Source organism: Castanea sativa, chromosome 1, assembly GCF_040712315.1.
Source record: "Castanea sativa cultivar Marrone di Chiusa Pesio chromosome 1, ASM4071231v1".
In the NCBI taxonomy this organism is placed as follows: Eukaryota; Viridiplantae; Streptophyta; class Magnoliopsida; order Fagales; family Fagaceae; genus Castanea; species Castanea sativa.
The window spans coordinates 1,771,496-1,838,936 of NC_134013.1; the positions used below are offsets into that span (position 1 = coordinate 1,771,496).

Genomic DNA, 67,441 nt, shown 5'->3' on the forward strand with positions numbered 1-67,441 from the left:
TAATAAATAAATATATATATATATATATATTTAATGTGGAATATGATAATTATTAATAGATATTTATTATGATAGTGTTTATAGAAAAAGTAACATAATATGGTTTTTTCTCTTCTTTAATTTTCATCTAAATGTGAATTTGATAATAATAATAATAATAGTTATTAATAGGTATTTATTATGATTATGTTTATACGGAAATTAAAGTAACATAATATGTTCTTTGACATTTCATAATTATCATTTATGTCAAAGAAGCCTGTCATAATCCTGAAGCATTAAATAACTTTCCCATCTCAGTACGCATTTACTTCTTCAAAATTGCAACTTTTTATTAAGAATTAATGAAGCGGTGGTCGAAGCAGGCAAGGAAGAGGTAAGAGGAAAGAGGAGGATGAGGATGAGGATGAGGATGAGGAGTTTCAAAAAAAAAATCAGAAAGCAATAAATTAGAAAAAGCGGTGATAAAATAGATGGAGGAGTGATGGGCAGAGAAAGAGCAATAAATCAGAAAAAAAAAATGGGTAGAGAGAGAGATAGCGCTGGTAGGTTAAGGGGTAGTTGAGAGAAATAATAAAAAACTGTGAGAAAATTGATTATTTAATTAAAGGAGGTGATAAAATAGATGAACTGATGTAGGTGTTTTGTAAAAGTGAATGTGTAAAATATAAAAAGTAAGTTTTTAGTGTAAAAATCGATGTGTAAAATGAATGAGCTGATGTGGTTGCTCTTACATGAGTACTTGCATAAAAAAAAATGTGTAACATGAGTACTGAGACCATTTTCATCAACAATTTTAAAATTTTAACACCTCATTTTACAATATACCAAACATTAAATATTTTATTATTTTTACAACTTCATTTAAATATTCTTTCTTTAATATTCTTATTCATTTTTTTATTATTTCTCACTCTCTCTTTAAAGAAAGCGGCTCCACCTGAATAAAAAAAATAATAGAAGTTTTACAATTTGTGAACAGTGCAGTTTCAAATTTAAGATTGCACTGTTCATTAATGTCAAATATTATGGCATTTAAAACACTTGACGAAAGTGATTTTTTAGAATTTGGTGTGTTAAATGCCAAATATTTGACATTTGACACACTTGATGGAAATATTCTAATTGTTAGTTCGTGTATATGTATGGATATGCTTAAAACATATACATTAAGATGCATAGTATAATTCTTACATATATCATTTAAATATTATTGATAGTTATTTTTATATTTTTTTAACTATTTAAAAAATATTGTAAGAATATTATTAGATAGAAAATGTAAATTGTCCATTTAAAAAAAACTATGTTCATTAATTCTAAACTTTTTGGTTTTTGTTTGTAATAATTCATTTGGATGGATATTTATGATGTAATCCTACATTTGACTCCAAAATTAAAAATTAAAAATTTCTCTAAAAATAAATAATTTATGATACATGGTACAAAATTGAATTTTAATTGTAGAATCTAATTAGATTTTCTCGAAAATTGAATTTTAATTGTAGAATCTAATTAGATTTTCTCGAAGCTTTACATGTTAATATAAATATAGATATATAGCTGTCATAAGTGAATCTCTAGCTAAGAAAAGCCAAGCTTTAGGAGCCTATGTTGCATGCCAACTCATGTGCTGAAGAAACTCATGGTAAGCAATTTAACATAATCATTAATTTATGTAAGCAATTTAGAAACATCAAGTTAATATCCAAATGCAATGTATATTTCTCTATTCTCAAATTGTTAGTTTTCTATTTTCATTTTGAGATGTCTTAAAATATTGTCCTAGTTTCTAAAATTAAAAGTTACTAATTTACTATTTTTTTTTAATTATGCATCTACTTTATTTATAGGAGGCAGGAGCATTTTAAAATTTTAAAAAAAACCGCAATAAATGCATCATATAGTAGTAGTCACTTGGAGTTTTTTTATTGGATTTGATTTAAAAGATAAGTTTGAATTTGAAGGCAAACCAATATAGTAATTTAGAAACATCAAGTTAATATCCAAATGCAATGTATATTTCTCTATTCTCAAATTGTTAGTTTTCTATTGTCATTTTGAGATGTCTTAAAATATTGTCCTAGTTTCTAAAATTAAAAGTTACTAATTTACTAATTTTTTTTAATTATGCACCTACTTTATTTATAGGAGGCAGGAGCATTTGAAAATTAAAAAAAAAACCGCAATAAATGCATCGTATAGTATTAGTCACTTGGAGTTTTTTTATTAGATTTGATTTAAAAGATAAGTTTGAATTTGAAGGCAAACCAATATATTAATTTAGAAACATCAAGTTAATATCCAAATGCAATGTATATTTCTCTATTCTCAAATTGTTAGTTTTCTATTGTCATTTTGAGATGTCTTAAAATATTGTCCTAGTTTCTAAAATTAAAAGTTACTAATTTACTAATTTTTTTTAATTATGCACCTACTTTATTTATAGGAGGCAGGAGCATTTGAAAATTAAAAAAAAACCCGCAATAAATGCATCGTATAGTAGTAGTCACTTGGAGTTTTTTTATTAGATTTGATTTAAAAGATAAGTTTGAATTTGAAGGCAAACCAATATAGTAATTTAGAAACATCAAGTTAATATCCAAATGCAATGTATATTTCTCTATTCTCAAATTGTAAGTTTTCTATTGTCATTTTGAGATGTCTTAAAATATTGTCCTAGTTTCTAAAATTAAAAGTTACTAATTTACTAATTTTTTTTAATTATGCACCTACTTTATTTATAGGAGGCAGGAGCATTTGAAAATTAAAAAAAAAACCGCAATAAATGCATCGTATAGTAGTAGTCACTTGGAGTTTTTTTATTAGATTTGATTTAAAAGATAAGTTTGAATTTGAAGGCAAACCAATATAGTAATTTAGAAACATCAAGTTAATATCCAAATGCAATGTATATTTCTCTATTCTCAAATTGTTAATTTTCTATTTTCATTTTGGGATGTCTTAAAATATTGTCCTAGTTTCTAAAATTAAAAGTTACTAATTTACTATTTTTTTTTAATTATGCACCTACTTTATTTATAGAAGGCAGGAGCATTTGAAAATTAAGAAAAAAACCGCAATAAATGCATCGTATAGTAGTAGTCACTTGGAGTTTTTTTATTAGATTTGATTTAAAAGATAAGTTTGAATTTGAAGGCAAACCAATATAGTAATTTAGAAACATCAAGTTAATATCTAAATGCAATGTATATTTCTCTATTCTCAAATTGTTAATTTTCTATTTTCATTTTGGGATGTCTTAAAATATTGTCCTAGTTTCTAAAATTAAAAGTTACTAATTTACTAATTTTTTTTAATTATGCACCTACTTTATTTATAGAAGGCAGGAGCATTTGAAAATTTAAAAAAAAAAAAACCGCAATAAATGCATTGTATAGTAGTAGTCACTTGGAGTTTTTTTATTAGATTTGATTTAAAAGAGAAGTTTGAATTTGAAGGCAAACCAATATAGTTTGTATCGTATTAGGAGTATGTTTTTTAGTTTGATTTTTTATTTTATTTATCGAAAAGGATATTCCGACACAAACAGTAAAATATTCATTTGTTGTAGGAGTCCTTCTAAATTCTAATCACGTCACTCATTTTGCAAAATAAAAAAGAACCATTTCAAAAAAAAAAGAAAAAAAGAACCAACAAAAAAAAAAATTTAAGAGCTTATTTCAAATTTTTGATAATTTTTTGGGTTAATTACAAATTACACCACTAAAATTTGAAGGTGCTTAGATTTTACACCTTAAAATTTCAGAATTTAGATTTTACCTCCTGAAATTTAGGAGTGTTTGAATTTTGCACTCTGACCTTTCAGAATTTGGATTTTACCCCTTAAATTTTAAAAATGTTTGCAAATTACACCGCTAAAGTTTGGGGATATTTAGATTTTACACCTTAAAATTTTAGAATTTGGGGGTACAAAATACAAACACCCCAAAATTTTAGGAGGTAAAATCCAAATTCTGAAACGTCAGGGAGTAAAATCCAAAATCTAAAATTTCAGGGAGTAAAATCCAAAATCTAAAACTTTAGAGTGTAAAATCTAAACACCTCAAAACTTTAGGGGTATACTTTTCAACTTACCCTTTTTTAAAATTTAAACAATATAAATTTTTTATAACTTCATTTTAGGGTAATTTTGCAAACTTCTATCTTCTTTAAATTATATTTTGTTAAAAAGTTGGGTTTTCTAGACAAGAACACCAATTTCGAACAAAGAGAGTACTAGCAATATTTATGACTATTTTTTTTTTTTTTAAAGTATCAGCATGTCAGGCATTTATTATAATTTTTTATTTATATGAAACTATATATTCTACCAAAAATTTTAGGACCACAATTTATGCCACAACTCTTCTATATGAATGCTTGTGAGTAGTGAAAAAAAAAATGAAGGCTCCATGTAAAAGCGACCGGTAGTCAATTACAGTCTACCACATTATGATGGTTGTGACAGAGTGTGTATAATAAGTTGCAGCACTATAATTACCTTTTTTTTTTTAAATTGCATGTCAATATTCTGATGGAATTGTTAAGTATACATAGAATCTCTATAAAAATAAATAAATAATTAGAGGATCGCTGGAGGCTCTACAAGCAAGCCAGGGCGGTCACAAGACCACCTTGACTTGCAAAAAATTGCATATATGCACTTGCCAAAAAAAACTATGTTAAACTAACCTATTGTGACCACCCTAATAAAATTATGGAACACCTTGACTTGAGAATAACAAAAAGTTGGGTTCAACAAAAATAAGAATAATGCTACATTTACAACATTTTCTCAATATTTTTACAACAAGGCCAATGTGGTAAGCTGTTGCTGATTCTAATTTGGGTTCAATGCAAATATTATTTGTTTAGTCACCAATTACAGTTTTTTGCATAAGATTTATTGTAAAAATATTATGAACATAACATTACTTCAAAACTAATTCTGCCCCCCAAACATAATCCTCAATCCCTTTTATAAAATTAAAAAATAAATAAATAACTACGAACAAAAACAAGATAAGACCAAACAACAACAAGTGATCTAATTATTCAACAAAAAGCCTACTATAAAACAAAAGGATAAAAATCACTAAACATTCAAATTCGTAGCTCATTCAACCTTTTCACTAAATATAATCTCTAATTTCATTTTTTCCTAAAAAAATGGTTACAAGAAAAACATTGTGGTTATCAGTTCTCCTTGATGGTAACAACGACAATTATATTCTTTTTGGTTTTGCAGTCACAACAATTTTACTCTCCTTAGTGACTCAACTTACAATTGTAGCAAATATTCAAGTTATCGCTTTATTAGATTTTGAATAATTTAACTTTTTTAGTGACCACCTTAAAAAATTCCTAGAGCCGTCACTATATATGATAGAATCTAAATATTCTAAACTCAATTTTTTTAAACATAAGTCACGATATAAAATCAATTAAAAAAAAACATATATATATATATATATATATATATATTGATATGTGAAATCGAAACTTAGGGCCTAATTGGTAGGAGGATTTTTATTTTTGTTTTCAAAACAGTATAAAAAAATTTCAAAAAATTGAACTTGAAACTAGTTTTTAAGTAATAATTTTTATATTATACGTGCTTGGCTTCCACTTTTAACAACAATTTTCAAAATATTAAAAACAAAAAATAATTGTTTGGGAAACTATTTCTATTTTTGAGATTTAAAAAAAATATATTTACAAAAAGTATCGTGTAGAATCTGTAAATTAATTTTTTTGGATAATGAGAAGGGAATAGAGCTCAACATGTATTTTTTTTAATGATATTTTTCAAATTTGAAGTGTGAAAATTCTTTTTGTGATAAAGATAAGTTCCTTAATTTAAGAGATAAAAGAGTTTTGACAAATATGTGAGGTCCACTGTTTTCAATTTATTTACAAGGGTAAATTGCAAATTACACCCCTAAAGTTTGGGGTGATTGGATTTTACACCCTGAAGTTTCAGAATTTGAATTTTACCCCCTGAATTTTGGTGATGTCTGAATTTTACACTCCGACGTTTCAGAAATTGGATTTTACCCCTATAGTTTAGGAGTGTTTGGATTTTACTCCCTAAAATTTTGGACTGCTTGAAATTTACACTCTAAAGTTTTAGATTTTTAAGTGTGTAAAATCCAAACACCCCTAAACTTTAGGGGGTAAAATTCAAGTTCTAAAACGTTAGGGTGTAAAATCAAAGCACCCCAAACTTCAAGGGGTAAAATCCAATTTCTGAAACGTTAGAGTATAAAATCCAATCACTCTCAAACTTTAGAGGTGTAATTTGCAATTTACCCAATTTACAATTATATCATTAAAAACATTTTCTATATCTTGAAAACACTCGCTTAGCTATTTTCAAAATCCTATTCTAAACTAGGAAAATCTGATACAATTGAATGAAAACTGTATTTAAAAAATATTAGCCAAACAATAAATTCAAGTATAGAATCCAGCATTTTATGAATTGCAAAATAAAAAATTATATTTAAATACTCTTACCAAACGTACCCTTTATCTATCACAATATTATGGGACTAACAAGAGGCCGAGGAGATTTTTTCCCATTTATACATGTAAACGGACGCATTTTAGCAAATGTACTTTTATGGAAAGTCATTGATGGCATGGAAAACTTTCCTTCTCTAGGCCAAACGGCCTTCTTTAAATACCTTTAATTGAAACGTACGGATGCCAATCATTGTGTTATGTTTGTTAGTTTGAGAGTAACAGAGTGCTAAAATGTGGAAAAGAATAATAATGTCAATCTTTGCGATGGCTTTGCTTGTTTTTGATGGTGGAGTAGATGTAAAAGCTGAAGCAAGAAAAACTTTATCAGAAATTGATAAGAAATTGAAGCTTCTCAATAAGCCAGCAATCAAGAGCATTAAGGTATATTTTTCTATTATTTCATTTTTTTTTTCATTGTACTTGGAATAGCTCCATGAATTTCCTTAACCATTCGAATCTATGTCAGGATTGCCTCTTTTTTTTTTTTTTAATAATTATGAAATGTGAAAGCTTTGATTGTTTTCCCAAAAAACAATTAAATCAAATTTGTATTCTTGAGTGGTGAGTTTGGTAATACGGTATTACCTCAATCAAAAGGATTACAGCAGCTCACAACTGACCATGTCATGATTTTCCTTGTTTATTACACTATGTTTGGTTCAGCAAGAAGAGGATGGAAAGGAAGGGAAAGGTTGGGTTAAACAATAATTTCCTTTATTTGGTTTATGTGAGAAAAAAAAAAAAAAATCAATCATATGAGCCCACATTTTACGTCCTCACATTTTGGGCGGAAATAAAGAAAAAGACTTCAACCAAAAAAAGTGGGGCTTAACATTTTTTTTTTTTTGAGAAATAATTGTAATATGCTGCTAACCTCGCAGCTCGAATCTTTTTCCCCTAGACCCCCAAGCACTTTGTGCATGGGGAGATGCCAATTCATCTACAAGGCCTTTGGCAGGGGCTTAACATATTTGACTTTTCATGTTCTATAATTACATTTTTGCCCATTATTTTTATGTTTCTCTCAATTTTATGAGGGCATATAAGTAAAAAAATATACACTTTTCTTTCCATTTCCTCTCTCTTTACCAACCAAAAATAAGTATTTTCTTTTCTTTTCTTTTCTCTCTCCCTCCCTATATCCAAAAAAACCAAAAGGAAATATTTTATTTTCTCTTCATTTCTATTTCTGTTCTCTTCCTCTTTTCCTTTCTCTTCCCTTTCCCTAGCTATAACCAAATATAGTGTTAGTCTTATCTATATGATAAAGATAACATGCATCACTGTCGATTGTAGTTTTTTTTTTTTTTTTTTTGAGAAACATGTCGATTGTAGTTATAGTTATATAGTGAGATATTTTGATATTATTAATAAAGTATTTTCATTTGTGTGTTCTTGTAGAGTGAAGATGGAGATATCATTGATTGCGTTGATATTTACAAACAACCTGCTACAAGGCCTTTGGCGGGGCTTAACATATTTGACTTTTCATGTTCTATAATTACATTTTTGCCCATTATTTTTATGTCTCTCTCAATTTTATGAGGGCATATAAGTAAAAAAATATACACTTTTCTTTCCATTTCCTCTCTCTCTACCAACCAAAAATAAGTATTTTCTTTTCTTTTCTTTTCTCTCTCCATCCCTATATCCAAAAAAACCAAAAGGATATATTTTATTTTCTCTTCATTTCTATTTCTGTTCTCTTCCTCTTTTCCTTTCTCTTCCCTTTCTCTAGCTATAACCAAATATAGTGTTAGTCTTATCTATATGATAAAGATAACATGCATCAATTTCGATTGTAGTTTTTTTTTTTAGAAACATGTCGATTGTAGTTATAGTTATATAGTGAGATATTTTGATATTATTAGTAAAGTATTTTCATTTGTGTGTTCTTGTAGAGTGAAGATGGAGATATCATTGATTGTGTTGATATTTACAAACAACCAGCTTTTGACCATCCTGCTTTAAGAAATCATACAATTCAGGTACATTTGCTTTCTTAACCTTATTCTCTCTATTTCACTTCCAAAAATAATGCTAATCAATTTTGTTTATAAATGCTTACGACCATGGGAGTTTAATTTAAAATTTATTTAATGTATATATACTTACTATATAATTTAGTGTTCCATGTAACATGCAGATGAGACCAAACACTATTTTTGCCTCCGAGACTTCAACTACTAAACATGAGTCATCTCCAGCAATGTTAACTCAAACTTGGCAAAAGAGTGGAAGCTGTCCAAAAGGAACAGTTGCCATTCGCAGAGTTAAGAGGAAAGAGTTATTGAAAGCTGATTCCCTCGAGCACTTTGGAAGGGACGGTCCACGGACTTCCTTTGCTGTAAACACATCAAAAGAGTTCATCAAAAAAAACACATCAAATGACGAAAGTAAATTTTTTGAATGCTTTCCCGCACCCGAACACTCGGTAAGTATACGAACATATATATTTAGTGGCTATATTTGTGAGCAAATATTCAGTACTCTAGGAGTTACAGCAATGCGGTAAAAAAAAAATGATGGATTCTACTAATTGAATATGTGGTAGAATCCGCCGCTACATTGCCATACTTTAGGAATATCTAATAAAATTTTTTTTTTTTGGTCATAAACTTGAATAGTTGATATAGTTTTGCATGCAGTTTTGTTTCTAGAATTATGAGGAATGTGTATAATAGATTTAATTGTTGAGAAGTAACATATTCATAAAATGAGAATATTAAAATGAATAACTGAAATGCACAAAAAGATGTGATTTGAAATGAGGAAATTTGCTCAAAAATAGAAATGACAATTCTTGATAAAAATACGAGAGAGAGTCATTTGAGATTGTTTGATCGTTCTTGATAAAAAACGATCAATGCATTGATGAGAAAATAGTGAGCTAATTCAAGTTGAAGAACAAAAAAAAAGGTAGGAAAATACCAAAAATAACATTAGTAAAAGTAGTAAAAAGTAACATATCAACTAAGAAAGTAACAAAGAGTATGATTATTGAAAAGAAAAAGAGATGGTGAAAAAAAAGAATACATGTGGGAGATCTTGACTAATCTATTGTTGTTCTTATAAATAGATCTAAACATTCATTCATGGACATAGATACAGAGTGATTAGAGACTAATGGATGGTTTTGGATCTTTATAGTATTTACATAGGAGATTTTATGTTGGGGAAAATATGTATAATTTTTTTTACAAAGGTGTCTTTTAAGACATTCTTCAAAATTTACTGAGAAGATTTTGTCAGTGTGTATACTTTTTTTTTTTTATACAAGATAGAATTCTACTCTAGCCTAATCTAAATATAAATGTGTGTGAAACTTCCTCCTGGAAACTTGAACCCCGGCCCTTGCCCCCCACACCCCACAAGTTTTTATACTTGTGAAGTGACCACCGCACCAAGGGTGCGCGGTGGCGTCAGTGTATATTCTTAATAGAAGAGTGGTATTGTTTTTTTTTTTTTTATGTGAGAAAAGAAAAAAAAATCTAGAAAAATGATAATAGAGATACTACAAATTTTACTAGATAATTTTTACAAAATAATGCATAGTCAATCACAGAAAGAAAATACTAAAACTGCTATCAATTTTACAATAGAAAGCTCACAGTGATATGGCAATTAATGTAATTGGTTTCATTGTAAACGTCTAAATTATTATTTTTTTGTTATTGGTGAGTGGTGACACATTAGCATGTAAAACTCATATCGTAAAATTTTTTAGTCTTCGTAATATCACTCGCAGGAAAAAAAAAAGGAAAAAAAAAAAAGAAAAGGTATTCAATTTGCTCGTCCGAAAAAAAAATTAAGAAAGAGAAAGAAAAAAATAGTTTGTTCCAAAGATCTAGCGCCATCTAAAAAAATGTTTGTACGTTTCTCTTAACAATATATAGTTGAATATGATCCAAAGGGATTTTTTCTTGAATATATTGCTGGATAGAAAAATTTTCCATGTTAAATTTAGTCCTTCTAATTTTACTGTTTTGTTTGGGAATGCTTTGTGAACCAGTATGCAAATCTCTATGCAGTGGGAAATAATTTCATCGGTGCTAGAGGAGACATAAATCTTTGGAATCCTTTAGTTGAATCTTACGACGAAATCACTAGTGCTCAAATTTCGCTTAAAAGCGGCTTTGTTGAGAATTTTGAAAGTATCGAAGCAGGCTGGATGGTTAGTTCATTATCCGAAACATGAATCCCAATTTGTGGGTACATGATTACGCTTTATTTTCATTCTCAAGATGTGGTAATGTTATTTTCTCTTTTTTTTAGGTCTACCCAAATTTATTTAACTGTGATGGAGAACCTCGATTATTTATACGTTGGACAGTAAGTACACTTCTACAAAATCAAAGATGGGAAATGCCATTCTTAATTATGTTTTGGCTCCTTTAATATGTGTGAGTTCTTAATAAATATATATATATATATATAAGCAACAAATAAGCCGAGAATCTTGTAGTTTAACTGGTAGTTTTTGGTGTTTTTAATGGAGATATCCCGTGTTTAAATTTCCTCATCTTCATTGCAGTCATTGAATTATAAATAAAAAAAACCACCTGACAATATTAGTCTTCGTGTCTCAAAATATAGTTTATATGACTATATGTATTAGTTTCTTTAGCAATCAACTTTTTGAATTACTCTGAATTTATACGGTAGTTTATTTTGTTCTTTTTTTTTTTTTTTTTTTTTCAGTTGGATGGATACCGACTCACAGGTTGCATTAACCTCAATTGTGCTGGGTTTGTTCATACTAGCTTAGTTATCGCATTAGGTGCTACATTTACTAAAGTATCAAAGCTCCACGGACCCCAATTTCAAATCAATCTCCGCATTGACCATGTAATGCAACTCTCTCTCTCTCACAAGAGATACAGGGACACGACTCTTCTAACAAATTTTTTTACAATAGCTATGGTTGCAAATTGTTAGATAATAAAGTGATAGCAGTGAATGTAATAGCTAACTAATATGACAATGAATAACAATTTGTCAACTCTACAATTTTTTTTTTTTGTATATAAATTTCAACTCTTATGCACATATCATATTCATATTCTTTTATGTTTTCGATTTTAGGATCCAATTACCAACCATTGGTGGCTACAGATTTGTAACGAGGTAGTAGGTTATTGGCCAGCAGAAATTCTGCAATATTTGAAGGAGAAAGCCTCAATAGTTGCATGGGGAGGAGATGTTTATAGCAAATATGTGAAGCCAGGCCATCCCTATCACACTACAGCCTACATGGGGAGTGGGGAAGCAGCGTCTGAACTGTTTGGTAGTGCAAATTTTATTACAAATATTAGGATCATTGATGATTCCCTCCAGCTGAAGTACCCTGATCCGGCATTCTTTGTTGTTGATGAACCCAATTGTTACTCCGCTTTGATTCACAAAGCAGATTGTGATAGTGAGCCCTATTTTTACTTTGGAGGGCATCCTGATGACAAATGTGTATATAATAAAAAATAAGGTAAACTACATATTTAGTCCCTAGCCTTTACATTATATTTCAATTTGGTCCTTAACCTTTCAATTGTGTCAATTTGGTCTTTAACCTTTTAATGTCGTGTCAATTTAGTCTTTGCCATTATATATTAGATGAAAATTGTTTACATAGCAAATAGCCAAAATAAAATTTTAATTTATTATCACATCAACAGAAGCTAATTTTTTATTTTGGCCATTAGACATGTCATTAATTTTCATCAAAAAGATAACTGTAAGGATTAAATTGACACGGTAAAGAAAGATTAGGGACCAAATTGACACAATTAAAAGGTTAGGGATCAAATTAAAATATGGTGTATAAAATAGGGACCAAATACATAATTTACCCTAAAAAATATCTAATAAAGCGAAAGATATTTAATAAAGCGAAAGATGATATCATAGCACTGTCTTATGAAATATCCCCAGGTTCATGAGAGGAAGAAAGTTGAAAAAGTTGTATTTCTTTTTTTCTTTTGGTTAGAATATATCCAAGGGGGAATTTGAATTTAACTTCATTTTAGGAGAATTGGGTAATATCATGTGCATTGTTGATAAAAAGCATTGTAATTTCAATAATTTGAAAATATTACACAAGTTCAATTATCAGTTTTTATTTACTTTGCCAGCCTCCACATAATGTGATTGTGTGTATGTGTGCGTGTGTATATATATATATATATATATATATATATATATATATATATATATATATATATATATATATGACAAAACTTATGTACAGTACCTTAGGTGTTGTTCCTTAGGTTCTTCTCTTAAGATTCTGCCATGTGGCTACTTAACTTAAAAAATACACTTCCATCCATTAGAAAAAAGCCACATGGCAGAATCCTAAAAGAGGAATCTAAAGAACAACACCTAAGTACAGCACATAAGTCTTACTCATATGCGTGTGTGTGTGTGTGTGTATTTCCAAAGAAAACCAGTAAACGCGACATTTGTGTCACAATTTTTACTACATCCTAATATATGCAATTGTGAGTGGTGGCGTGGTGGAGTGGTTTTAGAAGTATTAAATTAAATCTTGAATTTTTGAAAAGCAACAAATTAAATTCTAGAGTAAAATAGAAAGAATGATTTGGAATTGAATGCACTTAATAATGGAATGAAATGGAAATAAAATGAAATGAAATCAAGTAATCTTATTTGGCTATTTTAAAATAAATGAATGGAAAAGTAATAATAAGTAAGTAACTTTGTTTGGAGTAACATAGATAGAAATTAATAGAATTATCTTTATAACAACATTACTATAAATAACTAGATGTTTAAGAGTATTTTGAAAGTCACACATTTGAGGTAATGAGGGAAGAGAGATGAATGAGTGTTTACTCCTATCCAAACAAAAGAATGGTCTTTCCACTCATTCCCTAAAAACTCTCAAATAAAAGAATGGAATGAATATTCTAAAATGATTATTTTCATTCCATTCATTTCCATGAGCCAAGAATGGCATAACCTAAGCAAAAAAAGGGGAAAATGGGGCTCACTGTATCTCACCACAATTGACAAGTAGGGGTGTCCAGACCTGACCCACACCCGCCAAACCAACCAAACTGCCCGATTTCAGCCCAAATCGATGCTCCTGTGGGTCGATTATAGATTTTCGTGCCCAAGACCCGATGCCGGCGGGTCGAGTGGTGGATTTTCTTCTCCAAAACCTGAGCCACCCAACCCGACCGAAGTTATATACAAATCTGGCCAGCTTCGACAAGATCAAGGTTAGATTCGAGGAGATCTAAAGAGAACTCGACCGTATTTGGTAAGATCAAGCTTAGATTTGAGGAGATCCGGCGATATCAAGCTTAGATTTGAGGAGATCTGACGATATCAAGCTTAGATTCGAGGAGATCCGATGAGATCAAGCTTAGATTTAAGGAGATATGACCAAATCCCAGCAATTTTCAGTGAAAAAAATGTAGAATTCGGCGAGCTTTTCCAGAATCCGGTGAGTGTTTCTAGATTCCGACAACGCTTTTTTTTTTTTTTTTTCCAGATTTTGATGCCTTCTTTATTCCAGCGACGCTCACCCTGACCCGACCGACGCTCACCCTTACCCGAAACCGACTCGACCGATTTTTTTGACGATCAGTTTCGGGTTCCTCTGCCCTCCACCAAACGGCGGGTCAAGTCTGGGTTAGGTCCAAAACTGATCCGGCCCGACCCGTGGACAGTCCTACTAACAAGGCACCTTAGTAATTACGCAATTTTGGCTAGCCTAATGCAAACTTGTATGTCATTTTTGCTCAATTTTTCCTAAAATATGCATATTGCTAGCTTGCTATAACGCTCTTTGCCAAAAAGGACAAAAAATTTATATATACATACATATATATATATATATATATATATATATCTACAAAAAAAAAAAAAGGTATAATGGGTGATCAAAATGACTTCCTTATCTCTACGTTACTATGTTAATATCCTACCCACTAGGTCTAGGTTTGCAAGCAAAAAAACTAGTAAACTATAACAGTTATTCAAGCCCCATAAAGACACCATTAGGGATTGAGTTGAGGCGTGAATATTTTTCAAGTATTTGGTTCTCATTACGAAATTTGAATATGGGACTTCTATCTCCAAACCATTTGGGAATAAGCTTAATGACCATTAGACCACTGCTGATAACAAATAAGTTTGCTTAATCAAATGAAACAAATAAGTTTAAAGCAATATTATAGATACAAATTATTTTATAACATTTTTTACAAAATGTTAATGTGTCTAACTTCTTATTAGTTTTTATTTAGACCCACCAGTAATATTATTTTTTCATTTATTAATAATTACTTATCACATCAACAGTTTGTAAATTATTTTATAAAATAATTTATATCTCTAGTATTATTTATAAGTTTAATTAAGATTTGGCACCGAAGTTATTTTTAATTTCTTTTCATTAGATTGTTTTGTTTTTTTCTGGGTGTTGAGAAAGTGAATGCAAAAGTTGTAATGGACACTTTTATCCGTATCTATGGTGATGGAGGTGGGAATCTAAAAATGGTTGGCAAATGAAAAAAAAAAAAAAAGTGTTATAATATTTACCTATAAAACAAAATATAAAAAAGTAACCAAGTACCATCCACAACAAAGCCAGCTCATTGTATAGTAGGAGGTACAAGTTCTACTTCTACCCTGTGGGGCCCTCAACTCCGCACTTTTGCCCTTTTCCTTTTGTTAAAGAAGATGAGATCTTCTGAGGTAATGAAGAATCCCTAAAGACAAGCTCACCCATTTCATCTCTGTCTCTCTCTGCGCTCTTTTACATCCCTATCTTAATTCCACAACTCACGCTTTTCCTGTTCTTTCCTCACTTACATCTTTGAAGCTCCTTTTTTCTCTGAAATCGCTCAGTTTCCGAGAGTGTTGTCTTTTGTTTATTCAGAAATCGCTTTGTCTTGCAAGAGGGAAGTTCCACTCTACTCTTCTGGAACCGTGGGTTGACTTTGATTTTTCCAGTTTCTGCAACTGGGTTTTCTTTTTTGGAGTTCAGTTCGGGTTCTTTTTTCTCTGAGAAAGTCAAGGTTTTCGGTTTCTGGGTTTGATTGATATTTGGTTTCTGCAAGTGGGTTTTATTTTTGGAGGTCTGTTTGAGTTCTGGGCTACTGAGAAAGCAGCCAAATTCCGAGAAAGTTAAGGTTTTGGTATCTGGGTTTGATTTGTATTGGATTTCTGCAAGTGGGTTTATTTGGAATTAGAGGTCTAGTTCATGAAATCCATCCATGGATTTCATGTGAAACTGAGTTTTTGTTATTGGGGTTTGTTTTGAATTGTAGAGAAAAAAAGAAAAAGAAAAAAGAGAGAGAATGAAAGCTGGGAAAGATGAGGAGAAGATCATGGGGCCGATGTTCCCAAGGCTTCATGTTAATGATACAGAGAAAGGAGGGCCAAGAGCACCTCCAAGGAACAAGATGGCTCTCTATGAACAGCTAAGTATTCCCTCTCAGAGGTTCAATCCTGGGGTTTTGCCTCTTACACACCCAAATAACACTAGCAGTATGGTTCTCACAGCATCCTCAAGCCAGGTAATTGTTACTTGTTAGAACTATGAGCTTGTTTGTTTGCTTTGTTTATCATGTTTTCTTGTGGAGTATTACTTTTTGATCTTTTTATTCTCGAATTATAAGTTACTAGGCTGGAGGCTGTTTGTGAAATCATGTTTAACAGTGAATAGTGATGTACTGATGTACCATAACTTTGGTTTTTAAATTGATGATGTAGTTGTTATTCTTAATGAAGAATGATAGAGTGGATGTGAAATCATGTTCTGCTGTTTTTATTGGGCTGAGTCATAGTTGATAGAATTGCTGTGATTTTGGTTTTTAATGTGCTTGAAACGTTGTTCAAGGGAGGAACGAGGGGATTGTTTAGCCAATGCTATAGATCGACTCGCACCTCCTCCCCTTATAGTGATGAACCATAACTTTGGTTCCAATCTGATGATTTAGTTGTAATTCTTAATGAAGAATGATAAGAGGGATATACAATCAGGTTCTGCTGTTTTAATTGGGTTGATTCATAGGTGATAGAACAACTTGTAATTTTGGATTTTAATGGACTTGAAAGATTGTTCGAGGGAAGAGATGAGGGTAATGTTTAACCAATAAGCTGTAGCTCAACTGGAACCTCCTCTGATTATAAGCTCTAGGTGGAGGGTGAGGTCATGGCCTCATGGGTTCAAGACCCATTGGTTTTGTGTGGATAACTTACCAATCATAAAGGGGAGAGAGAGAGAGAGAGAGAGAGAGAGAGAGAGAGAGAGATTTGGGGATTGTTTAATGGGAAAAGTTAACAAATGTTTTAAAGGCATTGGTTTAGGAAATAATTTTAGAAACTTTTTATGGGAAAAGAAAAAAAAAAAAAAAAAACTTATTTTTTTTACAGTTTTTTTATATTTCCCATGAAAGTGGTATCAGAAGTTTCATAAAATGGCACATTTACAAATGCCTTAGGGCTACCTGTAAACCGGACCCATATTTAATTTAGTTATAAATATTATATGTTTCCTTCTCCGCTCAAATGGTAGAATTCCAAGAAATGGATGAAAATTTATGCTCTATGTAGGAGCTTGCTGGAATTATTTCTTGTGAAATTAACCCCAGCTGCGTGGTTTTGGTATTAGGCAGTATGCATATCTATATTTGTGGTTTTCTTACATATCCAGAAAAAATATATATTCTTTCATGTTTGAACACCCTTGAATATAGAGTAGCATATTCACATAGACCAATACTAGGGTACTACACGAACAACTTAGTTCTAATGTTTCTGATTATGGGGAGTGATCTATGTTTGCAGGGGAGTGGCCTTGAAAGAAATTTTCACTTTCCGCTTCACGATCCTTCACCAACGCCCACTCACCGGGCAGAGACATTTCTTGCTCAACAAGCTGAAGGGTCAAGTTTGAACAAATCATTGGCACAACTTGAGCAAAGAAACAGAGTAGGAGATGAAGATGACTTTATTGTTCCTGTATTTGTTCAATCAGGGGCAGGTAGTAGAACTCAAAACAGTGCAGATAGGGAAAAACTCACTCCCTGTAGTCCTAGGTATTCTGGTCATTCCATAAAACACCAAAATGTTTGTGATAAGGATCCAAAATTAATGACCTCCCCGGGTCCTGATTTGAGACAAGAAGTGAGATGTGAGATTGAAGAGGTCCCAAAAGCAAGTGGTCCATGTCGTTTAGCAAAATCTAAAGCAAATCTATCAACCAAAGAAAAGATTGAAGGGCTTGTTAAGGAGTCCAATGCAACTCCAGATCAAGAGTATCAAGATTGCCCTGTGACTAATATATGCAATTTAGATGATTCTGATTTACAACAAGAGTTCAGAACCAGGTCACAGCCAATTGACAATGGACTTGTTGGATCTATAAGGGAGGGAGATGTTGTCCATCAAAGAAGAGTCTCTCATTCTAGGGAGGATGACAGCAATCCCAATGAGGCTGATAATGACTTTCAATATTGTGGAGACAGGTCAAATTTGTCACTACAAATGGCAAACGTAGACAAGGGTGATGACGTCTCTGAGACGTCCATGGTGGATTCTATATCAGGCTTGGATATCTCTCCAGATGATGTCGTCGGAATGATAGGTCAGAAACATTTCTGGAAAGCAAGAAGAGCAATTGCCAAGTAAGTCTCCATTCTCATTGATATGCACTCAAATATGGTGCCTCATGGTGATTTCAAATTTCAAGGATGCAATGTGAAACTTTCCTTAAACTATACAGAATGTTGATATGTGCTCAAATTGGTAATGACCATAGCACTCTCGTGCTATCTCACTTTAATGTGATACTTATACTTCAGTATCAGAAAATGGCAATGATAAGGTTTAAAAAATGCTCCATATTTATGTGGAGATTCAACCGCAACAAAGATGGAGTTAGAGGACACCGGAACTTTATTTTATTTGGTCAATAAATGGTCAAGAACATTAAACTTTGAAAAAAATAGAATTTATGATATCATAATTGACTAGAGACCACGGCTCATGAAACGGAGGTCACTAGTTTGAATCTCCCCTTCCCCTCCTCTTGGAGTAAAAAATTTATGGAATTTATTTTTCCACATTATAAACAGTAAACATAATTTCTCCAGATTTAATAATTCTTCCAGTAATTCTCTTAACTTGTGCTGTTACTAAGATAACTTCAGTTTTGTTTTAGGGCTTCAAGTGATAGTCAATTGGTAATGACATCCTTTGTGATGCCCCATGTCTATGATTTGAACCCTATGACCCCCCCACCATTTACTTATCAAATGAATTCCAGCTTTGTTTCCAAAACTTTTGTATGTTGGCTTCTTATATCCATTTATTCTAGTCATGTTCTGATTCAAGAATTTGTACATGTCACCTCTGTCCTTAGGCTTGGCAATCTGTGATTTTAGTTGATGACTGTAAAGAGATATAGAACTTTGAGAGTCTTCTTAAGTTTATGGAATGTGATTTAAATTCTATATTTTTTTTTTCTTGGAGAACCATAGTGATCACTGTACTGGAAAATTAAAAGTCCTACCCAGTGAGTTGCTATATTGTATCTTTTGGGAAATCTTTACTTCCTGTTCTCTCAATCAGTCAAATTAAAGCTGCATTAGATTGTCGTGTGCAGTGCGGAATACTAACATTAGGAGTATAGATATCTATTTTGAACTGAAGAGTTGCAATTATGTCTTTGAGGTTTGGGAGAACTCTTAGTGTGTAGTCACAAGATCCCCTCTAAAGTGGCTTTTTTGCATGTACAAAGGCCCTTGATGATATTTTAACAGTGAATGCTAGATCATCTTACAACAGGGAAATGAGCAATCCTAATAGAGGTACTTTGCACAAGGCCACCCCCGAGACAGTAAATCATCTCAGTATTCATTGTCCTTTCCCGACTGCTTTTTCAGATGTATTCCTGTCTCGGTTTATTATTGCTTATTTTCCTGGTGAACATGGGGGTACTTTTCCTATTATGGCAAATCGAGAGCGTGGAGCAAGAAGAGCAAGTGGTGTGATATGATCCTTGGAGCTGTTATTGGGAGAATCTTGGAGAGTATTGACAATGTGGAATTGTTAGTGGGCATGGCTACGAGGTGGATAATTCTCATATATAGTATCTTGGTGGTTCTGTTTTGGAGGTTTTTGTGGGGTTGGGAGTCTTGTTCTTTTTCCTCTCTCTGAGTGTACATTGTTCCCCCTTTGTACAAATTTTACATCTTCCTCTTTAATAAGATTTGAAGCAGTGTCCATGCAAATCAGAAAATATATATAATTTGTACATATGTACATGTGAATTATAAATTTATGAAGTTACATCTGCATTTCCTGTTTGGTTTCATTGTCCTGAGGATTGTCTCTGATGTACTCACAAGTGAATTGTTGTACATTGTAATTGTAATTATGATTTTGATGCTTTAGTTACAGTAAAGAAAGAAGAGTGTAAATCATGTACTTTGTTTTTGAATTACAATTTTTTTTCCCGCTAGAAGCTGTATCATGTATTTTGCTTCCCCTTTGCATCTTTTGCACTAAGATTTTATATGAAATTTTTTGCTAAGTGGTTGTAAGGAAATTTGTTGAAGCACTGTTTATGCTAACATCTCAAGTTTTTAAAATTTTCACGCGTACAATTGTATATCTGTGCCCAAGATATTACCTTCTTCTGTTTGGTGAAATTGTATCTTCTTCAAGTATTGTTATCAGCAGAGTTAATTCCACAGAGTTAGAAAGAGGTTTCTGCCTTTGGTGAATGAAGTCAGCGGGGAAGCAGATACTTGTGTGCAGAGAAATATATATATTTTTTTATAATTAATAAATGTTGCAAGTTTTGAGGTTTTGTTGTTTCTGTTGTAAATAGTGGAAGATTTAATAATAAAAAATTGTTAAATATAAACAAATTAAATTAATTCACTCGCCCAAAGTATATGCCTAGTAAGCTTTGTATATGGTGAGAGTTTTGAGGGACTCTGTAAATTGCAGCTTAACCCGTCAAATACTGCCTTAGTCTCAAATTGTACATCAACTTTTGTGGGTTGTTTGGTCTATATGATGATCTAAATGATGCTATCTGGTGCTTGATTCAACTAGAGGCAGTTGATTTTCTTGTATTACCTTAAGTTGGTTATATGTTTATGGAAGTCGCAATTGATAAATATTGTCTCATTCTGTTCTTGATCCAACTCCTCTTACTCTCTACAGTCAGCAAAGAGTATTTGCCGTGCAAGTCTTTGAGTTGCATAGATTAATAAAGGTAAGGTGGTCTTCTCCACTGGTTAGTAGTTTCTGGTGGTCTGAAAATGTTTTACGTATTTATTTCATTTACGTTTAACTTGATTGACCTAAAAAGCTTGTAGCCTAATTCTTTTTATTCAACAGGTCCAACGACTGATTGCTGGATCTCCACATCTTTTGCTTGAAAATGGTGCTTTTCTGGGCAAATCTTCATTGAAGGTTTCTCCAGCAAAGAAACTTCCATCTGATTATGTTGTAAAACCACCAGCACACATCGCTAAGCGCAAAGATAATTCTGAGACGCCAAACCATAAAATGGAATGTTCTGCGGAAAATGCAGTTGGGAAGACATCTCTTTCCACTGTGAAAAATGGTTGTCAGCCTTCAAATTTTGGGCCTTATCTAGAAAACTCACAGCCATCACCAGCGGCTACTGATGGTAAAATGGGTCCTTGGTGTTTTCATCAGTCACCTGGGCATCAATGGTTGATTCCTGTAATGACTCCGACTGAAGGACTTGTATACAAGCCTTATCCTGGACCTGGGTTTATGGGAACAGTTTGTGGAGGATGTGGACCTTTCAGTCCAGCTCCCTTGACAGGTAACTTCATAAATCCAAATTATGGGGTTCCATCTCCTCATCATCATCCAGGAATTGGCATGCTTCCCGGTACTGCTCCAATTGGTCATGCATACTTCCCTCCATATGGCATGCCAGCCATGAATCCAGCCATGTCAGGTTCAGTAAACCGGTTTGCTGGACCTGGTTCTCATGGTCAAACTGGTCAGTTATCAGGAGGGGGAGCCAACCCTAATATGCAGCATCAGAGTTCATGTAATGTGCCAAATCAAAAAAGTAGAGCTTCTTCACAAGCTGCGAAATTTCAGGCATCTAAAGACTCCGAGTTTCGAGGAAGCACAGCAAGTAGTCCCAGTGAGCGAGCACAAAGTGTTGAGATTCATCACACTGCAGATGGGAGAGATGCACTATCTCTTTTTCCTACGGTTCCAGTAGTCCCAGAAGCAGCTCCTCAGCCTCATGAAACTGACCAGCCAACACGAGTGATCAAAGTTGTGCCACATAATCCTAGATCGGCAACTGAATCAGCAGCTCGAATTTTCCAATCTATACAAGAAGAGAGAAAGCAGCATGACTCAGTTTAGTTCATTTATATGTTAATCACCTTTTGGCAAATGATCATGTGCTCATCTAAGTTGGGGTGGTGCTTGGTCATTTACTCTGTACTTTTTTTTGGTATGATGCTTGTAATGTGTTGTCTCTATATGTTTTATAATTGTGACCTACTTATATAGTGTATTCATATGTAGATATGTTTCTGGAGGATCACTACCATTGATAAGTATATGTTGTCACTTTAAGTTTGTGTTGGACTTTTGGCAGAGGTGGCAATGCTGTTGTAGCGGAGGACTGGTTTTCACCTATAAATTCGATAGTTATTAAAAAATTTTAAAAGAGATATTTAGGTCTTTTTTTGGGGGGCCAATAAAAGAGATATTTATGTCAAATGAACACATTTTTTATTTTGTTGATTGATTTCAGTGATGAGAAGTTATTTAGATATCTTAATTATTTTTTTAATATAATATGATAGGATTTGAATTCATTTGAATGTATGATGATTGTTTGTTTTATTATTATTTAGGTGTCTTTTTTGGTAAAAAAAATTTAGAAGAAAGTTGCAACTTTTATTACAAAATGCTAGTCAAGTCGGCTACAATTATAGCATGACAAGATTTTACTTAGGGGTGTGCATGGGTCAGGTTAAGGGAATTTTTTGACCCAATTCACAACTTAACTTATCACATAAGTTTAATTCAACCCAACTTACATAGGTCATGTTGAACTCATGGGTTGAACTCATGGGTTGAACAATTTATTTTTATTACTATTATTATTAAATTAAGTAGAAAAAAATATATCAAATTTGTCACCTGAGTTAATAAACAAAATATACATTAATATTTCAACTCAATTAGACAATAATATATGAACTAATATACATTAATATTGGCTTTTATATAGAATAGGAGGGATAGCTGATTATTTAAAAAAATTATTAATTAAATATATGGGTGGGTTGGGTTTGGCGGGTTTGAAATTTTATGACCCGAACTTAACCCGACTCGCTATCAAAAAAAATTTTGTAACCCAACCCAACCCACCAAACTCTAAAAACCGACCCAACCTGCCGGGTTGGGTTTGTTTTGGCGGGTTGACGACTTGGCTACACACCCTTAATTTTACTAATGAAGCTAATTGAAATTCATGTTAATGTCTAAAATATTATTCAAGAACATTTAATACTAGGGGTTTACTTATCGAGCATTAGTTGGACCTATCAAGCATCAATTGGACCTATCGAGTATTGGTTGGTTTTGAGGACTATGGCAATTGATGACAAATTAAATGGGCCAAAATTTGAATTGATCGAATCGAGTATCGGGTTTTTTACAACTAGAAACACACACATATATGTAATTTCTCTATCTAATAAGCAATAATATGTACACATCTATAGTGTTACCTATAAACATAATATATTTGAATTGCCTATTTTTAAATTTTCTAAATTAAGATGCGTGAATCTAAATGTATCTATATAATTAACACAAAATTATTATTATAATGACACTTGGCATAGAATTTTAATATGTTATATATGATGTGGGGAGTCCAAAGACCGAGGAGGATAAGGAGCGGTATTTCCACCAATTCATTTGTAAAGCACTTCTGACCTAAGAAGAGGATAGGAAAGGTGCACAATGTCACAAGAGCGTCCGAGTAGGAGAAGTAACCTTCTAGGAAAGGGCCAAGGCAGTGGAAAGATATTTCTTAAAAAAGGTTACTTATCACCTCCACATTGAATACATGACAAGTGTCCTAAGAAAAGCCTAGAAGTACACAAGTGGAGAGTTAGGATGCAAAAAAAAAAAAAAAAAGAGCATATAAGGGAGGGGAACCCTCCAACTAAGGGATTTGGGATTTTTAGGAAAAAAACTCAGTTAAGAGGATAAGAACGAGAACAATGGTAAAGGGCTTAGGATAGAACTTGTATAAATTTTTGTATAAGAACTCCTCCTCATATTGGTCCGAGGGCCGCATTAATCTTAATTCCTCTTTGGAATCATTCTGCTCTATTCATATTTGGATCTTCAGCCTCAATCCTAAACTTAATCTAACTTACACCAAAGTCATCTTCACAATTTCTATACAAATTCTATTGTTTTGGGCTTAATTTGAAGGAAAGGGCCTCACTATTCTCAGTGGGGTTGAGCCATTAAAATTCTAGTACCTACATATGATTTTAGGGATTTAAAAGAATGTAGAGCTTTGTATCTTTTTTTTTTTTTTTTTGAAAGCGGAGAGCTTTGTATCTTAGACGTAGTTATTTTGTATCTTCTTTTTTTTGTTTGTTAATATAGAATAGATGTTAGTTTTGTTTGAAAATGTTTCCGGTTGAAAACAAAAGTAAACAAACATAAATTTAGTTTTGAATTTAATATATTTCTTATTTTTGATTGGTTAATTTTTTTTTTTCATTGTTTGATCAGTCATAGATAAAATCTTGTTTTTTCCACTTGCATATATTTTGTCACAATCTATTAAAAAACAAATCTAGCTTAATTTGGAATGCAATTTATGTCTTGAATAAGGGATGATTCTATGATACTTTTGGAGTATGATAACCCCAATGATCTTGACCATTCATTCCAATTGTTGTAATCTCAACCATTCCAATTTTTATATACCTTTAATTCTACTATTTAATATAAATAAATAAATTCAAATGTGCTCATCAAGTTATATAATCACCAAAACCCAACATGCGCACGGCTATAAAAAAAAAAAAAAAAAAAGAAAGTCACATTTTCAAATAAAAAAATAAGAATGTTAAAAAAAAAAAAAAAAACTCAAAACACCATAAAATTACTATACATTTTTTATACTTAAAACTATAATTATTTGTGGATAATAATAACTTACAAGTATCATACTCTTTATTTTCCATATATTTATCAAAACAAATTAGTATATTTTTTTTTCATAGAAAAAATTAAAAGACACGTCTACGACTACACGTCAATCTCATGAGACCTATGTTTTACTAACAAGTAGAATCCACATGTGACTACTGTACCAATAGAATCTTATTCTCTTTTACATCGTATACTAAAGAGTTATGTTAGAGATACATAATTTACCACAATTTTGTACCTAGGGGTGGCAATTCGTGTTCGCGTGTCGGGTTCGTGTCGTGTCAAGTCATGAGTATTCGACTATATAGGTCAACACTAACCCGACATGTTTATTAAACGGGTCAAGATTCCTCAACCCTAACACGACTCATTTATTAAACGGGTCAGTCGTGTCGACCTGTTTATCAGATTTTATCAAAATGAAAAATAAAAATTAATGAAAAAACAAACAAATAAATATTTTTTAATATAAAATTCAGAACTAACGAGTAACTGCAAGAATCGCATCACAAATAATCATTCAAAATTAAAGCATATCCCAATATCACAAATAATCAATCACAATATGTCAAAGAAAATAAATCACAACAACTAATAAGTTTATATACCTAGAGTTTGAAGGGTATATTGGTAAAATATCATTTAATTAAACGGGTCAGATGGGTCAAACGGGTTCTATGTGTTCAACACTAACCCAACCCATTTATTAAACGGGTTAGCCGTGTCAACCCGAATATGACACGAACCTGTTAAGCCTCAACCCATAACCTGCTAATTTCGTGTCGTATCGTGTCGGGTTCGCGAGTCGTGTCAAATTTTGCCACCTCTATTTGTACCACAACTCGCCGCGTGATGAATTATAATCGGTAAAGTGTGATGGTGACACATTTTTGGCAAAAATGTGTCACCAGCACTACTCTACTCTAAAATATCTGAGATGTGAAAAAGCAAAATACTATATAGCCTTCCGCACAGGAGCATAACCCAAAAAAAGCAAAAACCAAAAGACATTTTGGAGTATAAAACCCCCCAAAGTGTGCAGAGTAAAACTTGGCTGGTCCGATCATATGGCCTCTTCTCCTCCTTCTCCACATCAGACTCACATTCCTCTGCCCCCAGACTCTGACTCAGGTCTCTCTCTCTCTCTCAATTCAAATTTCTATTTCCATTTCTCTCTCTAATTTTTTTTTTCAGTGAATAATTCTTCTAGGCCTATATATATTGTACAGTGTTCATTTGATTTTTTGTTCTTGCAATTTGATCCGCTTCTGCTATTATTGTTATTGTTCTTGTTTTGGAATTGTGAGCGTGTGCGTTTGTTTTTTTTTCTTTTTCTTCTCTTTCTCTTATGCTCTGTTTGGCTGGCGAGAAAATGCGGAAATGGAAAGCGTGAGAAAACTACAGTTTCCGATCGCGGAGAATTCTTCTCTCGGAAACTCGATAGAGTCATTTGGACGGTTTGTCTAGTCGCCGGATACGGAATTGAACGTGTAGTTCAAATTTGTGTTTTGTTTTTCTCTATTTTTCGTCATTTTCTAGGTAACCAAACACGGTGCCTTTATGCGTCAGAAATGAATTTCTAACTTAAATTTACTTTACGTTAGCTGAAAGCGTAGCTTATATTTTCGCAATAGGTTGAGTAATTCTCTTGATTTTGCTCATTGTCGATTTGATTTTCCACTGCAATTCCTCATTTCTTTCTGTAGCTCTCACATAATCCTATTTTAGTGCTATCAGTGCTTTGATCTTAGAAATCAAATTATAACGTTAGCAAGCTGAGTAATAGAGAATATTTTTATTTTTTTTTGTTTTTGTTTTTGGTTTTGTGTTTTTGTGTGTGTATGTATGTATGTGCGTGTTTTGTTCGCGATGATAGATCTCAATAAGTAAAGAATTTGAATACCAATGCTGAATTGTAACTTTTTTTTGTCTTTGTGTTTGTTGTATGTGTGTGCATGTTTTGTGTGCAAAGATAGGTCTCGATAACTGAAGAATTTGAATACCAATTTTTTTGTTTTCACACAGGCATAGTCATCAGGTAGTGCTATTAGTGCTTTGACCTTGTAAATCAAATTATAACGTTAGCAAGCTGAGTAATAAAATATTTTTATTATTTTGTTTTTGTGTTTTTGTTTTCGTGTGTGTGTTTTTTGTGCACGGAGATAGATCTCAATAAGTGAAGAATTTAAATACCAATGCTGAATTTTTTTTTATTATGATTGAATTACTTATTTTGTTTATTTTAGCCGACAAGCCCTTGGATCATGAAGCCAACTTAAAATTGGTTCCTATCCATATTGTCACCGATGCATCTCAACTTCCTGCTGAATTTTTGGAGCCATCGCCCGAAAATCAGTTAGTCATTGGTTTTGATTGTGAAGGTGTCAACCTTTGTCGCCATGGAACTCTCTGTATCATGCAGGTAAAATGAATTTGTTTTTACTGTTTAATTCAGATGGCATTATCATACTCTGTATAATGAATTATATGTGCATATATATATATATATATAGATATTGTTCACATTAAGAGTGCTACTAGTAGTCTCTTCACACGCACTATGCGTGTGTTCAGATGCTGGTTTTTCTCTTTATATATGTGTGTGTGTGGGTTCTAATTTTATGGAATTGAATTCTAAATTTCTCAATTTACCTTTATATCCTCAATTTTCCTTATTGTTAATTAATCATTAGAAGTTCTATTGACAGCTTGCATTTTCGGATGCTATATATCTGGTCGATGCCAGCCAGGGTGGAGAGATGCTTATGAGAGCCTGTAAGCCTGCACTTGAGTCTAGTTTCATCACAAAAGTTGTTCACGATTGCAAACGAGATAGTGAGGTCTCTAATTGATTTGCATACTTCTGCATCTGATCATGTGTCAATCAACCCCTCATTAAAGATATTATTTCCATTCCTTAATTTATTCTTATTTTGTAGGCTTTGTATTTTCAATTTGGCATCAAGTTGAACAATGTGGTGGATACCCAGGTGAATAGTTATTTCTTGCCAAAATATCATTGACTTCTTTTATTTGTCATCTAGATTCCTTGTTATAAGTTGATGAGCTATTAAATGTCCAGCTTAGGACATATATATAACTTGATTTAGATAACCTCCAAAAAATTTTGTACTTTATTTATGTAGTGGGGAGGGGTTGAGCTCTGTGTGAGGTGTTGGGTTAGCCATTGTTTGAATCACAGGACTTACAAAATTGACCAGGCCTGTCTTTCTTTTTATCTGCTTTGCCTTTTACTATTGCCATTTGTTGATACCTGTTATTGTAGCAAATATTTTAGCGTTTACATGATTTTGTCCTTAATTTGCTTATTTACTTTAGAAATACTACTCTATCTGCATCCAGATGGTTCAGTTTGACTGTCAGCTTTTGAAGTAATAATTCCACAGTTTAATGGCTACTGCTGGAGTTGGCTCCATTGGGAAAAGCCTGAAAACCATTTTTAAGGAGTGATCTTGAGCTTGAGAACATATTGATTGGTTTAACATGACAAAGAAAAATATTTTTTGTATCTTCTTTTAGCTTTTTTTCTGTTGATTTGATCTACCCATGACTAATGGCTTGCTTCGTTAGGCTTGATCCTGCAGAGTAACCACCTTTTAACAAGGGTTGACGTACTAATGCAGTTATGTTTTAAACACTAGAACTTCTAAGAGATCACTAACTGATTTAAGCTGGTGTTCTTATCTTAAATCTAAACTTAAAGTGACTGTATTTTGTACTTAACAACTCCCCCCCCACCCCCCTCCCCCCTCTGGATTTTCCATTGGAAAACATTTTTATATTGAAGTACAAATTTTATTGATTTAGAGGTGCTCATGCTCTGTAAAGTAATTTGATGTTGCCCTTTTCCTTTGTTTGGTATCCAGATTGCTTATTCATTGATAGAGGAGCAAGAAGGGCGGAGAAGATCACCAGATGACTATATATCATTTGTTGGCCTCCTTGCAGATCCACGTTATTGTGGTACTATATGTGTCGTGGTATCCATTTGGATTTTTGTTTTTCTGGTCATTAAGCTTTACATCTTTAGCTAAATTCTTTTAGAAGAAATGATTTCATGCTTGCTGGAAGTTTCTCATGGGTCCATTCTGTAAGATTCTCATGTTAAATTATGATTTCAAGCATTTTTGGTGGTAATGTGGTTGGGTGGTGCATTGCTATGGTAGAGAGGTGGCTAATATTGTAGAGTGGGTAAATAGCAAACCTAGAATCCACCCCACCCCACCAAAAAAAAAAAAAAAAAGAAGAAGAAAGAAACTTGAAGAAAATGGCTTCATAGGTTTCAGGATTGCAAATGAAATTGGAATACCTTATATCTTACTCACTATTTCTGGTAAAAGATTATTCACTGGCTTTTAAGTTTGTGGGTCAACCCAGGAATATGGGGCTTCAATTGTTTTACAAGGTAGTAGTATTTTGCTTTCATCCACCCAACAACAATAGATGCCCTTACGAATATCAGAGTTCAGCCACAACTCTATTCCTGTCTCATATTTGAAAATGGGCATGTAACTGACCTCCCAACACCTGTCAACCCACAGTTTCTTCCTTAAGATTTTCTTTAGGTTGGAAGTATTCCTTTTGTTTCTTTGCTAGGGAAAATGAACCTCAGTGGCCTTTAACATTGCCTTGATTTATAAGGTCTTTAGTAGTAGCTGAAGGATGTAGGTTGGTTTCAATATATTTTCTAGTGTTGGTGTTCATTGAACCAAAACTTTGGTCTCTTTTTTCTTTTTTTTAGGTGGATTTTCTGTCCTAATTGCATCATTTATCAGAATTCTGATTTTTATTAAAGAAAACAGAAAAATCAGGTGGATGCATTCCATTTTGTTTTTTAAGTTAGAGGTTCTCCATGTAACATCGCCCTTTTACAATGATATAATTTGTTCATTTATACTCAAAATGAATGCTTTCATGCTTTGAGAAAGGCAGGGTGAAAATGCCTTTTTTGGATATACATTTTATTTTTATTGGTTAGTTAGATGCACCTGGTGGGTATTGAATCCTTGGCTTTGGATATACCTCATTTTGTTGATATGTGTAAAATTATATATATAATTAGTACCTTGATGTGGTGTGCAGTGATTTGATGCCCCATAATTACTAGATCTGAGCATTGGGATAAATCACATATTAAGCTGATCTATCACAAAGTAAAGTTGAATATGTAGTAGAGCTGTTAAAAGTATTTCACTAAAAATTTATGACTAGACAGATCTGAGTGCCTTTTTTCCCTTCGTTTATGTGTTCTCTAGATTTAATTAGTTTTTTTTTTTTTTTTTTTTGAACATGGGGGTTTGTGCTATTGAATTTGGACTATTGCATTGAGTTGAATCCTCTGTATTGCCTTGGTTTTTACTTTCAATTTTTGAATGTAGGTATATCTTATCTTGAGAAGGAAGAAGTCCGAGTCCTCCTAAGGCAGGTTAGTTTAACATCTTATTATTGTTGTGGAATTTTTTTTTTTTAGTCACCTCTATGTTTGCGTTTGGTTTGGATTCGTTTTCATTTTTTATGATTTTTTAAACAGATTATTGAATGATTGATTAAACATAAACAAATCGGTGAATGAAAAAATTCATGTGACTAGAATTACATCAAGGTAACAGTGAACAGTGAACTGCATGGCTCTAACAGTGAACCACATGGCTCTTGGCTTAAAAAAATAAAATAAAAAAAATCAAATTAACGATAGAAAGTGGAGTCTTTTTCTTGTTAATTATCATCATCATCAAGGTATTCATGAAAAATTAAAGAACAAATAATAATAAATAAATAAATAAAGAAAAATTATCATCATTAATTTTTACCATTGAGTGCCTTAAAAATGATGAGAACTGCATCAGTGTAGTCATGTCCTTTTCTGGAGATGGCCAAAGAGAATTCTGTGCATAAGCTTGTAATTTGCTTTGCTACAATATTCTTAAAAAAATGTCTTCCAAGTAGCAGTGACTGTTGAATAATATTTATCTTCCATTTTGTTTATAGGACCCTAAATTCTGGACTTACAGACCATTATCAGAACTGATGGTCCGTGCGGCTGCCGATGATGTCCGCTTTCTCCTCTACATCTATCACAAGATGATGGAGAAATTAAATCAACGATCCTTATGGTATCTTGCAGTTCGTGGTGCTCTGTATTGCCGATGTTTTTGTATTAATGATAATGATCATGCTGATTGGCCATCTCTTCCCCCCATTCCAGGTGCTTATAATATGAATTGCATGACATATTTTATATTGCTGTGTTTATAATCTTCTTTGGCGTTGATAATTTATTTTTCCAGATTTTATTTTTTGATTTCAAATAATGTTGTGTCACGGATATTCTTCTTAAACGTCGAACAAGATAGAATTACTCAATAAGAATGGTGCACATATGTGAGCCTATGATTCAAGAAAATGGTGAGTTATTTATATGCTTAAAAGCCCCTACTTGAAGGATAAATATACACAATTCCAGTTTAGAGTTTTTAGAAAATTTTGGTATGAACAGTAAACCCCTTATGGCTTACCAGAACTTCTTCCTTTTTCCTGTTGGGAATCTGCCACTAAGCAATTGGCTGCATGGTTATTGGTATCAGATGATATGCGATTTATATAATCAGATACAGATCGAATTGGTAAGAGAAAAAATTATTGAATCGTATGTTTCTAGAGGGGAGGCTCATGTATTGGCCCTATTGAGCAATTCATGCTGCATATTGTAGGAATTGTAATGAATGTATCAGTCCATATTGTTCGATACCTGAACTTTTGCAAATATGTTGAATCCTTGAGAAAGGTTGAAGAAATTTTGGATTGCAATTCCCGGCTGCTGGTAGGCAGAATGGGGATAGGAAGAAGAAAAGGTGCCAGGTAAGTTACTCTACCTGGCAGAGGATGACATTGGGGGAAGCTTTAGAGTTTAGAGGTTTGGGATGTGGTCAGAGAGATGGGTAGTTTTGGTGTTGGAGGGGTTTTGTTTGTAGAATGCAATGATGAAATTTCTGTTTGAATGTAAGTACTATACACTTTAATTGAATACTAATCCAGTACCAATCTTTATAGAGAATATCATAATGGACCATGCTCCGGAGGAAGAAATCCTTTCAGTGCTTGATGTTCCCCCAGGAAAGATGGGACGTGTTATTGGGAGAAAAGGAGTTACCATTTTGTCAATCAAGGAATCTTGCAAGTATTTCTCTCTTTCTCTTCCCCCCTTTTTATTTTCTTTTGTTTTCTTTTTTCTTTTGGTTCTTTACATCTAATGCATTTTTTGCAGTGCGGAAATTCTCATTGGAGGTGCTAAGGGCCCACCTGACAAGGTTAGTCTTTCTTCGTGACAAGCTGATGATGATGCTTGGCATACTGAATTTGACTTGTTAAGTTTTTAATTTTGTCTTTAATGGTCCAGAAAGAATGACATCATTGCTTCTCTCATTCTCTCCCTCAAAATTCAAAATTGCATAATGTTACTGCAACCAAATCATTTACAATCTCTAGAAACCTTTGCTGATTTGTTTTCTCCATGTACTTCCAAGTTCCAATTCTTTCATAATCTTATTTTTGTTCATTCCTTAGTTTAAAATTGTTCCAACCCCAATTCATGAATCCAAAAATTGTTGTTTAGCTCACATCAATCGTGCTCATGGTTGTTTAATTGAGCAATTGCATCCATGGAGTTTGCTAGATCTGGATATAAACATTAAGCCAATGAAATTAGTCTGCTTGGTATGGAATATATTAGAATCTAAAAAAAGGGAGGGAGAGATAACCTGAGTGGGGCAACGTGTAAACAAACGAGTTGCAATTTGGTGTAATTGAGAATAGCTAGCAAATCTTAGTACTTACGAAATTTGGAACAGCTTTATTATTTACCGGCTCAGTATGGAATTTTTTTCTTTTTTGGAATTGATTTGAAAATTGTGAACTTCCCGCCATACAAATTCCTGATTTTTTTGGTTATCACTTGTAGGTTTTCATCATTGGACCAGTGAGGCAGGTGAGGAAAGCGGAAGCCATGTTAAGGGGCAGAATGCTGGAAAATTACTAAGAAACATATGTTGTGCTTTTCTTGAACAGATGAACTTCATCTTTACAATAATAGCCTTTTTCTTCTCTCTTCATTACTGGGGTGGTTAGGGGGAGGATTAACATGGAGACTTTGCTGCTCAATGTTTGTGAAAAATCTTATTTACTCAGTTTAGAAGCTGCTGCACTTTATACCGTCCATTTTGTTGTTACTGGAGGCAAACGAAATAAATTCCATAACATGCCCAGTGGTTAAATCAGTGATGGGGGCTTTGGTGCAAAATTCTTAAAAAACAAATCTAAATCGTTCTTTTATAACTAACTCAGCTCTAAGAAAATCAAATTAGAACCATTTTAATTAACTCAGATTCTTAGGTTAATAGGCCAACAGCTTTGGGTTTTCAGTTTAATCCTTCATTCCACGTCTGTTTAATAACAAAATTTTGAGAAGTATTAATTAGAGTGTTCGATCAGGGGATGAACCAGTGGCTGCAAATAAGTCGTTGTCGCTGCTTGATCAAACGGCACTGACTGCAGGCTGGCAAGTTCTTTTGCAGTTTGTGGCTTGAATAAAATTACAAAATGGGACTTACTGCGAGTATCAGTATGGCTTCATTTGGGAATTTCATGATATTATTGTCAGGGTCTAAGTAGGTCTCTTGTAACTGTCAAAATAAAAGTCACCAAACAAACTTGGTAGACTTCACAAGGAATGAACGAAGCCATGTTGCAATCGGTCATACATTCTCTCAGATCTTAATATTGTTCAATGTATATATAATAATATATAAACAAATCCAAAATGTTCAATGATTTCCAATATACCTGCCAATTATGCATAAGAATATTGAAAGAAAACATGAAAAAGAGCATAAATGAGGAAGGAAAAACATCACTTCTGGAAGCCACCATATTGGTATTGTTGGCCGCCAAGGCTTGAGAAGATGTCGTTATCACCCACTGCCTGTGAAGATGTGAACCCAGATTTACCAAGACCCGATCCCGACCCCATTGCTCTCCCCATGTAAAATGAAGTTGGGGGCCCCTTTTCCCTTTCATCTGATCCATCAGTCAATCCACCCACAATGCCAACATCTACCAGGGATACCTTCTTGGCTGCAAGCAAATTTAAATGAATACGCATGAATGGCGCAAGTTCATAAATCAATGCTCATATAAGAACACATGCAAGTGAAATACACAATGGGAAGGTAATTTTTGTAGTTGAGAAACACACTTACGAGCAGCTATATTAAGATCAATCAGCCCACGGCTTAGTGAATCTGCCCAAATTCCAGACTTCACCTGGAAAGCATCCTTCTTGGGTTGAGTCTCTACTGAAGATTTTCCACCCAAATTATTAAGGCTTCCATCAATGACATCATTCTTTGCGGGTTCTGAAGATACTGAATCAGATTGAGAAGTGAATGCACCAAATAAATCAGATCCATCAAAACTGTTAAGCGGAACAGCAGCAAAGGGATCAACAATGTCAATATTTGTTGGTGCAGGATTTGGAGCTTTAACTTCTGCCTGCACAACTGGATCAGGGACCGCAAAAAGATCAACTGTGGGAGATACTGACGAAGTCATTGCCGGTTGGGAAGCAAATAGATCAACCTCAGTCTGTAGAAAAGGTAATAACATTTGTTAATGCAGAAGAAAGGGGTCATTCATTGGCTCCTAGAGGAGAAAGCATACACCCTCTGTCTTTCCTACAGCTAATTAATTGCTTTTAAGGATTAAGAAATGACAATTCAAATATTTTCTACATGTTTGCTCATGCTTTCTTTTAATAAGGATAAATTACACTTTATCCCCCATTAGTTAGGGGCTCATTTCATTTTACTACACCCTCCCCCTCATTAAAGCATAGAGTGCCCTACTAAAGTTTCCAAAATATGGCAATATAAGTTTATAGCCCTCTATCTAGGGGTGATCAAACACCCAGTCAAACCAATCCACCCAACTGACCTGAACAGAACCGAAGGGTTGCAGACAATTTCAGTCAGTTGGATTGGTCAAAAATTGGATGTAGATGTTTAAAAGTGTTTCAGTTGGATTGGTGGCAAGTTTAATAAAATTTCACCTGGCCAACCCAATTCGATAGATAAATCTCTCTCTCTCTCTCTCTCTCTCTCTCTCAAAACTATATTTACTTGGCATCACTGGATAAAATGGGAGGGTTAAAATATCACCAAATAGAAAATAAGGGACAACTGCAGTGAAAAAATCACTAAAACCATTACAGGAGCAGGATTGTCACCAGTTACTTTTTTCTAACTGCAGATTGGTGGTGCAGGTCCACTGTTTTGAAACTTCAGAATGGAAAGTAAATTCAGTGAGAAAAGTGAAACCAGAAACAACCTATTGTGAGTTAAGAATAATTATCCTTTAAATTATTTTAATACTTATTCCAAGAAAAATTATCCAAGAGACACACAGAATGAAAATACCCATATTAGTAAAGTACTCGTTCCAGATAAATCTATTGCCAAAAAACAAGTGTAGCACCACTAGAGCTTCACTCATAAGGAATCCCAAAATAAAGTTATAATCAGTTTTTTTTTTTTTTTTTGATGAGTAAAAGTAAATTAACAGTTATTATCAGTAATTTAAGGCTACAGTTAATTGTTTGCAGCAAAAAAACACCTTCAATTTGCCCTCAGGTGCACGTTAACCATCTCAAGTACACCAAATGAAAATGACAGTAGATTCACCAATTACTGGAAATTTACAGTGTCAAAGGAACTAAAGACCATTTCAAATACTTGGCTTTTAAGCTGACTGATAGAAACTACACTAATCTCAAGTATAAGGAAAAGAAACTGACATGAAGATCCATACCACATAATTCTTCTGCCCAAATTCCAAAACAAAGTAATACAATAGGAAACACTAAATTCAATTATCAAGGTGTACAAGGCTACGGGTGCGTTTGTTTCGACGGTAAAGTAATTCCGGAAAATGTTTTCGGCATTTGCGGGTGTTTGGCAACACCGAAAATTTTGGTCAAACGGAAAATCAAACCCATTGACTGGAAAATAAACCCTCCCCACCCGGAAAACGTTTTCCATGTCTATTTTACCTTCAAATTGAAATTTTCCAGAAAATTATCACACAGAGCACGAAGAGAGAGAGAGAGAGCACGAAGAAACAAAGACACAGAGCACGAAGAGAGAGAGAGAGCACCCAGACCGCGCCGGCGAGATCGTGCCCCAACCCGCGCCGGCGAGATCACGCCTTCGCCTTCGCCATCGCCATCGCCATCGCCGCGCCGGCGCGATCTCCCCTTCGCCATCGCCAGCGCCGCGCGATCTCGCCTTCGCCATCGCCAGTCGCCGCGCCGCGCGATCTCGCCTTCGCCATCGCCGCACCGCGCCGGCGCGATCTCCCCTTCGCCATCGCCGCACCACGCCGGCGCGATCTCCCCTTCGCCATCGCCAGTCGCCTCTCTCTCTCTCTCTGTCTTCGTTCTCTCTGACCGGATTTGGTTTTTGATGATGAGCTTTTTTTTATTTTTGGGTTTTGTTGTGCTTCATTGAGAAAATTTGATGAGTTTTTTTTTTTGGGTTTTGTTGTTCTAGATCAGGAAATGATATTTGTTTGGAAGTTGAGAAAATGTGAGCAACAAATACAAAATGTATTTTCTATAATATTTTCAAGATGACAACCAAACACCTGAAAATATTTTTCAAAGTATTTTTTCAAATGTTACCAAACACCTAAAAATATTTTCTTTTCCCAAAAATGTTTTCAGCTGAAATCATTTTACACCCGGAAACCATTTACTGCCGAACCAAACGCAGCCTACGTTACATACAAAAACTGTAAAATAAAAATTTGAGCATTTTCTACATAAAAAATATATTTTTATAAATAGAGATAACAGGGTGCCTGACCTGAGTTTGAGAACTTGGTGCCTTATCTACATGGGGTGATGCTGATACAAAATCTGCATCTGCAAATAGATCAACCTCTGATGAACTGCTATTCACAGCAGGATTTTCTGTGGGAACAGATGTTGGAGCATCCAAGAGGTCACCAACCAAACTTTCTCCAAACAGATCCACCTGGTTAGAGCTTCCAGCAGGAGCCTCTGTCAAAAAGCATAAAACAATACATATGTAAAATTAATAAACATGCTATTAAGTATTAACAAATAAAGGGCACTAGTTCAAAATTATTATCATTACTTTTGAAAAGTTTGTGCATATGATGAAGTAGAATCAAGATTCATGATAGCAGAAACAATTAATAATGTAACTGTTAAGTTATGGGAAAAGAATTCAAAAACTCGAACACACAATGTAATACACTAATAAGGCACAAGGCAACACACACACCAGGATTCTATGGCACATGCAAGTTTCTGACACATCCATGCATAAAGATAATCATTCAAGCCTTGTCTCATATATATAATGTTTATTTAAGCAAAAAAAAAAAAGAAAAGCAAATGTCCCCATTTTATAGACCAGTATGTGGCAAAGGCATGACTCAAGAGAGATTCTTGACAAGTGCAGTAGTGATGAGCATGGATGAGAACTGATGAGCTTTGAGTGGTGCAAATCTGATTGGGCAATAGTCAATTTGAGTGGCCGAAGTGATGAGAGAGAGAGAGAGAGGATTGAGAAGCACCGGTTTTTGCTTTCTCTCTTTTTCCAAATTTTGGTCAGTGTGTCAAGCCCATGTCCTCTTCAATCTTATGGCACATTCTCCATAGGAAAATGCCTATCAATTAACTACTTAATAATTGAGGAATAAATTCCCAGATGACTTGGTGGAATTTTCTTTCATTCCTTCTGCGATACCCAAAAAAAATCATGCTACCAATTTATTTCTTCCTTCTTGTTCCATGATTTGTTTTTTACAAGCACCTCCACAATCAACTTAGTACAAGAGCAAGTTAAGAACTATCTGAAATAGGCCTCAAAGGCAATCTGTTTTTTTATATTCAGTCGACATATCAGCAGGCTGTGGAAGAGTGAGTGATTTATTTGATATGGTATGAAATATTTCACCATAATAAGACGCCTGATATGCTTATTGTAGACACAAGCTAAAAAATCAAAATGCCAAAGTACACTAGAAAGCATGTGACTTATTTTATGACTTTTTTCATAACATACATTAACAGCTGTACCATGGAAAACAAGTCATTACAGATACATACTAGTATTGGAAGTTCCACGTGGATCAAAATCATCAAATTCATCGTCATCGTTATTTGAAGGGGCCCTTGAAGTTTGAGAGGGAATTGAACCGTACTTATCAAAGGCATTTGATTTAGTTGATGACTTTGATGCCTTAGAGGATATTTTGTCTTGAGCGTTACTACAAGACAAATGATCTAAAATCAGCAAAATAGCAAAAGAATTTAACAAGTACAGATGCAAATGTGTTAATGTTTGTTTGTACGAGCATGACACTGCAGATGGTGGGGGGGAGGGGAGAGTGGTAGCCATCCATAGGTAATTAAAACTATGTTTTATTCAACATAATTTTCAGAGTCTTGAAAACTAACATCTACAAAATTTATTAAAAATTGGCAGCATATCAGGAACAGATGTGAACTTCATACCTGCCATTGCGTGTAGAACCTTTCTTATAAGCATTTCCCTGATTCTCACTGATGGCCCCACGACTTGATTTCTTCTCATACTTCTCTTCTCCACATTGATCCCTATCTCTATAACTGTCCCTGAAACTATCACCATCTCTTGTACCACTTCCACGCCAATCACTACTTCCATAGCTGCTACTACCATATGAAGCTGAACCTGATTTGAATGATATTCCACTAGAAGAAAGTCCAACGTACCTAAGAGTAGCAGTATCCAAACAGTTCATTCTTTGAGGGGGGAAAAATAATAATAAAAAAAGAAGAAGAAGAAAAACAGAATTCCTAGAAGCTGATGTAACCATGTAATTTCAATTCTTGAAGCATTACATACTTGTCACGGTTTGCAGCAGCTTTATTTCTAACTTCTTGTATTTTTTCCTTATTATTCAGTAGGGACACAATGACTTCCACCTTCTTCCTCACATTTATTCCCATATCCTTCCCATTCGGCTCAACATATTCAAAACTTGAGAGTGACTTTACCAACAAAACCAAATAGAATGTGAGACAACATTCAACCTCGTTGTACAATTGTGGAGAATTGCATGGGAAACTATACAAAATCTAAAGTCCTTACAGAGATTTGGAAAGTATGTTCTATAATGTCATCAACTGCACGTTCAGATCCATGTGCCACCAAATACTCTATGACAGCCAATGCCTGATATATAAGCAATTATAGGTAATTCAGGCCCATAAGCCACCAGGGTTCATAATATAGATAAGTCACTTGCATTACATATAACTTCCAAGATTGAATAACATGGAAATGATAGAAAAGCTAACCTTATAGACATAGCGCCAGTCCTTGCCAGTCTCTGCCAATCTTGTCCACAGAACACTCATAACCATCTGGCATTCAGTACTGAAGAATATCAAAAGTATAAGGTAAGGTTAAAGTAAAGCTGATCTTTAAGAAATCAGTACAAGCTTAAAAATTAGAAGTAGAATATATGAATGAGAGATAAACAAGTTTAAACTTACAATTTTTTTGTGGCCTGTGCTATCTCTGCCAAGGCAGTGCCATGAGGACCCCAAGGTTCATTATCCGTTGCATCCAGAACCTGAATTAATAAATATACAAAGACATTTAAGCAATGAATTCAGAGATCAATTACATAAAATAAGTCCATTAAACACACATATTATCAATTTCAATTTTATCACAAAAACAACAAGGATAAAACACCACCCCTTTAATTTTAAATGGTCTTGCCCATTTTCACCTATACTGGTGAAATTTGCTTATAGATCCAAAACGTTCAAATAAATCCGTAAACCGTAAGGTTGATACTTCCAAATTTTGCTCAAATTTGTTAAGATCGATGATTTATATATTTGCTTATAATACAAAAACTAGAATTGGTTAAGCCTAATATTTCGAACCTGATAAAATCAAAGGCACCTAGAGAAAATATGGATTAGAATCATCTAGGGTTCTCAGGGTAACTCCACCATAGTCCTTAAAATTTGAATTTTACCACATCATTAATAATTTAAATAGATATCAAAATGGTGACAGTCATTCATAAATCATAAAAGAGTGAATAAATGTTACGCATGCTAGCCGTCAACCTACCACAACCCTCCTTTTCCCAAGCTTATGACCAGCTACGAATAAATATATGGCACTAAGAACAGACACAGGTAGAGTTCAAAATGGTAATTGTCAAACACGCTAAGATATAATCCACTGATCCATTCCATGGTAGTCAAAGGCGAGGTGAGGTGATGTGCCTCTAAGGCAAGATGCCTTAAGTGAGGCACTTGCCTTTAGAGCCTAGGCAAGCAAGGCAACCGCCTTAAGCCATGAAAAAGGCGCTAAGGTGAGAGCCTCACTGTTTTATACATATATATATATATATATATATATGAGCTTGTTGTAAAACCTATTGTTAGAATAATCAATAGAGCCTAAACCATGTTAATCCTATTTTGAAATCAATTAACAGACCTAATTTCTTTAGGTAACACATTTCAAAAACACTTGATTATAATATAAGGCCTCAGCACCTTAAGACCGGCTTTTGCATTTTACTACCTCGATCCACACATTTCAAAATGAATGGATAGGATTTAAAGAACTCTACGATGGAGTTACCTAAGAACCCTAGACGATCTTAATCCAGAATATACAGCTACAATAATACTTAGTGAAACTCACAGCAAAATTCATAATCCAAAAAATTCAGTATATATTGCACATTGATTTAACATATCATACATCAAAATTCGCATCGTAATTTTCATGAAGAATAAGAAGCAGATTGCACTAACGCAATGCTCGTTGTAATAATCATTGAGACTAATATGAAATTTCTAAATTCACAAAAAACAAAAAAAAAATCTAAAATTGTAAAGGAAATTGAATAATTCGTAACAAAATTATATAATTCAGCAAAATAAAAATGAGTGTATTTATTTTATTTACCTTCTGTTCCATCTCTGGAACCTTCAAGACCTTCAAATTCACCTCCCTCTTTCTGCGCCAAAAAAAAAAAATTTCATAAAACAATGAATTATTCAATGAGAATATCAAGCAGATTTATTAAAGCTTTATCAGATTGAAATTTGCGATTTAATTAAACAAAACAAAAAAACGGATCGAAATTGAGAAAATCGTAATGGAGAAGAGTTAGGAGCTCACATTTCTCGAACGGTTTGATCGATGACCTTCATGAAATCCATGGTGATTGATGGATCTGCCCGCGAAATTTGACGAAAACTTTGAAAAGAGAGAAACGGAGATTTGATTTGGATTTGGATAGATGAAAGATAGATCTGAATGAATCGGAAGGAAGTGTTTGAAATGTGAGAATAAAATGAAATGGAATGAAATTGAAATGTTCAAATTTGTAGTATTAGTATATATAAAATATATGAATGACAAAGGAGCCGAGCGAGAAAGCACCTTTGGGCTTGAGTGCAGATGTTACAAAGTGGGGGAAAAAATGGCCTTTGGATTTGGATAGATCTCGTGGTTTTTACCGTGAGAGTTTGGTAGAGGAAAAACTGTAAAAAAGTAAAAAACTACAGTTCTTTTCTCTTTTTTTTTTTTTAAGGCACTTAAAAATAAAAATAATAAATTGTCTGTCTATCTTAAATTTTTTTTCTTTCTTGTACGAGTATTCTCAATTATTGTGCGTTGGCCTTATAAATTTAGTAAATTCTTATACCATTTAAAAGTTCACTTTTAACCTTGGTGAGTTCAAGTATTAAAATTGAGGAATCAAAATCCAAACAAATTCCAATATTTGAGATAACCAAAAAATTCAGCACCTAACATATGTGGGTCCGGTTAATGTATACTCTTAGAGTATACATTAACAAATTCGTTTTTGAAAAAAATTTATCGAAAATTGAAAAAGTAGTCAACTATGGCAAACCAATCAACTCTAACCCTAAGCCCACCACTACCTTGGGCATAATGGCAACTATGATCATTTATATATATTGTCATTAGCAACCATCTTCACGTGTGTGCCACATATACCTTGAGAGTTGAGACTTTTGGCCAACCAATCAACTCTAACCCTAAGCCCACCACTACCTTGGGCATAATGGCAACTATGATCACCTTTTGCTTTTAGACTTTTAGTAATAAGTCAGCAAGAGCTCAATTTCAACCCATTGAGCTTAGTTTATAGGTTGAGAAAATAATAATAATAATTATAAGGTCACAATTTGCACCCAGACCCAACAGTAAGAGGGGATAGGCCCAAATAGCCCAATACAATGAAATTTGTAGAGAGTGGACTTGAAATCTAGGTTTTAGTAATGTTGAATAACAAAAATGATAGGCTAGATTGCAACATCATACACACTTGATTGTTTATGTAATAGAAATTATCCTCAGACACAAGCCGAGGATGATTTATATTATCTTTCAAAGACAGATTACAATTATGGGTGCTAATGGGTACAGTCTTTTCTCTCTTGTTTTCTCCGACCTCCTCTCTTAAACGTCTTCATTTCTCTTTTATATCATCCTCTTTCTTCTCCCTATCTTCCATATATGGATCAGATTACTGATCTAGATACTTGTCACATCTACCTCTTCCTGAAGTCTTTGGAGGCAGATGTAAGATTGAACTCTGATGCTTAGGCATCACTTCCCCATTAATGCGGCCAGATAAGTAGTTGCAGAGTATTTAATACGGTGGTAACAGCTTTATCTTAGATATTTCACACCCCTTCTCCTTATCTTGTACATCCACCATGCTTACCCATACTTATAGGATCTTCTAGAATATTGTCTTTGGACGTTAGACAACCCTTTTCCTACCTCGGCCATATATAGTCGAGGACATATTCTTCCTCGGATCACCTTCTTGAATATACTTGATTAGATATCATTTCTTTACCTATTAGTATTGCTTCGTGGGTTGACATTCTTACATCATTGGACCATTCAATGTCCTTGGACTGGGCCTTTAGCCCAACAAACACTCTTGGCCCAACCCAACACATATTCCTAGACCCATTGACCCTACAATAATAATAATAATAATAATAATAATAACAACAACAATAATAATAATAAGTCTATTAACATATTATGATAATTGCTTGATAAAAATAATGTTAATAATTGATGAATGTGAAAGTATTATTACAATAATTATAATGTTTTTGTGCTAAATAATAAGGAAATATCATTAAAAAAAACATAAAAACAAACAATCGAGCAAACAAAACATTGTAGGTAGGTAATGTAAATCATTCCTTCCCATATCATTTATACAAGAAGCCTAACAATGGAGAATAAGGGAGAACTAACAAATCATAGTATATAATAAGTTTTCTCAATATGAAAGACTAGGGACACAAAAAATCTTACAATTTTTTTATTTTGAATTATGATAGATTATTATAATTTTATTATAATATTTTATTTTTTATTTTATACTGCCGTATGGTGGGTTGACACCTCACCTTATTGTGAAAATGTAATGAAGTTTTGTTGTCTCCTATTAGAATTCTTTCCCAGAATGAAAAGAAGGAAACACCAAAAAAAAGATATTGTCTTACAATGCCCTTCCCATTTTGGGATCCAAATCAGGTGCAATAACCATGCAAGTGTGAGAATAAAAAGTTGAGAAAATAAAATAATAATAAAATTTAAAAGTTAAGGGCCTAATTGGTAGGAGGATCTTTGTTTTTGTTTTCACTTTTCAGAACAGTATAAAGACAATTTTCAACAAATTGAAACCGAAACTAGTTTTCAGATAATAACCATTATTAAAAAAAAAAATCAAAATTGAAACTAGTTCTTTGTTTTTGTGTTTGACTCTCACTTTTAAGAACAATTCTTCAAAATACTATAAAAAAAATAAAAATTGTTTGGGGGGCCATTTCTATTTTTGAGACTTAAAAAGAAATTACAACAATTAAGATAAGCGAATCGAGCTCATCTTACATTTTTTTCGGATAATGATAAGTTTCAAATTAGAAGTGTGAGAATTCATTTTATGATAAATATAAGCTCCTGAATTTAAGGGATGGAAGAGTTTGGAAAAATATGCAAGGTCCACTATTTTCAATTTATTTATAACCATGCCATTAACATTTTTTGTATTTTGAAAACATTTTCTCATCTTTTTTCAAAATCTTATTTTGAACATGGAAAATATGATACAATTTTTTCTGAAAACTATATTTAAGAGAAGAGAATATCAATTAAACAATAGATTCAAGTGTGGATCCACCATTGTATGAATTGCAAAACAAAAAAACATATTTAAATACTCTTATCAAATAGACCCTAAAAGTTTTGATTTGATGTATGAAATCAATAATAAGTTTTATTCATTGAAAGTGCTATTGCATCTCATTCCCAATCTCTAACTCGCTATGACATAGTATTATATGATTACTAGTCTCTGAGTATGTGTGTGAAGAGGCTCTTTTATTTTTTTGAATAAAAATTAATAATTTATATCTAAATTTTAAGAGTTCTCATTTTGAATTCAAAATAAAATTTATTATTTGACATTTATGACCTTATTTCTAAATGAAATTACCAATCATTAATTAATGATAGTATTTTTTAACTACAAAAAGTTCAATTGAAAAAGTAATCTTGACTTTAAAAAACAAAAAAGCATGACTTTACCATCCACGAAGGAACTATATAGGAAAAATTACAATTTAATCACCTGTGGTTTAGTCAAAATTTAAGTTGCCTACTTGTGGTTTGAAATTTGACACTTTACCCACCTGAGATTAGCTCAGTTAGATTTCTATAATCCACCTCTATTAAAAATAGAGCTAAATATGTAATTTTACTCAACTTTTATGTCTTTCTTCTCAAAAAACACAATAATCGTAAAAATATAAGATTACATAAGATAAAAAACTATCCATCAGAACACTTTCATCATGTAATTTCAAACCACAGGTAAACAACTTAAATTTTGATCAAACCTCAAGTAGGTAAAATGTCAAATTTTAAACAACATGTAAGCAACTTAAATTTCAGCCAAACTACGCATAGATAATTGGTAAATTGCCCGATATGTATATAAGCATTGATTTTCATCAACGTCAGTGCTAACGTGACTACTAGTCTTTTTCCCCCAACAAGACAAACATGCAACAACGCGCAAAACCAACATTAACAAAACAAAGTTCTCTTACATTATCTTCCGACACTCAACAAAGACTCGTCCGTCACATTAACTCCCTTCACAGCCCGTCACCAAAACCCACCCACCTCTTTCTTCGATAATACCAGTCTTACCCACCCACGCCAAGTCTTTCCCATATCGACACATTTCTCACTTCGAAGCTTTGGAACCCCACAAAATTTCTACCGTGTTTTCCTTGTTCTAATCGGTCAAGAATCATTGATCAACCTATTTGATTTTTGATATTGTTGCAGGGTTTAAAATTGTTTCTGATTTTGTTGTTTTCAGAAATCAGAGTGTTTTCTAAGCACCGAAACAGATCAATCATGTTTCAGCGAATGTTCGGAAAGCCTAAGCAGGAAACCAACGCCTTAACAACGTTGGACAAGTTAAACGAGGTTTGATTTTGATAATTCTTTACTTTTTTTTTTTTTGAAGTTTTTAAAAAAAAAAAAAAAATTTTAATGGGGATTTGTATTAGAGTTATATCATATATTAGAAATTGGTGCTTAGGTGCATGTTATGACTGAATTTACATTAGGATTTAATTATTGTCAAGTAAGAAAGATTAGAAATTTTGATTATTGGAATGGTTGAATTTGTTTTTTAGTACTTTTTGTTATGCACATTTTTTATTGGAAATATAGGAATCTCAAAACTTTAGGTTGTGCTAATGTGAAAATTATAGTGATTTACTTGATTATATGGTTCCTTGGGTCGAATAGAATGACGAAAAAGGATACATGTAAGGATCCTTAGCCGACTGCAAAATTTTGGGACTAAGATTAGATTGTTTGTTGTTGTTTAGTTGATTTATATGGTTTACAAACATGATTGGTGGTAAAGCATTTGTTGCTACTCATTCTCATCAATTGGCTGCCTTTTACAAGCTGCTGTGGGCTTCTTTTTTTTTATGTCTTCCCTTGGGGTTTGGTGGGTTGTTCGGCTATGTGAGTTTTCCCATCGTGGCTATATATCCGATGATGTTTGATAAAGCATAAGACTATTGTTTACTGATGTTAAACTTTGGGAAGATTGCATGTTAATCTCTTGGGCAAGCTTTTGGGGTTTGAGTATTGAAAGCGTAAAGGGTGGTGAAAGGCTGAAAGCATAAATTTTGGGTGGCTTGGAGGGCTAATTAAACACTTCTCACTTCCAAATTCAAAGTAGGATTTGACATGGTTTGGACCAGTTCTGAGAAATCTAAATAGCTTCAAGGACTTATTGTTTTATGTTTTGTTGTCCATTGGTGTGTTGTTCCGGTTGGTTTTGGCTCTTTGCAAATAATAGAATCGTATATTATCTCCTATGCTTGTTCTCTCCCTCTTTTTAAGAATCAAAGTGAACTGGAAAGTGTGTTACATGCAGATAGAATTCGGTTCAGAGATATATTTATACTAATAAGTGAAGCATTTTTGGCATAGCTTCTTGCAAAGCCCTAGTCTATATGTTTAATAAAGTAAGGGTATTTAGTGAAGCTGGTGGATGAAGTAGTCCACAAAACCATCTCCTCTGTGTGTTAATCATGAAATTCCACTTATGGATTGAGTTGATTATTTACCTATGCCACCACCTTCATCTCTCTTAACTGTGCTCCACCACAGATGAATATAGACACACACATATTGTGAGAGAGTTAGTAGAGATGTGACCTTAGATAACACCAAGTGGTGTAAAAGGATCCTGTAGCTGACCCAGGACCACTTGAATTGTGACATGTTTATTTATCAAAAAAAGAAAGAATTGTGACGTGTGTGAGACCCAAAAAAAACCCCACCAATGGTCTACTGTGTTTATGTGTGTTTTATTTGCCACCCCTGGTTATTAGTTTGTGCCATATAATGATAATTGACCCCCGTCCTCTCTCTCTCTCTCTCTCTCTCTTGTTTCTGTTTGCTGTAGTTGCTATTTTAATTAAATCAAACTTCTTTGCTAAGTTTCTGTTTTTACAATGTGCAGACACTTGAAATGCTAGAGAAAAAGGAGAATGTCCTTTTGAAGAAGGCTTCTGCAGAGGTTGAAAAGGCTAAGGAATTTACTAGAGCAAAGAACAAGAAGGGTTAGATCACATAACTACTCATGAAAAGAAATTCATTTTTAGGGGTTCTTTCAGATCTTTATATATTGTGCCTCTGTTGCTAACAGAAAGTGCAGTTACATACTTTGTTGCGTTGACATGGTTGCTTGTTTCATATGTATTTCATATTTTGGGGCATTTAGGTTCTTTATGGAAATGCCATTCTTCCAGAACATAAAGGCCAATATGATCTTGTTTTCAGATATGCTGCATAATTATTTTTTTGATGACCCCATACTTACTTTTGGCAGATGTGTATTAAGTTGCTGTTGGTTACAGGATGTAGTTATTCACACGTTGCTAAAATGCCCCTTAAACAGTTAAACCAATAATTCATGCAGCTTGGTTCTCCATTATACTGATTATTGATTATCTTTAGCGGTATATATGCTGCAATGGAATGTACTGTAAAGATGATTATTGTTTGTGATCATAGTGACAAATCAGTTAGGACAGCACTTGTCAAAATGAAAACAAAGTGTTAGGGACATCAAAACTACTGCACAATTGCAGAATTTGCTAAAGATCTGTAGTTAGTTGATTTCTATGTGTTGCATTCAGCCAACAATTTTGTTCATGGAATGTAAGTTTAGTAAAAGTTGAAATAGAGATGAACTGAGGAAGGAGCGGTAAAACTTGATGGTCAAGAGATACAAAAGAGTGAGAGCTTTTGATATCTTGGATCTATATTTTATAAAGATGGAGAGATCGAAAAGTTGTGAATCATAGGATATGAATAGGGTGAATGAAGTAGAGAAGCGTGCCTGTTAAGTTAAAGGGAAAATTTAATGAGATTGCTATAAGACCAGCTATGCTTATGGTACTAAATGTTAGGCTGTTAAGAAGTAACATATTCATAAAATGAGTGTAACTGAAATGAGACTTTTAAGATGGATAAGGGGAAATACATGGAAATATAATATTCAAAATGAAGAAATTAGCTTAAAGATAGGGGTGGTCCCTATTGATGAAAAGATGATGGTTTTAGTCATGTGTAGAGGATAGCAATTGGTGCACCGTTAAGAAAGAGTGAGTTGATTCAAGTTGAGGGGACAAAAAAAGTAGAGGGAGACCAAAAATAACATTAGTAGAAATAGTTAAAAATGACAAGTCAATTAGGAGGTAACAAAGGTTATAGCCTCGAATAGAATAGAAAGGAGGAATAGAATACATGTGGCCAACCCTAACTAATCTTGTTGAGGACCATAGCTGAATGCCGACCCCCGAGAATTTGGGACTAAGACTCTATTGTTGTTATTGTTGTATTGAAAACTCTCTTATTTCTTCTTTGTAAGAGTTTTCTCTCTGAATTCTTGTTTTTTAGGTTTTCAATTATCTCCTAAAGATGATAATTTGCTTTAGGTGGGAAACCATAATGGATGTTCCCAACTCTATGATTTGTTGATAAGGATCTTATATTATGTTGCTTCTGCTTTCTGTTGCCCTTTTGGTCTTAGGAGAGACAAATTGTTTGATTTTATGAAATCATTTCCTGATTTGGTCATTAATTTTTGAAGATTTATTGCACAATCCTTCCACTTTTTTCATTGGTTTTGAATGCTATTTAATGCCTTATTGCTGTTTTTCAGCTGCAATACAGTGTTTAAAGAAGAAGAAGCTTTACGAACAGCAAATTGAACAGCTTGGAAATTTCCAATTGCGCATTCATGATCAGGTACTGTTGTAATGTTTTAAAATGTACTCACCAAAGAAGAAATGAATTTAATCAAATTTAGGTTGTGAGAACACACTGTGAGGGCCCTTATTTTTTTAAATTTAAATTTTGTGATATATATTTCTGAGGACCTTATTTCAAAATTTATATCTATTGGGTTTGGGTTTCAGATGATATTGTTGGAAGGTGCTAAAGCTACAACAGAAACTGTTGATGCATTGAGAACTGGAGCAGCTGCCATGAAGCAAATGCACAAGGCAACGTAAGTGGCGTCTCAATAGAATTCACTGTTCAGTACAATTTAGTATTGCAGGTCCATCACTGCAATTATGGACAATGATTTGAATCCAATTAAGTGCAAAACTACTTTTTCTGTTTCTTGTAAATTATGTTAGCCTACACAAATTCATTTGAAATGCAACATTTTATTTCATTCTGCCCCATTTGTATCTGATGTGACATTTTATTATATAGGAATATTGATGATGTGGACAAAACAATGGATGAGATCAATGAGCAGACTGAGAACATGAAACAGATTCAGGAGGCACTGTCAGCACCCATTGGTGCAGCAGCCGATTTTGATGAGGCATGTTTTCAAGTTTTAGTTCTTATATCCATTCTATGTATTATGTGAATTGAGAAGTTTGAACTATCCCACTTCACTTTTTCAGGATGAATTGGAAGCCGAACTTGAAGAACTGGAAGGTGCTGAGTTGGAGGAACAGCTTCTTCAGCCTGCTACTACTGCTCCTGCAGCTCCAGTCAATGTCCCGGCAGGCAGGCAACCAACGCGCCCTGTTGCTCAGAAGAACAAAGCTGAGGAAGATGAGCTTGCTGCATTACAGGCAGAGATGGCACTCTAAGAGGTCATTTTCTCATTGTCTTAAGCTGATCTTTTATTTTGCCAATGTGATCCTTTGTTTTCATCAGTGAAGATTCACTTAATTTTCATGGAATAAGTTTCTATTGGAACCGAGAAGTATATATTCACACACACACACACACACACACAATTTTTATTAGCTGCTGTTCAAGAAGTTTCCATGAGGTCCTTACACACCTCATGGAAACAATATCATGTTAAAGCATAGATCTTCTCTTTAGAGTGGTATCATTATTGAAGCCAATAAAATTTGTTTATTTCTTAGCATAGAAGTTGAGACAAACTTGCTTTTTCTATGACACGAATGAATGCATCTCATTGCAACGTGAGAAAGACTCCTTGCAATTAGCATGAACAATAGATGTGGTCGACATATTTATGTTTTTCAAATCAGAGAAGTCCTGTTTTTGAAAGCACTTCAATGAATTCACACACACAAACACACACATTTATAATGTGAGGGCCTTGAATGTCTTTGAAACATGTGCTGAAATGCTGATTACAAGGTCAAACAAGTAAGTTTCTCAAAAAAAAAAAAAGGGTCAAACAAGTAATATTGAGTAAGTGACCTCTGAAACTTCCAGCGCTGCCTTGAAAGAAACTTCTTTTCCTTTGTTAACTGCTATTTGAATGAGGTTTAGTTAAGCTTTTTCTTGCCTAGATTGAGCTCCGTTGCTCCTAAATTTTGGTGATTTTGGTGTTGGCTTACTGCACCTCAAATCTATGTTCAACTTTTTTTTTTCAATGCTAGTCAACTAACACTGTGATTTAAGTTATGTATGTGAATTGATTGTAAATCAAATTGAATAAATTATATCTTTCTGATTGTCTCCACTTAAAATAGAATAGTCCCATAATAGTCTTCACTTAAAATAGATTTGTACATGGGATCTAGGTGCAAGTAATTGGTTTTGAGAGTTGGTGACGTATCTGAAAATTTTCAAGTTGTTGTACAGTTGCTTGTTTGGGCACTCCAGTCCATATTATATGACTGTCATGTTGCCATCTTTGCAGTTGGTATTGCAAAGTGGGTGAATATCATTTAAAGGTTGAAGCTGCTGCATAATTGAGGCTTGAGGCTACATTTCCACAAGAGAAATCGAGAAATTCTCCTTATCTACTGTTTGTGTATATGGCTTAAAATATATCAGGTTCTATCTATAATTTGTAGTTTACCTCGTTGTTTTCCGAACAAATGTGGCAGATTCCTATCAAAAAAATATATTCTCGTAGGGTTATGATATATTTCATATATTTAAGAAATAAATAGTGTGTCATGGCATGTACAAAGCTTTCCTTATTGCTTTAATTGCCAAAATCATGGAGTTTGGGAGGTTTGGTCCTCCCCCTTCTCTCTCTCTCTCTCTCTCTCATGTAGTCTTTGTTTTCGCTTATTAAGATTGAAGTACACTTTTGAGTTTTGACCCTTAAAGTTTGGGATTGTTTATATTTTGGTCTTTTATGTGTCAAAATTTTCATTTTAGCTCTTAATGTTAAATTCATTTTTGTTAATAGCCATACAGTATATTTTTGTTAGTAATCTAACTATGTAATAAGTTTTTCTTCATATAACAATGAAATGTCTGCAATCCGTGACATTTTAGAGCTGATCTTGCATGAAAGAGTTAAATATGAAGGCGGCTTAACGATTATATTATAAATAGAAATGGATGATGGTAGCGCCAATATAAACAGCTTCAAACAATGAGGACTAACTTAAAATTTTTGAAATGTAAGAGCATTCTTATTAAAGGTTGTAAAAATTTTAGCATTTAGCATCTAAAAAACCAAACTTAAAATTTTAGATGCTGCATAATTTATGAAACAATGAGTACTAACTTAAAATTTTTGAGATGTAAGAGCATTCTTATTAAAGGTTGTAAAAATTTTAGCATTTAGCATCTAAAAAACCGAACTTAAAATTTTAGATGCTGCATAATTTTTGAAACAATGAGGACTAAATTTTAGATGCTTCAAACAATGAGGACTAACTTAAATTTTTTGAAATGTAAGAGCATTCTTATTAAAGGTTGTAAAATTTTTAGCATTTAACATCTAAAAAACTAATTTTATAGCATTTAACAAATCACTTTACAATACACCTAACGTCAAAACTTCTATTTTTTTTACCACTTCATTAAATATTATTTATTTCTCATTTTTTATTCTCCCCACCCAAGCCACCACAAACCCACACATAAATTCATGGCAACCAGCAGTCAGCCACATTCACCACCACTAGCACCACCGTGGTAGCCACTACCCACCACCAAAAAAAAAAACCCAAAACAACCACCATCAACCACCACGGCCAAAATTGGCAATTAACATCAATTGCCCGACTATATTGTTAGTTGGAAACATTTCAAAAGTTAATAACAAACTAGCATCTCGAGTTTCAAACACTCGATTTAGGCCTCAAAACTTGAGCCTTAGAAGCTCGATTTTTGCGTTTTGATTTGGGCTAATTCTACGTGGAGTCAACCTAGAACTCGACTCTTAGAGACTCAAGTTCCATATCGACCCTTAGAGCCTCAAGTTTTGTGGTTTGAGAATGAAGTGGATGTATACGTGGACTCCACTTGGAAATCGAGCTTTAGAGACTTGGTTTCTAAAAAGTGAAATTGAGCCTTAGAGACTCGATTTTTAAACTATGGTGAATATTAAGCCACGTGGTTTTTCTCTGGGTCCCTATTCCTCATATATCACATTCAGATCCCAGCTCTCTCTGTTGTGGGTCTCTCGGGTATTTAGTGAAGAAAACCTCTCTTCACTCTTGGTATCAACAGAAAATCCAATTTTATATCCAAGACAGGGACCATTAAGTTTCATAAAAATATACGAGACTTTCAAGACACCCAATGGAGGAAAATGAAATAGAAATCACCCAACAGTGGGGCCAAATCTAGTCCAAAGTTTGAGGGCAAACCAATTACTAAGCCAAATTATATGAACTCGGAAAAGAGATGAATTTATAAAAAGACAGGCACCAAAACGTTGGGCATCTATCCCAATCATGATTTTCCTACCCCAGGGGTAAAGGCCCTTCCCTTTTTGGCCGGTTGTGGGCGAGGAGGGATTCGAACCCCCGACACCGTGGTTCGTAGCCACGTGCTCTAATCCTCTGAGCTACAGGCCCCACCCCGTCTCCACTGGATCTATTCCCGGGAGTATCCTAAAAAAAAAGAAAAAGAACCTTTCCTCTCCCCAGCCATTTCGGGTTAAGAAGATGTGAAAGCGCCTCTCTCTCTATAAGAACGGTACGTTCCGAGGCGTGAAGTGGGAGAGAAGGGGTTTCATAATTGGGGTTTTGAATAAGACGACCTTTTCATTTTTTTTTTCTTTTTCATATTGAAAAGTAATAAGAATGAGAGGTGTTAAGCTTTTTATCATCCTGACTGACCTGGTCCAAGATTTGATGCTCGCCAATTACTTATTAAATCTAACTTAACCCTACTGAAATCCAGGAAAGATCATACTAATCAAACTGTGCAAGAAACCATTCATCTGATATACCATGCCTGTTCACACTGCTTGATGTAGGCCATCAACAAACATAAATGCAGGTGATATATCCAAAGATTGTTTGGATATATCACTTCTCTTTCACATTGTGTGAATCTTACACAACTCTTATGTATAGAACATGCCAGTGCTTCTTAGCTCTACCTAATAGCTTATGATGATAAATTTCTGCCTTAGGCAGTGAAGTGAACGTGTCAACAATATCCAAACTAAAGTTCATCAATCTTAAAGTAACAAATAAGCTAAAGAATCTGTAATATTGAATCCAAAATTTTCCTCTCATATTCTTGAACATCATAATCTTTAATAAGCTAATGAATCTGCCTAGTTTTGTGGGTCTTACTACCATTACAACAGAACCCATTGCCATAACATTGATCTCATTATATGCCAAATCAAATTTAACTCTTACAAGCTATTACTGAAATGAAATGCATATCACATTACAATGCATAGAAATTTGATAGAAGATCCATCCAACTCACATTGCATATCACAAAATAATGCATAGAAACAGAACAATGCATGTCAAATTTAATAGAAATTTGAAATGCGTTCCCATTTTTTGACAAAATACAAGATAGAAATTTGATTTGCCTGATATACATAATTCAATGATTTAACCATATATCAATAGTTCAACCCACCAACACAAAAAAGCGTAAAAAAAAAAAAAATCAAACCCACATAACAAAAAGAGCATTTAACAAAATGGATTACTTGGTGTTTCATGAGCTTCTAAAGATTGTGGGTTTTAGTATGGATAGCGGGATTCAGTGAGGCAGAGTGGCCTGAGTCTTTGGGTGAGTGTGTGGATTTAGGGTTTGATTTAGGGGGAAGAACTAAGGGAGAAGAACTAAGGGTGAGTCTGTGGACGAGGAATAAGGGTCGAGGAATAGATAGTTAGATAAAGAATGAGAGTGTCTCACAGTGGACTGAGTGAGCGTGAAAAGGGTGAGTGAGAGTGGAGAGGGTGACTGTGACTGCGTGATAAACTTATGAATTTTTCCTTATGAAATCGAGTCTCTAAAGCTCAATATCCAAGTGGATTCCATGTGGATAAACAACTTAATTCTCATAACACGGAAATCAAGGCTTAAAGGGTCGAGATGGAACTCGAGTCTCTAAGACTCGAGTTCCAAGTGGATGCCACTTGGAAAAAAGCCAATTTAGACCGCGAAAATCGAGCCTTAGAGCCTCGAGTTTGGAGGAGTAAATTGAGTCTTTGAAACTTGAGATGTTAGTTTGGTATATACTTTCAAAACATTGCCAACTATATAGTCTAGCAATTGGTGTCAATTGCCAATTTTGGCCCTACCACCATTGTGGCAGCTACAACCCACGGCAAAAAAACCCAAAGCAAAATCACCACCACAACAACCACCATTGTCAACAACCCACCACAGAACCCATTAAAATAGATCAACACCACGGGCCAAAACAACCATCATCACAATCACAAGCCACCTCCAAAAAAAAAAAACCCATAAAATTTCAACACCACTACTACCATCGTAACCCAAAATCAACCACAGCACCCACCGGCACGTACCCTTCGTCGTCCACCTCTAGCAAAAAACCCATGCCAAATCAACTAGGCTCTAGTGTGGTCCCTCAAGATTGAACCTAAAACTAAAAATCCATGCCAAATCAAGTGATTATCATTAAAAAAAAAAAAAACTAAAACTACCCGATCCTTAAATAAATAAAGGAAAAATCAAACCTCATGGAGAAAGGCCGGTGAAACAAACATAGGGAGAGAAAGAAGAAAAAGAGAGAAAAGAAGAGAAAAAGAACGAGAGAAAACGTGAGAATAGCCAGAGTAGTAATAATTTTTTTTTTTTACAAGATTTGAGCTATAGTAGACTATTATAAATGACAGTTTACTGTAGCTGAGATGCTAAATATTTTGAGTATAGCAGATTTGATGTGGTGTGATTTTTGTGGAATGAGATGCTATTTAGCTTTTAGCATTTTTCACATCTTTGATGTGAATGCTCTAAATGGCCAAAATAAAAACATCCTTAAACTTTAAGGGTCAAAAGTGTACTCTAGTCTTTTTTTTTTAAAGAAAGAACTTCATTTTTTAAGATAAAGTTTTCTCAAATAATTCCATTTTTGGAAAGTTCAAAAATCAACTAATACCAAATGGTCACTAATCATAATAAATTCGCAATTTTTTATTTTATTTTATACAAAATAGAAATTACAGAGTTTCGATGGCTCAACATATGAGCCACTTTAAATATACCGTTTTCATCTCATTGAGTTCAAAATTTACTTTAAAAAAAAATGTATTGACAATCAAGTTGGAGTTTGTCATTTAGAACATCTCTGGTACTTGTTCTGAAGGCCCCCTTTCAATATTGTTCTCTCTGATTACTTTTGTCTTTAGTATCTACCGCCCCCTCTCTACCAGTCGCTTCAATCTCAAAGTGCTCCTACTATCAGTTCCATAGTTATAATGATGGGTTGAGAAAGAATATTTTTGTTAATTTATTTTACTATTTATTTTGTTTTTGTTTTTATTCATAAGTTTCAATGCATTTTTTAGTAATATTCATAGATTTCACCGTAGTATTTCAGCTAATTTTCTTGTTGTTCCAATGTGAATGCTTATATGGGATATACAAGAAAGTTTGAGATAATTGATGTGTTTGTGTATGAGTTGAGTTCAACTTATACTTGATGTAACTTTAAACAATATTACGCTACTTAATATTTTTTAATTGGATGCGAATTTTGACAAATTCACTATTAGATTACATTATCTTCGTATATTTTTCATGTTTGCAAAATTTCAAGATGATCAAAGATTAATAGTCATATCATCAATTAATTGTTTAAATTTATATTTTTGTAGTTAAAAATAATGCATAAAACATGAGTTTATGGATCGAAAGGTAAATAACATCTGATTGGCATGAAAATTGACACGCATATTAAGAACATGTAGAACATGTAATTCAACGGTTGGATTATCAAAATATGAATTTAATAACAAGTTATTTGGTAATGAAATATTGCTTAGAGTTACGCCAGATGTAATTTGAACCCAACTATATATATATATACACATACATACATACATATATACATATATATATATATATATATATATATATATATATATATAAAAGGATAAATTAAAGAATTTGTAAGGAAGAACTTAAATTAATTAGAATTTGCTCAAAGTTTACTTCTTGTAATCAATCACTAATAAAGTTATACGAATTTTCACTCTGAGTGACCTTATAGCAGACCCCCGACGAAAGTGGTTGGATCCACCAACAGCAGTAAATAGGGTGGTCCTACTCTCTCATATCTAGAAAATCTAATTTTTTAAGGGAACTTTGTTCAATATATTTTCTTTCAAATAAAAAAGGCTTTTGACTTTTCAAATAAATGTCTATTAAGTATTAATTTTTTTTTTAAAGATGATATTTTAAGACATTATATTGATTTTTCAAATAAATGTCTATTAAGTTTTTTTATTTATTTTAAAAGATCATATTTTAAGACATTATATTGATTTTTCAAATAAATGTCTATTAAGTATTAATTTTTTAAAATGATTATATGTTAAGACATTATATTGACTTTTCAAACAAATGTCTATTAAGTAGTATTTTTTTTTAAAGGATCATATTTTAAGACATTATGTGATACATTATATTCAACTAATCGAGTAGGAGAATTGTGAGCAGCCTAGTATTTGAATTAAATGTCTTGTGCAATGGCGCCATGGTAATGTGGTATTCAATAAATATTGGTCATAAAAAACAATATAAGTATATAATAAATGTTTTTTTTTAGAGAGTTTCAACCTATGGCATCCGCTTCTAATGATAGTTTTTTATCGTTAAATCAAGACACCAGTCGGTATTTAGTGTAGACGGAGATTAAACTCCAGATTTTTTATTCAACTATTAGAGATTTTACCTTTTTTTTTGAGAAACACACTCGCGCACGCGCGCACACACATACACACACATATATATAGGGGAAGGGGAATGAGATAAGGGAATACACTCACACGGTAACACCAAAACTGCATGCGGTAGTTAGTGTCGCGGAGTAAGTGATAAACCTCTTCTCAATATCACACATTACCGATGTAGAACAGACATTACCAATTAAGTTAACTGAAACCCACTAATAAAAATTATTCTATATGTGAATAATTGTGCGGTTGTGCCATTTGGATACCTTTGTCACTTAAATTGTTCAATTACCTTTCTTATTTAACATAAGATATTTTTTTTTTATCTTAACTAACAAAAGGGCATTATAAATATATTAAAATAACACAAATTGTGGATTATAAATATATTAAAATAAGACAAATTGCACTCCTCCCCTAGTGCAGTTGCAATATCCTCTCTAAACTACAAAGCTAAGAAATGCCCCCCAAGTAACTATTGATAATAAACATTTTGTTCTTTTATCATTAGGATTTTTGTCAAATTTTACGAAAAATTTAAATTTCTACTAAATAATTTTTTTTTATATTTTACTGTCTCTTTAAATTGGAAGAAAATTCTAATGGTAAGAGTAAGGGGAGAAAATGGGCATTTGTCCCTAAATTATAAATTACACAACAAAATGCTCATGTTTTGAAATTATTTAGTAAAATGCTGCTGTTTTTTAAACTCAATTTTAACAAAATCGAGTTATGTGTAAAACTCAATATCCTTAAAATCGAGTTATATGAATATTTTTAAGTGAAACTCGACATTAGTAAAATCAAGTTTCACTTAAATTTTCAAAAAAAATTAAGTGGCAAAATATGCATAAATCTCGACATTGCTAGTGTCGAGTTCTACATGTAACTCAATTTTGTTAAAATCGAATTTCAAAAACAGGAATATTTTGTTAAATAGTTTCAAAATAGGGGCATTTTACTGCATAATTTGTAAATTAATGACAAATGCCCATTTTCCCCCAGAGTAAGGAGGGGCTAAAGTTCTTATTATCAATAGCTAAAGTGGAGTAGCTCAATTATAAAGTTTAGGGTACATTGCAACTATACCATAATTAAAGGGGAAAAGTGCAATTAATTCTTAAAGTTTTTAAGCTAATACTACTATAGGTAAAACTATCTTCCCAGGGTTTCAAGAATTTTAAATTAACATTTCAATTGAAATTCTAGTACTAAAAATTTGAAGTAAAATAAAATAAAAAATTTGATTATTTATTTTAATCAGTTACCATTTTTTATTTAAACAAACAAAAAAAAATCAATCTTACACTTTATGCATCTGTCATACAACTTAAGATAATTTTTTTATCAACCATTTTATTATTCAATTTTGATGATATTTGTGAAATATTTTTTTACTTTACATTTAAAAATGTTAATTAATACCAAAATCAAATGGGCATATTATTAGTAATTACTGAAATCTGCCCAATTTTATGTGTTAAAAGCAATAATTTTTTATATTTCACTTTAAGTAAAACAACCAAGAACTATATATTGTGAAAAATTTTTATATGTGTTTTCCTATTATCTATCATTATTCCATCCACTGATTCACCCATGAAACCATGTGCAACCACCCGTGTCACTCTCTTTCTCGATCGCTATCACTATATCGGAGTTAATGACTTGAAACCTCACACATGCTAGATGTTATTGTCTAAGCCTATTTGAATATTGATTTTTTAGTGAATTGATTTATTATGGTCACGTCTAAATAAGATTTTCATGCTTTTAGTCTCTTTGTCCTTTTTATTTAGCCCAAAAAAAGAAAGAAAGAAAAAATACATGCATGTGAGATTGTCCTATTGAAGTATCAAGCATGCATGCCAAAAACACACATATATATGCTTACAATGTAAAATCTATTGATGAATTCGATGACAAAGGCCATATTTTGGTCTGGCATAAAAACTTGAGTATGTATCATGCCTTCAAATTAATAAACACATATAATAAGGAATATTCATTCATTTATGAATAGAGAAAATAATATTCAGGGAAAAAAATCCTTGGAAGTTCGCTTAATAAAATATAAAACCAAATAATCATTCGTTAAAAGATCTAAATTTAATTGTTAAGTAAGAACAAAGTTATCGAGTTGCTCTTTTATTAAAAGATTGTCACTTTCATTGACTTGGATATAGGTGCATTATATGCAACAAAGCTGAATGGGATGTACCATCTTAGCCATCGAAGAAAATAGTTATTGGTGAATTATTTAAAGGTTTTTTTTTTTATATGGACAAAATTTAGCTATAAAATTAGTTGTAACCTTAAGCTACAAACTGATTTAATAAAATAAATATTACTATATATTTTGAAAATCTAACCATTGAATTGCATGTTTTTTACGTTCTTAATACATATATCAAATTTTATGCCAATCAGATATTATTTACTATATAATCTATAAACTTATATTTTATATATAATATTAAATTACAAAAACTTACAATTTAAAAATGTATTAATGACATAACTATTAATCTTTAATTTTTTTTTGAAATTTTGCAAAGATGGAAGATATAAGAAGAAGATGTAATTCAATGGTGAATTTGTCAAAATTCACCTCTAATTAAAAAATATTGAGTGAGTTTGTAGTCTAAAACTACAACCGATTTTGTAGCTAAACTCCTTTTTTATTATTTTATTTTATTTTTTTCACCCATGCTATAGTATAGGAATCTTGGAATCACCATGTATACACTGCTGATCACTGCACCGTATAAAACATGTTTTACTTATAAAAGTTGCAATTGATTTCAGTATTTAATTTTCACTTATTCATACTTGTAGGCTAACATGGGGCTGATTCCCTTCTTTTGATAATAAAAGCACAAAAAAGGAGTCAATGCCAAGAACTTGATAGTTCAACACTTCAACTCATTCGTATTTCATGAAAGTATAATTTAACAAATTTAATGAAAGTTTTTTTTTCTTTCATTCAAACCCCCTTGAAATCCATTTAACAAATTTTATGATTTCATTTATATATATATATTTCTTCATTTAAGAATTTTATTATGATGGTAGTATTTTAAAAAAAATTATTTGAAATAGAAATCTCATTCTAGCTTAATTTAAGTACGAGTTGTGTTAATGGGCACCATAAGATGCCCATTAACAACTTTTTTGGCAGTTGTTTGTCTTTCATATATGCAGCTTGATGTCACACACACACACATATAGTTTTATAAGTTATTGGGTCAGCTTCATAGAGAGAAAAAAAAATTAAAATAAATTGTGGAGTTAGTACTTACTTTTATGTCTTTTTCTTTTATTTATCTAATTTTTTTAAAAAATGGGACCCACGTTAAGGAAACTTTAACATGTTTCTTTAAGTATGTGTGTGTGTGAAGCTTCCTTTTAAAAACTTGAACCCCACAGCCTTACCCCCCTCCTCAATCTACAAGAACTCGTACTTGTGAAATAATCATCACGTCAAAGGTACACTGTAGTTAAATGTAATATTAATAGTAAGCTAACACGTGACATCATGTAAATCTTCCTTGACAACCCTATGAATGTTGAATTCCTATTCCTTTCTACATAATAAATGCTACTTTAATTAGTCTTTCTGATACCTCTAATGAAGAAGAGAAACCATGGGTATGAGAACCGGGGTGCTCTATAAAGCTTTCTTATTTTGTGTTGATGTTGTTGTCTTTAAGAAGGAATATTCATACACATGTAATGCCACAAAGAACTGGAAAGAGGACATTATGATGCAAAGTTTAAAGGTGAATATGCAAACATGAGAGAAAACTAAATGCCTGGCCAGCTCATTGATTCTATTTAAGGTATTTCTCAATTAAGAAGTCCTATCCAACTCTGGCTTTGGATTCTTTAAGTAACCTCTAGTGAAGTAATGGAATACAAATTTAGATATAGGACAATGAGTCAAATAAGTAATAAAGCATTGGGCATGGTTTATAAATAGCTAGTTAATTGGCATTAGTAAACTATCCATGTAATACTTTGGTGCTAAAGTGTGTTAACGTTTTATATCGAGGAAATCAATAATGAACTTGTTTATGTATTGGGAAAGTTCACGGACTAGGGAAATGGTTATTGTGGTCCTGAATCCTGATACCTATGGCCAAAATTTATATATATAAACTTTTCTTGCTGGTTAAAATGTTAGTTTCAGTGAGGGGGCTTGAAAAAGAGCTGTCCTTTCCAAAAAATTTCTTTAAACATTTGAAATAGAGGATTAAAAAGAATACGATTCATTGAACGTAGGCATCTGGCTATAACCATTCCTATTTTTTTATTTTTATGAACAGCTATTACTAGTCCTACTAGATATGGATGGCATGTTCTTAATATTTGTGACAGACACATGGATGCATTTGATAATAGTTTCTCAACATTGAAATTGCAGGAGCAAAACTTAGTTACAATATTTAGGTGTTATTTTTTAGGTTTCTCTATTCAAAGTCGGTCATGTGTTTTTTTTTTTTTTTTCATGAGATGAAAGTGTAATTTTAGTTAAGTACAGCCACATGAGTGAATTTTAAGAAATGAACTTAAAAAACAACACTTAAGTACTGTACCTAAATTTTATATATTATTGTAAAGTAGACTTGCCATATATGTGTGTCTACAATAATGCATAAAGAATGACTTTTTATATAGGTTCCAATTAGCTCAATTAGTAAAATTTATAATGGTTGAATAGAAGATCTAGGATTTAATCCCCACCTACATCAAAAATCGATTGGTGTCTTGGTCTGATGATAAAGAGTTATCATCAAGAGCGGACGCTATAGATTGAAACTTTCAATTAAAAAAAAAAAAAAGACTTTTTATTGAATATTTTTAATGTTGTCTTGTGAGTTTTCAAAACTTCATCATTTTTCACAACATCATAATAATATATATTATAATTTGGGTTTTAGAGTTATAAATATTACTAAACTATGTCAATTTTAACTCATTAGAACTCACCATTCTATTATGCAACACTAAACAAAATGTAATTATCTTACGTTTGATATTTTATTTTAAAAAAATTAATTAAATTAGCTATATTGTTTTATAAGAGCTCTCTAATTTGACATTTTATTTGTTAGTAGTTATTAATTGAATATATACTATATATGAAGAAATTTATTAACTTTTTTCATGTAATCTATAATATATTATAAATTAAAAATATTTAACTTTTAGTCGACCTCATAATACTATGTCACACAAGCTTTTGAAGCCTTACAATTTTACATGTCATTAACCTAATATATTTCTAATTAAATTTAAATTCTACTATTAATATAAAATATTCATTTAAAAAAGACTTTTTATTGAATATTTTTAATGTTGTCTTGTGAGTTTTCAAAACTTCATAATTTTTCACAACATTGGTGTAATATATATATATATATATATATATATATATATATATATATATAAATATATATATATATAAATTTGGGTTTTAGAGTTATAAATATTACTAATCTTTGTCAATTTATACTCATTGGAACTCACCATTCTATTACCCAACACTAAACAAAATGTAATTAAATTAAGTTTGATATTTTCTCTTAAAAAATTAATTAAATTAGCTATATTGTTTTATAAGAGTTCTCTAATTTGAGTAGTTATTAATTGAATATATACTATATATGAAGAAATTTATTAACATTTTTCATGTATTACAGGTTAATTTATAATATATTATAAATTAAAAATATTTGACTTTTAGTTGACCTTATAATACTATGTCACACAAGCTTTTGAAGTCTTACAATTTTACATGTCATTAACCTAATATATTTTCTAATTAAATTTAAATTCTACTATTTATTTAAAATATTCATTAAAATCTTATTACATTATATATTTTTTAAATGATAGAATATATAGTTTTATATACAAACACAAGATAAATGCCTTATACTAAAATATATAATTTTATATTCAAACACAATTATAATATACATTTACAAAATATCATTGTCATTATTGAATTTCATATCTAGATAAAAAAAATATATATATATATATATATATTATGTTAAATTTTTTACTGACCAGCATATACCTATACCGGTGTTCCAATTGATATTTCCGCATTGAATACCATCGACCATAGTATAATTGCATTATTGGTGGAAGAAGATAATTGATATTTCCCCTTAAGACATGCATGTTCATATGATGCATGGAATGTTTTTGAATTTCAAAAATATGCAATTCATTATGTATGTTTTTCCCTAGATACAATAGAATTTAAACTATAAGCATCGACTTTACAATGATTGGTCTTATAATTAGGTAAAGACATTGATTGATTTTTTGTATAGGTAAGATTTGAACTCAAATCTCTTATTCAATGATAAAATTTTTTATTAATTGATCTAACTAAAACACACATAACAGAAATTATGTACTTGTAAGATCTTTCTCTCTCTCTCTCTACTATGTGGATCATTGTAAAGCAGAAGAGAGGGAGAGAATCTTTTATTGTTACTGATTGATAGGGACATTTTGAGCTTTCAGATTTGGATTAGGCACAACTCCATGCAACTTTCGTGATCACTAGCCAGCAAGAAACAAGCATACATATATGCTGATGGTATCTCCTGCCGTTCTTAGACAAAGTAAATAAACCAAATCTCCGAGACCCCACCATGACATTGTCATTGAGACCCCACACAAACAAGCACCATTGTTAACTTGTTTATCTCTCTCTCTAAATATTTTACTCTTTTACTTGAATTGAAATTTGATTTACATTACATGTTCCTAAAACATGGCCTTTAGTTACAAGAATTTGAGCTTTATATTAGCTAACACTATTCTTAAATCTTAATTGCCTACATCTTAAAGACAAATTGAGGTTGCACTAGCTTTCTCACTAGTACTGGTCTATAATAACACCCTCAACAATATTGAGCCACGCTCAATATTCAGGATATGTAAAATCAGCCATATATAAGTTATTGCCTAGACCATAAGGAGATCCAAAGCTGAAATCCACTAAAGCCTTAGAATCTTCGACCTCAACATTTCCAGCCATTGAGACACTCGTGACCAAACCAATTGAATAGGAATTTGAAATGCATGAACTTTCTTGAGACAATGAAACAGCACAAGTACTGTTCTTTGAACTTGCACCAACTTCTGAAACATCGATGAGTCCCGGGCAATATAGTGGAATTGGATCCGAACTTAAGCTATTAAACTTAGTGGATAGACGAGGAATAACATCGGTGTGGTTTTGAGATTGTGAAGCTGAAATACCAAAACTATAAGTTTCAGCTTTTGGGACACAAGTCTGCAGTGATGTTGTTGGTGTTGAGCCATATAGAGTTGGATTGTTGGGGGGGCTTATCTCATTGTTTATTGTCAATAGCTTCTTCTTCTTCAATTTGGTATTCCAATGGTTCTTGACCTCATTGTCTGTTCTTCCAGGCAGTTGAGATGCAATGAAAGACCACCTAAACAACATTTTAAGTAAGAAAATAATAACTTAAGAGAAGTGTATAAAATTCCACGACAAACACTTTTATTTTATGTTATTTCCTAATGTATTATATCTACTTAATTAAATGAACGTTGAAAGTTGAACTCAATATAAAATATGAAAGTAATTAAATGAACGTTAAGATTATATAAGCATAATACATAAAAAAAAAAAAGTATATGCTTTCAAAAAAAATAGTGTATACAATAAATTGACATAGTTTATGAACTTGATCTTATCAAAAAAAATAAAAAAGAACTTATTATTAGTCACCAAAAGAAAATGTGGAGGGGTAGATAAACTTGCCTACTTCCCATTTGGCTATAGAGGGTACAGATAGTGTTGTCTTCCTCTTCAGTGAAACCTCCATGCTTGATGTCCGGCCTGAGATAATTGAGCCATCGTAGACGGCAACTCTTGCCACATCGCCTTAGCCCTGATATGGTGAAGATTTGTAAATTGGGGCTAAAATACAAAGAATTTAGCTAGGTATATCATTTGATAAATTAATATTGGGTGCAATTTTCTAGTTTGGGCACACAGTTAAACAATATGGATGAGATCAAATTTTACTTGCACTATGAAAATGGAGGGATTAGTGAAATTTTGCACGGTATACTCAAAGCAAAGGGTTCATGCGAGGGGGTTTTATATATATAAAACTTTTTGTTGAAGAAATTCATTGCATAGGAGAATTGAAATGGCAAAAAAATACGAAATTATGAACAAAAGTAATTATTTTATAAAAGTTATCACGCATATATATCTGTCAAAGGCTTTGAAAAATGAGAAATAATGAACTCCAATATAATACAATGACTAATTACCTTTTTTTTTTTTTATCATGCTACTTCAAAGTTAAGGAAATTGGGATTGGACGAATTAATTAGCTTAAAAACATACAAAAATATCCTTCCTTGATCTTCTTTTTGATGCAAAACTATAGAACTGACGAACATGAACTCCTTATATAAAACAATGACTAATTACAACCTCATTTTTTATCATGCTACTTCAAACTTGAATATAAGCCTTCATTAGCAAAAACCAAATAAACTCATTGACTACCTTTTGAGTAGAAAAAACATGTAAATGAATTGTCATTATTTGATGGAAAGCTTACCAAACAAATTGGCCTAAAAACAAAGTAGACCATTTATTTCATGTTTTTTTTTTCATCTTTTAGCCAAATGGGTACCTTGTAAAACTGAAAAAAAATAATAATAATAATAAAAAAGAAAAAAAAAAAAAAAGAGAAAAACAAGAAAGAAACCAGCTCTTGTAGGCAAAGTCATCCAATTTCCCCCAGTTCCATGATTCTGAAGATAGCTCTTGAGAGTTGCATCTTCTTCTGGAGACCATGGCCCTTTCTTCACATTAGCTTTGTCACAACATGGAGCCCTTCCCATGGCTTAGCTAGCAAAAACCTAAATGCTGACTGCAAGAGAGTCAGAGAGAGGATAATTCAGAAACTGTGTCTTACCCTTTACATCAAGCAGTAACAGGAACTTTTCCTGTTGATGGGTTTATTAATAAAGTTGCTTGAGACACACATAATAGCTTGACTTTCTATGACCTTGTCTTTGTTTAATATTATTATTTTGTTTCTATTTCTATACCACGTTGGGCTCATTTCTTGTTTGTTAAAGGTAAAGGGACCCAGTCTCAATTATACCATCAACTGTTGGATTTTTAATCTTATTTTGTGGGTTTAAGTTTCTTTAAATCATGGTGACTTTAGTGAAAGTAAAGCAGCAAATTGGGCATTTTAAATAGTTTGGGCTGATTTTTCTTAGGTTTACATATAATTAGTAAGATATAGCCACCATATGGACTCAGTCCAAACTTGTACAATAGCAGCATGTTCTGGGGTGGTCAGTGGTCACAACAAAACATTGACCTTGTCAATTACTCAAGTTTGTCAGGGAAGCATCTCCTCTGAACTACTTTAGTATTGTGCTAAGGGTCGGTTCACCGTCCATTTTTGGTAAAAAAATTTTAAAAATTAAAAAAGTTGTTAATATTTTTTTAATTCTTAAAAAAAAAATTTAAAAATAATTAATTATTGTATACCCTTAGAACACACATTAGCAAAATTCTTATGCCAATAGAGAGGAACCTTAACTTTCTCTTTCCCACTATGCAGAGATAATTACCATCTACCTTTTTTTTTTTCCTCCAATAATTTGATAATTGCAATGGAAAAGAGAGTTTTAACCCTAAATATTTTCGTTGGAAATATCAAGAGGTGTCAACTTGTTAAATTACAGAACTTTTGGCACAACATCTTCTTATTTTAAAATTTAATAGAAATTATTACATGATGAATAATTGAATTTCACATATTCTTTATATATATACAAGATAGAATTTCTACTTTAACATAATCTAAGTGTATATGTGTGTGAAGCTCCCGCCTGGAGACTTGAACCTCGGCCCTTACTCCCCACACCCCACAAGTACTTATACTTGTGGACTGACCATCGCACCAAGGGTGTGTAGTGAAAAATTTCACAAATTCTTATGTATGTATCATATTCAAAATTAGCTCCTAATTAACACTTTGGGGGGTTATATTATGGAATTATTCTATGAAATTATCCGGTATATTTGAACCATTGGTGTGTATGGAACAGAGATAAATATATATATATATATATATATATATATATATAGAATAAAAAATCAAGTGGCTGGTCCAAATGAGGGGGGAGGGGAGGAATTATAAATCAACTAGGTTTTTGGAAGAAATCATTTTG

General features: G+C 32.7%; 6 protein-coding genes and 1 non-coding gene across 7 annotated transcripts; 4 read left to right on the top strand and 3 right to left on the bottom strand.

Annotated features, from left to right (window-relative positions):
- Nucleotides 1–6,795: 6,795 nt before the first annotated feature.
- Nucleotides 6,796–12,012, top strand: LOC142621531 (protein neprosin-like). Its single transcript, XM_075794807.1, has 6 exons — nt 6,796–6,912; nt 8,433–8,519; nt 8,678–8,965; nt 10,544–10,705; nt 11,233–11,379; nt 11,617–12,012. Exons 1-6 carry the CDS (start codon nt 6,796–6,798, stop codon nt 12,010–12,012), a joined length of 1,197 nt encoding a protein of 398 aa, XP_075650922.1.
- Nucleotides 12,013–15,215: 3,203 nt separating this feature from the next.
- Nucleotides 15,216–22,254, top strand: LOC142611005 (protein EARLY FLOWERING 3-like). Its single transcript, XM_075782998.1, has 4 exons — nt 15,216–16,079; nt 17,353–18,191; nt 20,743–20,794; nt 20,920–22,254. Exons 1-4 carry the CDS (start codon nt 15,861–15,863, stop codon nt 21,937–21,939), a joined length of 2,130 nt encoding a protein of 709 aa, XP_075639113.1. The 5' UTR covers nt 15,216–15,860; the 3' UTR covers nt 21,940–22,254.
- A 3,498-nt stretch (nt 22,255–25,752) lies between these two features.
- On the top strand, nt 25,753–33,007 carry LOC142622320 (uncharacterized). The gene is made up of 10 exons (XM_075795770.1): nt 25,753–25,905; nt 27,021–27,196; nt 27,483–27,614; nt 27,714–27,764; nt 28,662–28,758; nt 30,174–30,220; nt 30,784–31,000; nt 31,846–31,972; nt 32,060–32,102; nt 32,753–33,007. The coding sequence occupies exons 1-10, from the start codon at nt 25,842–25,844 to the stop codon at nt 32,828–32,830; spliced, it is 1,032 nt and encodes a 343-aa protein (XP_075651885.1). The 5' UTR covers nt 25,753–25,841; the 3' UTR covers nt 32,831–33,007.
- A 526-nt stretch (nt 33,008–33,533) lies between these two features.
- LOC142622319 (clathrin interactor EPSIN 1) lies at nt 33,534–41,385 on the bottom strand. Its single transcript, XM_075795769.1, has 11 exons — nt 41,082–41,385; nt 40,866–40,917; nt 39,419–39,498; nt 39,221–39,299; nt 39,012–39,095; nt 38,766–38,911; nt 38,393–38,632; nt 37,985–38,145; nt 36,711–36,907; nt 34,050–34,434; nt 33,534–33,924 (listed from the first exon to the last, which is right to left on the bottom strand). Exons 1-11 carry the CDS (start codon nt 41,120–41,122, stop codon nt 33,701–33,703), a joined length of 1,689 nt encoding a protein of 562 aa, XP_075651884.1. The 5' UTR covers nt 41,123–41,385; the 3' UTR covers nt 33,534–33,700.
- Nucleotides 41,386–44,982: 3,597 nt separating this feature from the next.
- LOC142613277 (vacuolar protein sorting-associated protein 32 homolog 1-like) lies at nt 44,983–51,147 on the top strand. Its single transcript, XM_075785566.1, has 7 exons — nt 44,983–45,461; nt 47,023–47,122; nt 48,730–48,815; nt 48,986–49,077; nt 49,290–49,404; nt 49,490–49,684; nt 50,716–51,147. The coding sequence occupies exons 1-6, from the start codon at nt 45,390–45,392 to the stop codon at nt 49,679–49,681; spliced, it is 657 nt and encodes a 218-aa protein (XP_075641681.1). The 5' UTR covers nt 44,983–45,389; the 3' UTR covers nt 49,682–49,684; nt 50,716–51,147.
- A 1,619-nt stretch (nt 51,148–52,766) lies between these two features.
- Nucleotides 52,767–52,845, bottom strand: TRNAR-ACG (transfer RNA arginine (anticodon ACG)). Its single transcript has one exon. It is a non-coding gene; the product is annotated as a tRNA-Arg (tRNA).
- An 11,036-nt stretch (nt 52,846–63,881) lies between these two features.
- On the bottom strand, nt 63,882–66,207 carry LOC142621782 (myb-related protein 330-like). The gene is made up of 3 exons (XM_075795146.1): nt 65,956–66,207; nt 64,989–65,118; nt 63,882–64,656 (listed from the first exon to the last, which is right to left on the bottom strand). Exons 1-3 carry the CDS (start codon nt 66,089–66,091, stop codon nt 64,119–64,121), a joined length of 804 nt encoding a protein of 267 aa, XP_075651261.1. The 5' UTR covers nt 66,092–66,207; the 3' UTR covers nt 63,882–64,118.
- Between the last annotated feature and the right edge of the window lie 1,234 nt (nt 66,208–67,441).

Coding starts and splice junctions, on each gene's coding strand:
- LOC142621531 (XM_075794807.1), top strand. CDS start 6,796: ATGGCTTTGCTTGTTTTTGATGGTGGAGTAGATGTAAAAGCTGAAGCA. Junction 8,966..10,543: donor TTCCCGCACCCGAACACTCG/GTAAGTATACGA, acceptor TTTGTGAACCAG/TATGCAAATCTCTATGCAGT. Junction 10,706..11,232: donor GTATCGAAGCAGGCTGGATG/GTTAGTTCATTA, acceptor TTTTTTTTTCAG/TTGGATGGATACCGACTCAC.
- LOC142611005 (XM_075782998.1), top strand. CDS start 15,861: ATGAAAGCTGGGAAAGATGAGGAGAAGATCATGGGGCCGATGTTCCCA. Junction 16,080..17,352: donor TCACAGCATCCTCAAGCCAG/GTAATTGTTACT, acceptor CTATGTTTGCAG/GGGAGTGGCCTTGAAAGAAA. Junction 18,192..20,742: donor GCAAGAAGAGCAATTGCCAA/GTAAGTCTCCAT, acceptor TACTCTCTACAG/TCAGCAAAGAGTATTTGCCG.
- LOC142622320 (XM_075795770.1), top strand. CDS start 25,842: ATGGCCTCTTCTCCTCCTTCTCCACATCAGACTCACATTCCTCTGCCC. Junction 27,765..28,661: donor ACAATGTGGTGGATACCCAG/GTGAATAGTTAT, acceptor TTTGGTATCCAG/ATTGCTTATTCATTGATAGA. Junction 32,103..32,752: donor CTAAGGGCCCACCTGACAAG/GTTAGTCTTTCT, acceptor TATCACTTGTAG/GTTTTCATCATTGGACCAGT.
- LOC142622319 (XM_075795769.1), bottom strand. CDS start 41,122: ATGGATTTCATGAAGGTCATCGATCAAACCGTTCGAGAAAT. Junction 39,096..39,220: donor ACTGGCGCTATGTCTATAAG/GTTAGCTTTTCT, acceptor CTTATATATCAG/GCATTGGCTGTCATAGAGTA. Junction 34,435..36,710: donor CACCAAGTTCTCAAACTCAG/GTCAGGCACCCT, acceptor CCTTTTCTACAG/ACTGAGGTTGATCTATTTGC.
- LOC142613277 (XM_075785566.1), top strand. CDS start 45,390: ATGTTTCAGCGAATGTTCGGAAAGCCTAAGCAGGAAACCAACGCCTTA. Junction 45,462..47,022: donor CGTTGGACAAGTTAAACGAG/GTTTGATTTTGA, acceptor TACAATGTGCAG/ACACTTGAAATGCTAGAGAA. Junction 48,816..48,985: donor AATTGCGCATTCATGATCAG/GTACTGTTGTAA, acceptor TTTGGGTTTCAG/ATGATATTGTTGGAAGGTGC.
- LOC142621782 (XM_075795146.1), bottom strand. CDS start 66,091: ATGGGAAGGGCTCCATGTTGTGACAAAGCTAATGTGAAGAAAGGGCCA. Junction 65,119..65,955: donor GACTTTGCCTACAAGAGCTG/GTTTCTTTCTTG, acceptor TCACCATATCAG/GGCTAAGGCGATGTGGCAAG. Junction 64,657..64,988: donor TATAGCCAAATGGGAAGTAG/GCAAGTTTATCT, acceptor AATGTTGTTTAG/GTGGTCTTTCATTGCATCTC.